This window comes from Spermophilus citellus (assembly GCF_964194105.1).
Source record: "Spermophilus citellus genome assembly, chromosome: 14".
NCBI lineage: Eukaryota > Metazoa > Chordata > Mammalia > Rodentia > Sciuridae > Spermophilus > Spermophilus citellus.
In genome coordinates this window covers 2,859,053-2,931,141 of record NC_138194.1, presented here as the reverse complement: position 1 = coordinate 2,931,141, position 72,089 = coordinate 2,859,053, and the positions used below count along the sequence as shown (strand labels likewise).

Below are 72,089 nucleotides of genomic sequence, written 5' to 3'. Positions count from 1 at the left end.
AGAGCAAAAACAAACATTTTCAAAAACAATAGCATGGGTTATATTTACCCTATAGATCAGGTGCTCACATATGATTCAATTTGAAGAAAAAGGCACAATGAGGGGGAGGGCATGCATTTGAATGATTAAATTAGATGATCTCTAAGATTCCTCATTTTACCCTAGAGTACTAAAACCCCTGCTAACAATAAACAAAACACATTTTTCATACCTTTCTGCAAAGGTGATTTTTTTTGTTTTTCAGTTGAAATCTGTACCTCCTTGACAACACTCACATTTTGACTATCTGATGGAATAATGGTTGTCAGGTAGTTAATAGAAGAGAGAAGTGCTTGTGTTTGCAAGAAGAGATTTAAAGATGAAAAGGCCACCAAAAAGATGTTTTAGGAAGAAAATTAGTTTTATTTGACCATTTATAACTTGTACTCCACACAGTGACCCACCCCCCACCCCGCCCAGAGGCTCCCAGTAGACTTTCTACCACCTGGAAAGAAAAGAGGAAAGGAAGGTTCAGGACTCTATAAAGTAGGGAGTACATGGAAAGCAAGTTACACCCACACAGTTGAGGGGTACATTAGAATACCACAACAACTTAATTACTCCATCCTCCAAGCATAATGACAACGGAGTTTATAATCTGCCTCTCATGACCATCCTGATATTCAACATAAGCCATCCATAATGCCTTACTGGATTTTTAAATATATTTATCTTTTGGATGTAGATGGACACAACACAATGCATTTTATTTTTATGTGGTGCTAAGGATCGAACCCATGTCCCGCCCATGTCCCGCCTGTGCTAGGCGAGCGCTCTACTGCTGAGCCACAATCCCAGCCCCCTTACTGGATCTTAATGGCACATTTATTATGATTATTTAAAAGATATAAATCAGAAAATAAAACTCCAGAACTACTACAAAACTCCAGGACCACTGTGGGCTACTAATATGTTTAGAAATGATTCCAAAAGTAGCACCAATAAAATTTAAATACATAAGATACAATTGTAAGTTCCCAGTTACTAAGTGATCTCCAAAAACCACAATAATGGTTCCATTATTTAGAAACAAACACAGAATATATGACTTGTAAGAAACAAGTACTATATGTTTTAAAAACAAAGACTCTTTAAAGCGAAGGTAGGAACACATATTAATTCCAAGAATGTGTGGCTTTCTAACAGCACATTTAAATAAAATCAAAATCTGTTCACAGAAAACAATTTTTCATTTCCTCAAAACACTAAATTGATACAAAAACCACAAAAAGGAAGGTTTTGAAGATTATGGCAGATTTTCCCCTCTCTCAAAAGCATTCACTTAAAGTCATATCTCTCATTTTCGTTTTAGTGTAACACACAAGTACTTTTCTTCTTCTTTCCTCTACAGTACTGCCTAAGAAGTAATAGCTTCAAAATTACTTACCACCTTTCTTTATACCTTATGCACTTCTTCACTCCTATATTACAAGATGTTATTTAGTTTGGTTTGTTTAGAATCCTGTTAGTTTTTTTTATTAATTTTTTATTTATATATGACAGTGGAATGCATTACAATTCTTAATATACATATAAAGCACAATTTTTCATATCTCTGGTTGTATACAAAGTATATTCACACCAATTCGTGTCTTTATATATGTACTTTTAATAAAATGTCCATCACATTCCACCATCATTTTGAATCCTGTTAGTTCTCTACATATCAAAGTTACCTTTTCTATAGTACTCCCTTCCCTAGAAATAATACTGAAATCTTAGAAAAGATTATAGTAGGATATGATACAGTAAGTCAAAACAACTGCTTTAATAAACTGAATCACAGACACAGAGCAAGCTAAGTATCTACAAAGTTAATTTATAACTTTCAATGGTCTCATCAAATAACCCATCAATATTCCTTAGAGGACAGTGAACACTTCCAGAATAGGTTATTTTCAAAAGGAATATATTTGTTTAATAAAATCCTTTACCTTAAGTGTTTGTTCCATTTTTTCAAAAGCAGTTTGAAAGCTTGGTCCATTCCTATCAGCCTGAAAAAAGAAAGAAAATTTCTAAGGAACGAACTAAGACCAAAGCAAATAAATCCTTTATTTATAATCTCTGATTAATTTATTTAAATTTACCTATAAATATATTTGTATCTATTTTATATATTTAATTTTACTGTCATTATTTTAATGTTATATCCAAAAAACTTATTGTAATAATGTAAATGTTTTCTCTTCAAGCCTGGGATGATATTCATTGAATTCTGGGAAGAATTCTGAAGGCTGGAGAATATAAATTCCATAGAGTCCATCCATTACTTAATGCTTAAATCCCTCTATAAAGTCTTTGGCAGAGGTGGGTGTGATGGCACATACCTACAGTCCCAGCTACTTTGGAGGCGAAGGCAGATGATTGTTAAGTTCAAGCCCAGCCTAGGAAACTTAGTGAGACACTCTCTCAAAATAAAATAAAAAGGGAAAGGGATGTAATTCAGTGGAAGAACAAGCACTTGCCTAGTATACAAAATCCTAGGCTCAACTCCAATTACTTAAAAAAAAAGTCTTTGGCAAATATAAATATATCTCTCCAGTGAAAGAAATCTTGTCTCCCTACAAGGAATTGTAATCTTTGAAGAATGTTTTGTTTCAATGAGTTCTTCATACTGAGTAAAAAGCAAACAAACAATAAACAAAACATTCATCTCCCATCCTAACCCACATAACCCACCCCTGGTTCTAGTTCTATCTACTGGGAATAAACATAGTAAATTTAAACTCAAAAAATTTACCACCTGTGAGAAACTTTTTGGCCAGACTAGTTTCCCTAACTTTCTGCTCCTACACTACTTTGTGCTATTCTTTCTTAGAGAATCAGTTATGTTGTCCACCAATCAATGTTATATTTGGTTGTTTCCTTGCCGATCATGCCATTCTAGTATATAATTTCCTTGAGAACAAAGAGTATTTCTCATATCTGTATTCAAGTGCCTAACAGTAAAGGCATTTGATAACAGACATTCAATAAATAGCTGGTGAATACTAATTAAACAAATCAACTAATCCTAAATGCAACCAAATACCATCAGTTTCTTCTTCAGCATTTTTCATGTGATCTATTCTTCTAGTTTTGTTGCTTTACTTTTTCATGTGATATATTTGAGTCTCTTGTCAATCCTAGCAGTTTCCTCTAACCCAATCTAAGTTGACTTTTCCTTTTGATGAAGAATACTAGGCCAAATGTCACCTTTGGATACAGTGAGTGGAGACACATGAATATGCCCCAGAAGACAGAAACAGCACCAACTTCATCCCAGGCTTCCACCTTTGGGGATTAGTAGCTTAATGATTTCATAAAGCCCTGTACTGAAGGGCTATTACAGTGAAAGAGAAAGAAGGTACACAAATGGAAGAGGAAATAGTAGTTATCCGTATAATTAAAAATGAAAACACATCCAGAACCATTAGTAATACACTGTCATCTTTTTTTCTCAGAGTATAGTTTTTGAGTATACAACAAATACACAATCATTCTATGGTCCTTACCTTAATATATTCCACTTTTAAAAGATCTAATCCAGGTTTGTCAGAAGAACTAATCAAGTGAAGGTGTTTCTTTCTAGATCCTAAATTGAAGAAAAAGGAAAAAGGGCTTTCAAATAAACAGCTCTTCTAAAGTTTTGAAACTTTCTAGGTATCTTTTTATTTTCTAAAAATACTAGTTAAGCTTTAAAAAAATATCTGTTCACATTTTCATGGTTACTGAAAATTACAAATCTTTATATAAGAAATACAACTTACTTTAAAAACATTCATATTTACTTTTGCTTGATTTTTTATTTGTTTTCAAAATAATAAAAACATCTCCTACATATTTTTAAGGCTGTCTTGTGCATGTCTAGGGCAGCAGAATAGACTATAGGTTTAAGAATCAGGAAATATGACTTCTAGTTCATCTCTATCCTTACCAAAGGCTACTAATTTTTTCTCAATCATATAACAAAAAGGCTGGACTAAAACAATCTAATATCCTATTGCACTATAAAATTTTACAAAAAGTAATTTATTCGAGAAAATTAAATAATTTTCCTTCATTTAGGCTGAGAGTCAATTTACATAGAAAAGGTTTTTTTAAGGAAGGAGAATTATTAAAACTTTCTTTTTATCTTAAGAATAAGAAGTTCTATTAAATGTCCTCTAATCCTTATGTAGAAGTGCCAACGTACTGCCGCCAAAAGCTGTGCAGAGAGGACTGATAGAGCCACCATTTCATCCACATTTTACTATTCACAATCTATAACTCCTGCTTCTAAGACATCTAATTTTCCCTTGTCCACTGAGGTCTCAACCTTCCCTTAAAAAAAGGCTTAGAAATACATTAATTATATATTTTCCCTTAAGGCAGTAATGTAAACTCTGTATTAAGACAATACCTACAGAATATTAATAACATAAAACAATTTTCTTCCAAACGAAGGCTTAAAATTATAAAACATAGGTCTTTATATTTGACAAAAGCACTAGGCAAATATTAGGTCATTTTAATTATGTGGATTTATCCCTTCTTTCATGCTTCAAAAATATGAGCACACAACGTAAATGGTTAACAAACTACAAAAACTTCTAAGAGTTGACTTTGCATTCTACCATTTTAATTTGGGTAACTGGTGCTTCCTGTTGATACATGAACACAATTAAATAAAACAAGACATTCAATATCATAATACCAGAGACAAATTCTATGCTTTTGCCATTCATGAGTTATATGATATTGAACTTGGCAATCAGCCTAAAGCCTACTTATCAGTTCATTCATGGATAAATTATATGACCAATCTGACCAATCTATGACTTTGCTAGATATCAACTGGAGATAATAATGCTACCTATTTCACAGCATTGTTATAAAAATTGAAAGTTATTATTTGTAGTGAATACTGTAGAACAGTATTTGCTATTATTTATTATGTAAATAAAAGTGCTTCAGACACACAAAAGTGCTATTTTATTACTGGCCATTATTTCTATTTTTTTAAACTATTACCTTGAATTTCATGGTAATCCAAGCTGATTTTCTTTAAATAAGACACTGCAGTTAAGTCAAATGTTCTTACTGTCGTCTCTGTTCCTAACTGTGTAACCTTAAATACTAGAATTGAGTCTTCTTCTTTCTGTTGTTTAGTGAATTCCAAAATCACCTAAAAGAATTATCACATCCAATAAGAAAAGTGTATGTCATACTTAAAATAAGAAAACCAAAATCTTTCTCCATACATATCACCATGACAATAGTGGAAACACTACTCATATTCCTGATTGAAAATTATTATCTTAAATTTTATTATCAAGAATATAGGTAACTTATAAAATATTCTTGTAAAATTTAACATTATTGATTTTTAAATTTAGAAAAATAGAAAAACTATGGATTCTTAATATGATTTTCTTAAAATAAGTCATGTTTGGTGATGACAGAAGCATCAACAAAAGCAATTTATTAAAGTGAAAAGTAAGACAAGAATGTTCATTAGCATACTACTACTTAATTCTAGAAATTACAGGCAATATATTCAGCCAATAAAAAAAAGAACATGTGTGGCAATTTGGGGGGGGGGGTTACTGGGGATTGAATTCAGGGACACTAGAACACTGAGCCACATCCCCAGCCCTATTTTGTATTTTATTTAGAGACAGGGTCTCACTGAGTTGCTTAATGCCTCGCTGTTGCTGAGGCTGGCTCCCTCCAATGTCAATTAAATGCATATCCTTAATGTATCATGAAATTACCACTCTTTTGTCCTTATTATTCCAACCTAATGAAAGCATATATGCTTCACCCTCCTGAGTACTAAATGCCCAAGAACTCAAGTCCTAACAGACAATCTTTTCCCAAACACTTTTAAATGAACTCAAATAATAGTCTTAGTTTTTTCTATCAAGTTTTACAATTAATAATGGTTTGCCCAAAGACAAACCTAGGAAAGAAAACCTCAGGCCAATACCCCTAAAGATAATGTACTGGAGAGAAAAAATACATAGGAAAGGGGTAACACATTCTTATTTCATATGATTTCAAGGACATAAAATATTGATAAATCACATTCAAAAACACATTAAGAAAGCAATGTACCATGGGGCTGGGATTGTGGCTCAGAGGTAGAGCGCTCCCCTGCCATGCGTGAGGCACTGAGTTTGATCCTCAGCACCACATAAAAATAAAATAATAAAGATATTATGTCCACTTATAACTAAAAAGTAAAGATTTTTTAAAAAAGTAATGTATCATGAATCAACAAATGCAATTTACCACATAAAACATAGTTAACAACAAGACTCAAATGATTATCTGAAAATAATGCGGAAAACTATTTGAAAAACTTCACTATCCACTCATGTTTACAACACTAGAGAAACAAGGGATAGAAGGAAGTTACCTCAACATTGTAAAGTTATATTAAACAAACCCAATACCAACATCATTCTGAATTTGGGGGAAAATCATTTTCTCTAAAAACAGGAAACAAAAGAGATGCTTATTTTCACTATTCCTATTCCGTATAGTCCTTGAAACTCTAGCCAGAGCAATAAGGCAAGAGGAGAAAAAGGAATACAAAATGGGAAAGTAGAGCTCATATTATCTTTGCTTGCTAACAACCTGATCCTATATTTAGAAGAACAAAAAACTCCACAAAAGGTTTCTAGAGCTCATAGATTAATTCAGTAAAATACAGGATACAGGTCAATAATAATAAATCAATTGCATTCTTATACTCCAAGGATGAATCTGCTGAAAAATAAATTAGGAAAACTAACCCATTTACAATAACCTCAAAAGACACTTGGAAATAAATCTAACAAAGGAGGTAAAAGATGTATACAAAACCAAATAAACAACAACAACAAAAACAAACTATGAAACGCTGAAGAAAGAAATTGTGAACCCCTTAGAAGAACTACCTGCCATGTACTTGGATAGGTACAATGAATATTTCAAAATGACCATACTACCAAAGCATTAGAAAGCATTAGAAAGGTTTAATGCAGTCTTCATCTAAATACCAATGACATTCCTCAGAGAACTGGAAAAAAAACTGTCCTACAATTAATTTGGAAAAATAAGCCAAAGAACACTGAGCAAGAAGTACAATGTTGTAGGCAAAACAATACTGGATTTGAAATTATACTACAGAGCTATAGTAACAAAGCAAAAAACAAGCAAACAAACAAAGCATGGTATTGGCACCAAAACCAACATGAAGACCAATGGAATAGAATAGAAAAAATCCACCTAGATACAGTCATCTGATAGTTAACAAAGAGGCCACAAATATACATTGGAGTGAAGACAGCCTTAAACAAATAATGTTGGTCAAACTAGATATTCACATGTAGAAGAATTAAACTTGATCCCTTTCTCTCACTCTGCACAAAAGGTGATTTAAAGTAGACAAATGATTTAGGTATTAGACTAGAAAATCTGCAACAAATAGAAGAAAATGTAGGCCCAACACCTTAGCATGTTTGTACAGGCACCTATTTCCTTAACAAGATTTCCAAAACACAAGAAATAAAATCAAGAATCAAAATGTGGACAGCATCAAATTAAAAAGCTTCTGCACAGCAAAAGAAACAAGAGCATGAAGAGAGAGCCTACAGAATGAAAGATTTTTGTCACCTGCTTCTCAGAGAGGGGATCAATATCCAGAATATATAAAGAACTCAATAAACTTAACAATAAATAAATAAATAAATAAATAAATAACCAACCTACTTAATAAATGGGCAAAAGCCACTAAATGGGCATTTCTAAAAAAAAAAAAGAAATACAAGTGTCCAAAAAATAAATGAAAAAAATATTAAATCTCTCCAGCAATCAGCAAAATGCATATTATAACTACATTGAGATTTAATTTCACCCCATTCAGAATAACAATTATCAAGAATAGAAATAATAATAAATGCTGGTGAGGATGTGAGGAAATGTTATATATTGTTGGTTGGACTGCAAATTAGTGTAACCATTCTAGAAAGTAGTACGGATATGTCTCAAAAAGCCAGGAATGGAACCAACATATGATCCAGCTATCTCACTCTTCTGTATATATCCATAAGATCTAATATCAGCGTACTATAGTGACATAGCTACATCGATGTTTATAAGAGATCAATTCATAAGAGAGATGTTGTGGAATCATCCCAGATGCCCGTCAACATTTGAATGAATGAAGAAAAAAGTGATATATACACAATGAAGTTTTACTAAGTCATGAAGAATATTGAAATTATGGCATTTGCTGGTACGCAGATGGAACTGGAGAACATCATACTGAATGAAAAAAAGCTTGACACAGAAAGTAAAAAGTCAAATGTTTTCTCTCAGATGTGGAAACTATACAAAAATAAGAAAAAATGGGGATGAGGTGGATCTCATGAAAAGAGATGAGAGATCATTGGAGTAGAATTTGATTGAGGGGAAGGAAGAAGGGACAGGAAAAGGCAAGAATGGTGAAATGAAACTGACCAAACTGTTCTGTGTATCTATATAAATAACATATAGTAATCTCACTTTTATACATGTCTATAACACATTAATTTTAAAAGATATAAATAAAGAGAAGAAAGCCCAGGATAGTGGAGGAAAGGTAACAGGGAAGAGAGCAGGGAAGTGAAAGAGGAAACAATAAGGACTGAATTGGAGCAAATTATATTCCATATATGTATGATTATGTCAAAATGAATCCCAATATTATGTTTATAATGCACTAATAAAAATATTTCAAAAAATATCTGATTATTCATCAAAAATAAGGATTATGTTTTATAGAATATATCAAATTCCTTATGTGATAGGACTATATTTTATTCAACCCATGTATTTTTCAGAACACTTAGTTTAGTACAAATTACATTAAAATCCATTTACATTAAATTATAATTTGGCTGAAAATTCATCCATAATATCTCTTGGTAATATGCATTTATATTTGAACATGGTGGTAGTTTTTTTTTCCTTTGTGAAACTGAATGAGCAAGTATATTTTGCATCTAAAATTGCCCACTGCTTTATTGGAATGCTACCGTTTTTTTTTTTCTCTAAAATCCTCTCTATTTGAAATATATCCATATCCAACTACTTTTCTTTTGCACAAGTGACTGTAATTTGACATTGGAGCAGAAATTACTACAAAAGGAAATAAAAGAAAAGATAGCTTCTTTCTTATTTTTTAAATAACAGCCAAAAAATGATAAGTTTGGTGAGATGTTTTATTTTTGTTATTATAGGATGTAAAGGAAAAAAGTCAACATAGTGTTTTTTTTTAATTTCTTCTAGAATAGTACCAAATTTCAATTCAATTATCTAGTAAAGCAATAATATCTAGAACTGTAATAATGAGAATACTGTTGAAATTTAAAAATGTCCAAGTTAATATGATTGAAAAAAATGTGTACAAACAAACAAAAACTTCATGAAAATTCAAGCAATTAGGCATTAATGTTTGAAATTTGGCCATGGAAAACTACTATGAAAACCTAAAAGTATGCTAGATGATATAAAGGTAGATATTTTTAATTGCATTTATAAATACATTTTCTTTGAAAATAGGTATTTCTAAATATATCATATAAGGGGGATGATATATGAAAATAATATAAAAGACAAATAGTCTCTTTTCCCTCTCTTTCAGTAGTATAGATTCATAATGCAGGTGTTTGTAATCACTATATTGATCTCATAAATATTTTCACCAATTTTAACAAATGGGAAAGTTCAGTCTGTTAAGGTCTTAGGAGATCCATAGATTTTAAATATTTTATGTTATGAGTAATATTTATTATTTATGGAAAAACTAAAATATTATATATTATATATCTTATTATTATTATTGCTTTTATCATCATGTTACCTTTCTTTGCTAATACTCTGGACCTAATACTGTAGAACAGAAATTAAATTTTAGTAGTTTCCTTACGCTCTATGATTTGACACAGCTCCCATTATATTAGATCCCACATACAATAAAGTACTGTAGAATAAACATGTTAATTATTAAACTTTACCTCTATAAAAGCATAGCTGATTGACTTCTCATGAAATGTTGTCACATTGTTTAGTTTCTAAAGTTTCCAAATGGGAAAGGTCTACTGGATAATCAATTTAGGAAGTACAATGTTCTAGAGATCTATATAACGGAAGTTTGATTAAGTCTTAAAATGCATTAATCTGAAATGTATGCAATTTCCCATTACTCAAATAGAAATCCCAAACTGGAGAACATCCCTAACTGGAGAAAATTTATTTTACCTATATCCTTGAATTCCTTTATCCTTTGGTTCATTGAAAGGATATTTATTAAAAACATCTTTGTTCCCAGCATTGTGCAAGATGTTGTGTGTACAATAGTGATGAAAAAAGACAGAAAATAAAGAAAGAAATTGACCTAGTGTTTACTTCAACAGAGCTTATAATTTGATGGAGTAAGGATTTTAAAAGTATAATTTAAAAGTTTATAATATGCTATGAAGGAAAAATAGGAATATTCTGAGATGATAAGAGGGTATAAGTTAGAAAGAGCAGTTATGGAAGACTTCCTTGAGGAAGTGACATTTAAATTGAAGCTACAGAGGAAAAGCAGATCAATAGTCATAGTGGGAGCATGAGAATGAGCAAGAAGAAACAAATGATAGAATTTAAATGTGGATACTATCCAGAGAACTGGCCATTCAGGACACAGACAACAGGCTTAATTCCAATAGCAGTCACAGGAGAGTGCATGAGAATTATTTTATGTAATCTTAAATTTAAAATAGCCTTCTTAGTACTAAATGAAGAAGGGAGACAAAAATAAGATGTAAAGAAAGGTATTGCAGAGGTATATGTAAAAGTTGGTGGTAACAATAGGAACAGAAAACAGGTAAAAGAGGAAAAATTGGGAGGATTCCATAATAGATTGGGAGACAGGAATAAATGGGAATGTGTCAAGAATAACAGTTTCACAGTTTGAGTGACTAAATGGAAGATGTTCCTTTTAGTAGAGGGGGAACACCATTCATTTGAACAAAATATGGATGTAAAAATATTTCAAATACAATTGAAGTCTGTAGCATGAATGAATAACCTGTAGAAGTAAAAATTATGCTTTTGTTTATTTTTTATTTTAGTGCAAAATGCCAAGATATGAAATTATATGTATATTAGTAAAATCAAATGGTTTAACCTATCAAAAATAAAGTTATGTACAATATATAAAGTTATGTAAAAATATATCTACATTTTTGTTGATAAAAATACCAAATTTGCTCTTTTAGTCCACCTAGTGTTTGCTAAAATAATAAACTCTACTAAGATATCAAATAAATATTTCTATCAAATTTTAAATATAACACACACACACACACACACACACACACACACCAGAGGGGGAAAAAATCATTTTCTTAAATAAACTGACAAAGTTTATGAAATGATTATATAGGCTTGTCTAATCTTCTTTAGAATTATGGAAATCAAAAAAAAATAACCTTAATATATGCTTTAAAATGCTATGATCATGTCTTCTCCACAAAGAACTAAATAAAATATGTGACACAAGGAGATTTCACAGATATGGTAGCAAGGAATATTGACAATCATGAATATTTCACATAGTTAATGAGAATGGTATAATAATAATGAGGTGACATATAAAAGATGTCATATGAATGTGAACATGTATAGTAGTTTTTATAACATAGTAATTTAATATTTACAACACTCTTGTGAGATTCAGAAAAGACATGGTAACCCATAAATATATACAATTTTGGGTTTTATGCCTAAGGTAAATAATACATTTAAATTTTAAATGAAGAGAAGATTAAACTGTCCAAAGTCATGTTAACAGAGAACAGACAGGCATGAGTGGTGAGAAAATGAACTGAAGGGACTAATTCTATGAAATGGGCCCACTGTGATGATTCCAACATGCTTTCTTTTTAAAAAACAGTAATTTATCTGTGGCCTGGCTTCAGTTGACATGATTTTTTATATTCCTTAGTAAATCACCTGTTATCTGCAGGAGAAATGCAGGCCTGAAATAATTCCAATAAGAATACAAGTTCTCATGAAATGAGAATTTTGAGACCCTTTCACAGACCACTTACCAGCTCAGGGAAATAAGGATAATTCCCTCTTGAATACAAAGTTTGTACAGATTCCAATTAGAATTGGTTACCATGGGCCAGAGTCACCTAAAGTGATCATGGCAATAGGAACTTGAAAGTCTAATATCATCCTGCTTGCTCTCTCTTTCTGCAGACCCTGAAGGTCAGAAGAGCCATCACAGGACCCCCCAAAGAAAAAGGTATCTTTGTCTCTTATGTGGTTATTTTGCTCAGCCCAGTTCCCCTGAAGTGACCCTGAGTGTTTTTGTCACAGGGAATGGGACACCATCACTTCTAATAAATTCAGGTCTGTTACTCTGAGTGACATGTCTGATATCTTTCTAAAATGATCATAAGAAGTAGGATTGAAAGGGAAGCCCCTCCCTTGCCTCAGTTTTCTAGAAGGCCCCAGCCCTATAACAATGTAAGTGTGCAAAGGACAGGGGGGGACACAATGAGCAAGTCTAGTTCCTAAATCTATTTTCTTAGATTAAATTCAACATAAGTTTCAACATTTATAAACTCTGGAAATCTGAATCAATTATCATCATATACATTCAAGTTTTTCTAAAAAACTAGATTGTGAAAAAAATATTTTCAAAGTATTTCTAGCTCTAATAATCCATGATCCATGATAAATCATAATTAAGGACATATATCAAATATCTATAATTTAAAATATCTATCCATAACAAAAGCAGGAAGATGTACCTTGCCTGAAGATGTGAAATTAGAGATCATTGTAATAAAGAGCCATGTGAGACAATACTTTATGACAGAGCAAATTCTGTCTGAAATAAAAGAGAACACATTTCTAGAATGAGGTTCTTTCTAAACTGAAGCTGCTTTGAGGGAATTAAATTAAATTGATATTAGGCAGATCCCTACTATATACAATTTTGCAATTTTATATACTATATACCGTTTTATATATTATATACTATTTTGCAAACTACTGGCAATTAGAAGCCTTTAAGAATTCCTGTCCTAAAGAATTTATAGGTCGGTAGAGAACATCATGGTAAATGATATAAGCCAAATTCAGAAAATCAAAGGTCAAATGTTTTCTTTTATTTACAGAAGCTAGATTAAAATGAGGAGGAAAGAGAAGAGGGTGGGGTGGAATCCCATGAAAATAGAAAAGAGATTATTGGAGTAGAAGAAAGGAATTGAGGAAGAGGGAGAAGAGACAAAAAATGGAAGAATTGCACAATGAAACTGATCAAATTACCCCATGTCCATATATGAATATACCACAACATGTATAAATTCTGGAAATCTGAATCAATTATCATCATATACATTCAAGTAGTTTGGCCATTTAATTTGGTAACAAGCTGCCAAACTATATTCAAAAGTATTTGTATCAGGGCTAGGGATTTAGCTCAGTTGGTAGAGTGCTTACCTCATATGCATAAGGCCCTGGGTTCAATCCCCAGCACCAGGAAAATAAGAAGCTTTTATGGATATCTATAGTAAACTAATTTTAAAAAAACTACATATAAAGAGAAGAAAAAACAGTAGAGAAAGGAGAAAGGAGGTAGGGAAGGGAGGACAGAAAAGGGAAGTAATGGGGACTGATTGGAACGAATTATATTCTGTGCCTGCAAAGTTATGTCAAAATGAATTTTCCAAAATTATGTAAAACTGTAATGCACAAATTAAAAAAAGGATTTATTGTACTATAAGGTAAATGGGTATGTGAAAGTTAATAATTTAATAAAACATATGAGAGATATAGTTGGAAGCTAGATATGTGGAAGCAAGATGGAAACAATGATTTCCATTTCCTAGAATATGAAAAAGGCTTATTACAGAATTAACAATTTAACTATGTCTTAAAGAACAAAAAAAAACAGTAAAACTTTAATAATACATTAAAACATGAGCAAGATGTCAATAGTTATATAAAATGAAAGATATTCCATTATAAAACAAAACAAAACTCTATATGCTCTTAAAGTCAATAACATGGAGAAGTACAGAAGGAGTTGGAAAAAAAATTGACTATCCTTGGCTGATGTTCTTGGCTGTTATGTGTGGAATTTGAACCATACATTTATCAGAGTTTCCAGAAGGATGGGGATCTGCTCTGACTTAGTTTCAGAATAATCATTTGGAGTAATGCAATGGAGAATACTGTGAAATAAACTTACTGCCTATCAGAGTACCATTAAAATTTATGACAGTCATGGGCTTAGAAAAAAAATTATGATATATATGCAAAATGGCACAAATACTTTTATTTTCCTGGTGCTGGGGATTGAACCCAGGGCCTTATGCATATGAGGTAAGCACTCTACCAACTGAGCTAAATCCGTAGCCCTGATACAAACACTTTTGAATATAGTTTGGCAGCTTGTTACCAAATTAAATGGCCAAACTACCAAAAGTGCTATACTGTTCAATGAAAATTTCTATTAAATTTCCAATGACGTTTTTCACAGAAATAGAAAAATCAGTTATGAAATTCATTTGGAAAAGTAAGAGACCCAAAATAGTTAAAGCAATCTTTAATGAGAAAGCAAAGTAGAAAACATCACACTACTATACCTCAAATTATACTATAGGGCTGTGATAACAAAACAGAATGGTACTGGCATCAAAATAAGCATGAAGACCGTTAGAATAGAATAGAAGAAGCAGATACAAACCCACATAGATACAAGTTATCTGAAACTAGACAAAGTTGCCAAAAATGTTGGAGAAAAAATTGCCTTTTAACAAATGGTGCTGGGAAAACTCAAAATCCATATGTAATAGATTGAAATTTAACTCCATGACTCACCCTGCAGAAAACTCAACTCACAGTAGACCAAAGACCTAGGAATTAGATCAGAAACCCTACAACTCCTAGAAGAAATTGTAGGCCCAACACTCCAACATATTAGCTCAGGAACTGCCTTTATTACAAGACTCTAAAGTACAAGACATAAAATTAGAAATAAATAAATGAATGGCACCAAAATAAAAAACTTCTTCACAGCAAAGGAGAACAATTAGGAGCATGAAGAAGGAGCCTAAATAATGGAAGAAAAATCTTTGCACCTGTCTCTCAGATTGGATGTTAATATCTAGGATATATAAAGGACTCAAACAACTTAACATCAAAAAAAAAGATTCAACTAATAAATGAGCAAAGGAAATAAACAATTCTCAAAAGAAGAAATGCAAAGGATCAACAAATATATGAAAAGTGTTCAACATCACTAGCAATTAAAAAATGCAAATTATAACTACATTGAGATTTCATCTCACTCCAGTCAGAATGAAAATTATCAAGAATATCAGTAAAAATAGATATTGGTGAGAATGTAGGGGGAAGGGTACACTGATACATTGTTTGTGGGACTGCAAATTGGTGCAACTACTCTGGAAAACAGTATGAAGTGTCCTCAAAAAAACTAGGACTAAACCCACCATATGACCTGGTATATATCCAAAGAATTTGAAATCAGCATACTACAGTGATACATCAATGTTTATAATAGCTCAATTCACAATAGCTATTCTATGGAGTCAATTTAGGTGTCCTTCAACAGATGAATGGACAAAGAAATTGTGGTACATATACACAATGGGTTATTACTCAGCTATCAGGAAGAATGACTTTGAGACATTTGCCAGTAAATGGATGGATTGGAGACTATCATGCTAAATGAAATAAGCCAATTCCCCCCACCAAAACAATGGCCAAATGTTTTCTCTGATATGTGGAGGCTAACACACAATAAAGTAGGGGGAGATAAGAGAAGTTTTGTGGATAAGACAAAGGGGAATGAAGGGAAGGGAGAAGGAATGGGATAGGGAACAATAGTAGAATGAATTGGACCTAACATTCCTGTATATATGTATATGCATATAGCACAGTGAATCTCACCATTGTGTACAACCACAAGACATTAATTTTTTTAATATTTATTTTTTAATTTTAGGTGGACACAATATCTTTATTTTATTTTTATGTGGTGCTGAGAACCCAACCCAGTGCCTCAAGCATTATAGGCGAGCCTGCTACCACTTGAGCCACAACCCCAGCCTAACATTAATTTTTTAAAAAGTATAATTAAATAGAAAGATGAGTAGAGTAGATGGAAGGGAATAGAAAGTGAGAGGAAAGGAGGGAAAGAGAGACCCTGGAGACTGAATTAGAACAAATTATAATCCATGCTTTTATAATTATATCAAAATAAATTTTATTATCATGTAAAACCAAAAAGAATCAATAAAAAAATAGAAACAAACACTAAACATGGTCTTAGCATACGTTTCAGAAATCCTACTCCATGTTATTTACAGAAGGGAATTGATAATATTACTGCTTAAAAACTGCATAAGGCATTTATAGTAGGTTTATTGATAATTGATAAAAAAGTGAAAGTTACAAAGATATTTTTCAGTAAGAGAAGGAATAGACATTGTGTGATATATTGAGATAATGCATTTTATTCACCATTAAAAGAAATACGTTATCAAGCCATGAAGAGACATGAAGAAAGCTTTAATGCATATTATAAAGTGAAAGAAGTCAATCTGGAAAGGGTACCTGCTGTATCTTGTTCTGAAAAAGGCAAAACCATACAGACAGTAAAAAAATTCAGTTGTTGTCAAGAAGTGGTGGGGGAGGACTGAAAAGGGAAAGAACAGGATTTTTAGGGCAGTGCAACTACTTTGTATGATACTATAATGTTATATGCACATTAGGATGCATTAGTAAAAACATAGAAACTGCAAAATACCAAGAGTAAATACTAATCTAAACTGCAGAATTCGAAAGATTAAAAAATATCAGTGTAAGCTCATCAATTGTGTCAAATGAACCACTCTGGTAGAGGGTGTGGATAACAGGGGAGGCAGGGAATGTATCAGAAAACTCTGTACCTTCCATCACTTTTGTTGTGAACTCAAAGTTTCTCTAAAAATAAAGTCCTTTATAAATAAAATAAAAGAAAATGATGACAGATATATTTTGAAGTAGAATCGCAGGATGGATCAGGTGGTAAGAAAAGGTATTTCTCTCTATATATATAGTAGCAGACAGGTAGAATGGGAGTCTAAGATTTAATGCACAACATGAGTACTATAACTAGTGTAATATTGCCTTAGGGTTAAAAAAAGATAGAAATTTCATAATCTGAAAAATAATAAGAAGGTATGCAGTAGGTGAAGGATGCAAATACAACTACATCTCCTAAGGACTAGAGGGGTGCTTCATAATATAATCACCTCCAAAGAGGGCCAGAAAGATAATGGATTAGTTAACTTCTCTTGGGTATATACAGTGTGAAGTGCTTGTCAAAACTACGCATGGTCAAGTTCAACAGACTTCTGTGATGTCAGCTCAATGCTCAGGACAGGGTTACCAGAGGGAATTTCACTTTGAGTGACATGGGTATATATGGAGGTACTACATGAAAATTTTGGAGTAGAGGAAAGAGAGAGCTAGAAGCAGATTTTAAAGGAATATTAACATTCAAAGCATGAGAATTGAACAACAGCAATAACATGGCTCAGCCTGCAGAGATGTAGCTTGAGAACTAAGGGAGTTTTCGATAAATTTGAGAATCCACATAAGTTTCAAATAGATTAATGAATGAGAAATGCTTTTGAGTTTGATACATATAGAATAGACAAACATTATATATGATTTTATATGACGTTAGTGGTGTGATATGAGTGAAATCCAGATTGGATAGATAGACACAGACAGAAGAGACAGACAACAAAGAGACAACTACATATATGTTGGCACTGGGATTGATTGACAAATTTAGATAATTTTGTCATTGAGGTGAAGAATCAGTGATAGTTGCATTCCAGAGCTTCATCTGTGAGAAATGTTTATACAAAGGCTAATAATCCAGTTACAGTTTCAGATATGGGAGTAAAGGTACTGCTTTAAGATAATGTTTATCTTAGTTTCAATTCATCACATATAAAAATCAGAATCACTTTGGTCCTTTTCACAATAATCGAGCATAAGAGATATACAAAAACTCAGTGGTATAATTTATAGCTTATAGTTTTCAACATGGACCTGGTAACATGTTTGTGACAAATCTATCCACTTCCTATGAGCAATGACAGTTTTTTTGTAGTAAGAAAATAGTGGACTACAGGAATTTAGTGTGCACTCACATCAGGCCAAAATAATCTCATGCATATGTTGAGAATGACATTACAATAATTAAAACATGTTATCCAACCCTCTTTTTTTCTGTAGAGAGCTCATTATCACCCTCGTTTCTAATATTTTCACTCTTTTTTTATTTTAAGATTACTAACCAAAAAGAAAACTAATTGATCTTCTTTGGGGTCAGTGAGGTTAATGAGCAGAAGGAAGTGTAGCATAGCAACCTATGTCATGACCCTAAAAGGGCTTTTGCCAATCACAGTTCTAAACCATTGTACTTTGTTTTAATTTTTTCTCTCAATGGGAAATCCATTTCATTTTATTTCTGGGCTCCTGCAGGATGATTTATAGCCAAACATTCATTTACCTCATACCAGGAATAACATTAAAAATACTAATTATAAAGGTTAATTTCTTGACTTTTAAATATTTTTTAAATGCAGGCAGACAGACACAAACAACAAATTATATCTGCATAATTCAGGAAAATGTATAAAATGTAAATCTTTAAATGCAAAGCAAGATCTGTTTTATAAAGTGATCCATAAGGGAAATTAACTTTTGTAGCTTCAAATGTCAGAAAAAAGCTTTTGATCCCTTAAGGCAAACGTTTTTGAGATACAGTTCCACCACATAATTATGATCGTTTTCATAGTTACATTTTCTAGTTCCCTGCTGGCTGTTTTTCTATATAAACTTAGTTTTATTTCCAATTATATCATTATAGAGAAGACTATCAGGTTTAATTAAATAAGAACATGAAAATAATTGTCATTCCTTTATTTGTATAGACTATAATTTGGCTACCTAAGGTAGATTATCCCATAAAGAAAAATGTAATTCTCTTAGTCCATCAATTAACTACAAATAAAGCCCAGTGCATTTATAAATTCTCACTCATTCATATTTTCTTTCACTTATTTCTTGATTGTATGTTGGCCTTCCTTTCTTTCATTTTCAAATAAAGATTTATTAATCATTTATTATATAAATCATTGATATGTGAGAGGATGTATGGATATAGTTTCTATTGACATAAAAATGAATTAATTACAATCCTGCCCTTAAAATAAATGTGTAAAACAATTAAATTATTTCAAATCAAATACAAACAAGTCAAATAGCTGTTTATAATAGTGACTTCATTCTACTTTAGAGTCCATGTAGATTATATATATATATATAATAAATATATTATAAATATATATATATATATAAATATATATTTATATATTTTATACAATATATATGTATATTTACTTGAAAAGTGAGCATCAATTTAAAGTTATTTTAGCTAAATTAAGCCATATAAGTCTGAAATTCATTTTTCTTTCTAAAATTTTTTAATAGTTTTAGATGGACAGAATGCCCTTATTTTATTTTATTATTATTTTTTTTAATGTGGTGCTGAGGATCAAACCCAGCACCACAACGCATGCTAGCCAAGTGCTCTGCCACTGAGCTACAGCCCCAGCCCTCATTTTTATTTCTTAAGTGATTTCTTAATACATTGTGCAATGCCCATGGAAATAACTGCTTTGTGCATATCCTTACATCATATGGGTACTTACCTGTATGACACTGTCTCCTGCGCTCATGTCTGTGTATACATAGACATCATAGGATATTTCTGGGAAGGTTGGAGTATTGTCATTTGCATCCATCACTCGAATATTGACAATAACTGGCTCGCTTTCTTGTACTCCATCAAATGCTGTTATCTTTAGAGGAAGAAAAATACACTTAATGGAGAACTCATGCAAGTATAAATAGTACAGAATCCACTCTTACAACTTAATGAGTTTTTAATAAGTGATTTACAATTTTAAAAGGGTGCTAAGATGTTTTGTTGATGAAAGGAAGTAATAAAAATATATATGCATATATTCAAGTGTTTTAATGTACTAAAAAGAAATTATTAAGGATCCTGTTCTACTATTAACACATTCCACTGAAAGCACATTTTAAATAAGGGGATATGCATAATATCTTGGAGCCTTAAAGTGAACCAATAACATTACTGATTCCTTAGAGCTAAATAGAAAATAATCCTTAAAATATAATTGGAAATATTCTTCATGTTTAGATGTTTTAAATATAATATTATGTAATATTAAAATATAATACCTACTTTTTTACTGGAGCATTTTAATTATACAGAACAATGAGTTTCTCTGCAGCATATCTGTACATGAAAATAACATAGTTGGCTTATATCCCTGCCCCCATTCTTCCTCCTTGCCCTCCCTCTTACTCTTCCACCCCTCCCTCTTATCTAATAGTCTCTACTATTTTCATATTGTCTTTTTTTCCCCTTAGATACAATAGTTACTTTCTTAGTTAACATGTTTTTATCAGACAAGAAATTTGGTACATTAGATATGTTACATTATATTCTAGAAATTCACAAAATGATAATTTTAAAATGCTCATTAACATTTGTTACTAGTGATAATTACATTATTAAAAATTTGAAAACTCAATAATTGTTAATGTGTTATTGGATTAATTTAGTTTCTCTGATAGTGTCTTTTTCAAGGACCTATTGTATATTTATTTCTTTCATTTGTATTGTGGTGGGGTAGTGGTTGCAGAACATTTTGGTAACAGAAAACAAGTTTGGAAAGATTGTAAGCATGATGGAAAAAGGAATTCAAAATATAATATACCAAAAATTTTAAAAATTGATCCATTTTTAATAACTAGAGTATATATATTAGTGTTCTATAAATGTGTAATAAAGGGGTTCTCCTTGATTTTTCTCCACTTAAAAAAATAATTGAGAGTGTGTGACAATCAAAATCAATTCTACAAGTATCAGACATCCATTCTTGTGAGAATGGCTTCTGGAATCAACTATGTGTCTAATAAGGTTTAGACACATAACTAATTGTCAAATAAGATTTTCTAGAAGTTCCAGTCTTTTGATGTGTAGGCCTGTCCAGAAAGAAATCCCAAGTTCAATAACTTGCATTTGTTATCTGTTCATCTTTTCTTACACTTTTTTGAAGGATCTGACATAGGTTTTAGATCTGTATTTATGTCTTAACCTTATTATACTAGTCTGTGTGTGTGTGTGTTTGTGTGTGTGTGTTTCTACTTCATGATAAATATGTGCAATCACAACTTTAATAATATTCACTCCCAAACCTTGATTAATCTACCCCAACCCATGATTTCTCTATGCTATTGACATTTGGGCTGGATAGTTTTTGGTAAGGGGTGTTCGGTGTGTCATAAGATTTTCAGAACCATATTTTTTTATCTACCCATTAGAGGCCAGTAGCACTCCCTTCCGTTGTGACAACCAGAAATGCCTCCATATGTTACAAAACATTCTCTGAATTTAAAAAAAAAAATCCTCAGTTGAGAATTACTAGCCTAACCCTATGACAAAATTAAAAATACAACAAAAAGTTTAAGACAGGATTATTTGGTGAATTCTAGTTTATATTATTAATTTTTAGTGTATGGTGAAGACTGAAGAAGTGTTTTCCTTTTGTGGGGAAAATATTAATGTAGCTACACAAATTTACATACTGAAAAAGGTGAGATACATATGAAGAATTTTTTGCAATTGATATTTTCTTCAATGTTACCTGAAATATTGAGGTTTTCTCTTCAAATCATAGACCTTGTCAATTTTAACCAAACTTTTTCAATCTAGCAATATTTAGCATGGGGTAATATTCAGAAATTTTTTTCTGGGTCCACAGATTAACTTAAATGTATTTTTTCTGTGCTCTGTTATTTTTATTTATGTGACTTCTTATTAGCACTAGACATTTTATTTTTGATTTACCTGTGTCTGGAATGTAAGTTCTTCCAGGACAAGGAATTACTTAATAAACAGTTTCCAGCTCGTATACTAAAATGGGTGCAAAGGATATATCACCTAATTTGAATTAAAATTAAATGTCTGTATACAAAATATTTTGCAGTTAGATGTATGGATAGTTAAACCATATAGCCATTTCTAAGAAACAATAATTCTGTACTATGAAAAGAAAATTCTTGTAACTTAGGTAAAACTAAATTTGAATCTCATTTTTACCTGATCAGTCATGTAATCCTGAGCCAATTATTTTCCCTACCTGAGCTTCAGTTTCCACAGTTTGTATAAATGAACATACAATTAAAACTATGGCAACAATCCAATGAAAAGTGTACAGAGATAAGTATATATCACATGTATGCTCCATAAATTTCTATATTTTATTTCCTTTTTCTTTAATTATTTTAAATTTAAATAAAGAAGGAAAATATTTACTTTCTTAGGAGCAAAAAGTAAAGGGGAGCCTTTTGGTAGCTAATTATTTTGTATGCATAGATATACAAATTCACACGATATAAACTAGATTTACTCTGTGTCTTTGCTGCTAGCCATTCATTCACTACGGTTCCCTTCCCTCAGTCCCCATCTCTGTTTGGCAAATTCCTACTCTTCCTTCAATGCCCAATTTAAATCTCACCGTCTCAATGAAGTCCATGGAAATCAATTGGAAAATCATCCAGGTTTCTACAGTACCTCTTTTCTGATTTCATGTTACATATTATTAAATCAAAATTGTAGTGCAAATTACCCTAGCTTTCAAACATATTTCAATCTAGGATGAGCTTTCAACATAATATTATTAAAATTAAAATACAAATCAAGTACATTTTAGGTATACTCATTGATTATTCTTTTGTAGTCCAAAGTTAATTCCTTTTAGTAAAAAAAATGTTGCAAGACATAATAAATTATATTATGTAGAAATATGAAAAATTTTATTATATAGAATTATAAAGTTGCTTTAGAGAAAAACAGTATAGTATATTAAAAATGTACCTAACGTTCTTTTTTAATCAAAAAGTTGGTTAATTGCTATTCACATTCATTTTAATATTTAAAACATAAAAGTGCCTACATTAGCCTCTGCTTTTCTTTGATTAGCACTTCATAAGTACAAGGAAATTAGACATTAGTTTAATTTACCTTAATAACAAAATCAAATTTCTGACGAAAGTCTCTGTTTACAGGCTCCAGCAGACTAAGTTCTGCAGTCCTAGGATGCATATGGAAAAACCGTGGGTAATCCTCAGGAGTCCCTGGAAAACATTGACATTTCAGCACATAACTGAGAACAAAAAGTAATATGTGTATCTGCTTTGTCTATTTTCCTTCATTAACTGAGCAACAGAATTACAATTTCGTTAGTAAATTAAGTTTCAAAATTATGCAGTCTAGGGAAAGCAGACACAAATGTGGTATATAATTAATTAGTTTATGAGTAAGAGAATGGAAAATATTTGTTTGGATGATTTTCCAATTTTTTTTATTAAGAGAGCTCTTTAATTAATTTGGAACCTCATCACATGAAAAGAGATATTAAGTAGAAGAAAATAAAATTTTGGATTATAAGATTACATTTTAATGGTGCATAAATCTTAATTATAGCCTGCCTGGTCTCTCTACATATCTGGTAATAAATAATGACTAGTAATTTAAACCAAATATCATAATGCCTGGAAACTAATATGAACATGCTCTGTTTCATCTCAGTAATTTTTTTTACAAATAATTATTTAGTTTATTATGTGAACCACATAATTTAGAATGTAGGTTTTGATGATACTTTTAATGACTAGGGTGAATATTTCTTAAACATTGACATTTTAGTAGAGTTGAAATACCCGTCTTTCAGAAATTCCCTTCAACTGTATATCTTACACTGTGTAAATACAACATTTTTTGTTCTAAAGTAAAGAAAATGTTAAAGTCAAATCTTGGATGTCAAATGTAGAAGTCAAATCAAATTATACTGATGATTACTTAAACAGCCAATCATAATCACCCCATAAATCATTTCCATTTTACTGATAAGAATTTATGTAAGTAATCATCAATAACTCTGTAATTTCTATTTTATAGACAAGGATATGGGGAAATTGAGAGTATAATAAATTCTCCACATTAAAGAGTTACACTTATATCTCTGTATTCATATCCAAATGTATGAGTATTAACTACTCCTCGGTTTAGAAGAAAGAAAGAAAGAGAGAGAGAGAGAGAGAGAGAGAGAGAGAGAGAGAGAGAGAGAGAGAGAGAAAGAAAGAAAAGAAAAGAAAAGAAAAGAAAAGAAAAGAAAAGAAAGATTTTCCTGGACATTATATGAGAAAATAGAAAAAAATCACTAAAACTGACTTGAAAGTCCAGAAATAGTAAAACTATAGATGAAATTTACTGTATGATAAAGGATTACCTCTCCTAGTAGGAGAGTCATACAAAAAATGATAGGATGTACTCAATTCTTCATAGAATTTATTAGAATAAATCCAAAATGGAGAAAATATTCATGTATAATAAATAATAAAATAACATATAATATAAGCACTAACAACAGGTAAAAAATATGGATACATTTTACTCTAATTTAAGAGTAGGCAAATCTTTGCTACTATGGTTCAAAGTCAGGAAGCAATAAGAGAAAAGAGAAATTAAATTATACTACAAGATTTCATGGCAAGAAAAATAACCAATATAAAGTCATGTGACAAACTTGGAAAAAGATTCCAGTTTACATCAGAGACTAAAGTTTATATCCCTGATATATAAAAATTTATCACTTAGACAAGAACAGAAACTAACAATGCATTAAAGTAAATCTTAAGGGCTCCTGATAAGGCTGCGCGGCGCTCCCACAGCCCTGAGCGGCGCTCCCAGGGTCCTCCGCGGCTCACAGGAAAGGCTGCGCACGCAGGCGCCGGGGCGGAGCCTCTCGCAGCCAGATGGAGGGCCGTGTGCGGGGCTTCTTAGTAGCCTTCCAGGCGAAGGGCCGACCGGAGGCGGTGAGGACGCGGGTGCAGGAGCAGGACTTACGGCAGTGAGGCCTGACAGGTAAGTGGACTGCAGGAGAAGGGCCGCCCGGACGCGCCACCTGGTGCACACCAGCTTTTCGCCAGCCGGTCTCGAAGGAGGTTTCCCCGCGGGCGCCGGGGCTTCCCCTCCACCGGTAGTGGGTGGGCGCTCGCGTGGTGGGCGGAGCTCGGCGCGGGGCACTTCCAGGGAGCCGGGCGGTGGGCGAGGAAACGTGCCGGGTGGGGCGCGAAGCCCGGGTCCAGGGCTCCGGCTGTGCGGGTGGCGCTGCGGTGGGACTCGGAAGACGCACCTCCCCGACGACTCTCCTGAGGGAGCCTGTGCGGGCCGCAGGTGGCTGGCCGCTGAGTGGTTCTCCTCCTCCTGGCGTTCGGGCCACGCACGCTGGCGTCGTCCTGCGCGGTCAGTCGGGGTCCCGTCCTTCCCTCGGGGAGCCACTGCAGCGACCCTCGCCGGCCTCTCCGGCCCCGTTCCTCACGGGAGCCCGGGACCTTCGCGGCGCCCGTGGGAGGCAGAGTCGCCTTCAGTCGTCTCACGGAAGCGCTGGTGGAGCGCGGCGGGTGGGGGGTGGGGGGGGTGGGGGGGGTGGGGCGCTGGTGGAGCGCGGGCGGGGGGGGGCGCGGTGGAGCGCGGGCGGGGGGGGGGCGCGGTGGGGCGCGGTGGAGCGCGGGCGGGGGGGGCGCGGTGGAGCGCGGGCGGGGGGGGGGCGCGGTGGAGCGCGGGCGGGGGGGGGCGGGGTGTGGAGCGCGCGGGGAGGGGTGTGTGGAGCGCGCGGGGAGGGGTGTGTGGAGCGCGGGGGGAGGGGTGTGTGGAGCGCGGGGGGAGGGGGGTGTGGAGCGCGGGGGGAGGGGGGTGTGGAGCGCGGGGGGGGGGGTGGTGTGTGGAGCGGGGGTGTGTGGAGGGGGGGATGTGGAGCGGGGCGGGGGTGGAGCGGGGGGGGGGGTGGGCGCGGGCGAGGTTCCCTCCCGGAGAGCGGCGCTTCTCGGTGGAGAGTGCTCGGCCCGCCCCCGACTGTGGGGTCCGACCCGCGGTTCCGTGGCTCTCGGGAAAGGAGGCGCCGTGCTGCTTCCCTCAGAGGGTGGTGGGGGGGTGGAGAGGGGCCTGTGTGCGCGGCTGGTCCGCCGCAGGGACCCGGAGAGACTGCAGGGGACTGCGGAGGTGTCGGGTCGCCTGGGAAGCCTTGGGAAGAGCAGTCGGGGTGTGAACTACCAGGCCGTGCAGGGAAGAGGGGGACACCGGACCCAAGGGTAGCGACTGGCCATCCTGTTGGTTAAAGTAAATGGATATTTTGGGAAACTGTTTGTGAGCTAAGATTTTTCTTTTCCTGGTTCCAGCAGTGGTGTGTGTTCTTTGTAAAACGTTTGGGGAAATAGCGTATGCCTTTGGTGGGTTCCTGGAGTCCTGGTCCTGGAGGTAGATACCACCGTCATGAGCCAGTTCTGTGATCGTTATCCAGCACTTGTACAAGGAAGCTAAACCGGGGGCTGCTTTTCCAGCCCTTCCTACAAAATATTTTATGGTGACCTAATTCCCTATATTAAATCCTTTTCTAACTTCTTTTTGGATAATTTTTTTTTTTACTTTTGCAGTCATCTTCTAAGTATTAAATACTGTTGTCTTTGTATAGTTTCATATCATTTTAATTAAACATGTTATTATATACTAATTATAGATTCACATGCAGTTTAAAAAAAAGAGATCCCATGGAACCTTCCTCAGTTTCCCCAGTGATAATATCTTGCAAAACTTCTGTAGAATATCATAGCTCAGACATTGACTGGAGTTTTAGAACGGAGGCCTGACTCTGGAGAGCCAACAGATCATTTAGAACAAGAGGAAGCTTCAAACTGCCAGGCATCCTGATCTCACAAGAGGGGAAGGTTAATCATGGCAAGGTCTTTTGGGCGGGGGTACCTGTACTGCCTCATTATAGTCACCTCCTCCTAATCACATCTTGTAAAGGGTCCATTTTCTAAAGGTGTGAGTGATTAGATTGGGTAATCCAGGGTAACTCAGTATAGTCTCCCCACCTCCAGGCCCTCAACCTTAGTCAGGGCTGTGGAGTCCTTTTTGCCAAATAAGGTAACATTCACTGATTCTGAGGTCTGTGCATGAACTCTTTGAGGGTCACTCTATCCACCACTTCAACGTTTTACTTTTTTAAATATATATCTTTATTTTTACCTATTATTTTATGAGGATTGAATCCAGGACCTCATATGTGTGACGCAAGTGCTCTTCCACTGAGCTACATCCCCATCCCATCAACCTTTTACTTTTGACTATTTTATAGATATAATTATAAATATATATAACATAAATATTTATAGTGTCTTGCCATCCTTGTTCAGTTTTAAACACCCTTTATGTAGCAGCGTCTCCATTCTTAACCCTGCTTCTCTGTTGCCCCTTTAGCAGGGGCAGTCCACAGCCCAGTTGTACTAGGTTGTGGAGAGGCCAAAGAAGGTGCTGGAGACAGCATGGGAGACATGGTTTATCGGGGAAAGCTTCTAACAGATCAATGACGGCTCCAGGAAGAGTTCCGTGGCAACAGACTGAACAGATAGCATCTGGGTCCCTGAAGGTGCTTCTCCAAGCAGTACCTCTCTTGCTCCTGGTGTTTTGCCTGGTGGCTCTGGCCAAACAAGTGATATGTATCCTTTCCACAAAGCCCTCAGTTCTCTGCCCAGCCCCATTCAGGGAGGAGGCTTACATGTTAGACTGAGGAAGCAGTGACATCAGCATTAGTTTGTGTGTATGACCAGCATACATGCAAGAAAGTAGCTTTTTACAGATAACACTAACTTGCCCTAGTGCCCAGTGTGCATAGAGAAAGCCAGTGTCCTTCAAGATGATATGTATCTGCACTTTCCAGCCTAGCCTTGATCTCATTGGTCCCTTAATTTTGCTAGGTTTTTGTAAACAGAAAGGGAGCATTCAGGATCATGGTGTTTTACTGTCCCCCTTTTCTTTAAGGGACAATATAGCAGGAATGGCAGATTTAGATGAGTGCCATTAAGCAAGCATATGAACAGTCCATGTGTTGTTTGTCACATCACTTCCAGGAATACTTATTTCCAGGAAAGGACAGTGGCTTGAGACTGGGTATTATAGAACAAATCCCAGGCTGAGTTTCTCATCCATCAAGAAGATTATATAACAGTGACTGGCTATTTCAGGGCTTTGAATGGTAACCCAAGTCTACCCAAAAAGAAATTTGGAAATCAGCTAATGTTTGTATACATAGAAGGTCCCAATAAAAGATAGAGCCAATAAAGTTTGACATTAAGGGAATGTAAGCCATGTTCTTCATTCAAAGCCTTAGAGCTTAGCCCACATATGTGCTGAAATGTCTGCTCTCTGGTTTTGCTCTATTTTTTATTTCTAGGAATTCATTTACGCCCTTATCAACTGGAGGGAGTCAACTGGCTAGCCCAGCGATTCCACTGTCAAAATGGCTGCATCCTGGGAGATGAGATGGGCCTTGGTAAGACCTGCCAGGTATGTTACTGTGAAGAAGCACTGTTTACCTACACCGAAACACCTCCTCACAACTCATTACCATATATATATATATATATATAGTTTTTTTTTTTTTTTGGTACCCCAGATTGAACTCAGGTGCACTTAAACACTTAATCATACATCCAGCCCTTTTTGTATTTTATTTGAAGACAGTGTCTCACTTAGTTGCTTAGTGCCTCGCTAAATTGCTAAGATTGGCTTTGAACTCATGATCCTCCTGCCTTAGCCTCTGCGCTGGAGCAGCAGGACCTGGCTCCCGTCCCTGCGCAGCCCTGAGGCGGGCTGTGCAGTGCACCCTGGGGCTCTGCAGCCCCCACGGTCTCCCTTCTGCAGTTCCAGGTCTCCTCAGTCACACACAGTGCTAAAGTACTAAACAAACAACTTAGAAATGAGCCAGTCATATGTGTTACACGGCACGCTTCCGAGTAGCATGATTGAGGTCCCTTCCTTCAGCATGCTGGCCAGTCACGCAGGAGAAGCTGTGTGCAAAGATCCCAGGCCCCTGCAGCGTCAGGCGGCCACTGGGGCCCTGGAGATGTCCTGGGGCGTGTGGCTGACAGCTGTATGGTGTTGTGACGGAAGCCTTCAGTCTTGTCCTCAGAGTCTTGCAGCTATCGTTAGAGCTTTCAGTAAAACAGTGTCTGCTGTGGCCCCACCCGTGTCACTCTCTGGCAAGGCACCTTGCCTCTCCATGGCCTGGCTCCTGGCGCTCTGCTCCTCTGTGTGTGGATGCTGGCCCTGTCCCAGTCCCCTATTTCCTCTGGGCCTGTTAGGCTGCTGCAGTTTCCCCTTAGAAGTGCCAGCAGAATGCAAGTGTCCTGGGCCTGGCACCCTGGTGTTCCTTTTGTCAGCAGCGGTGCCTTGAAGCTGTCCCCTTAGGTTCTCCAGTGGGTCTGATCGGAGTGTTGCAGTGGCTTCCCGTGGCCCAGGACAGGATACAAGTGCCTGTCAGGCCCTGTGACTCACCCATGGGCTAGGGTGGCCTTGTGTCTCTCTGACCCTGACCGGTAGTGGGGGTGAAGGTTCAGGCCTTGTACACCCAGCGTCGTGTGCAGCATGGTGCAGACCTGGAGGCGAGTCGGGCCTTCTGGCAGGGACTGCATTTGTCTTGTGTCCTGTGGTGCTAGTCCTGTTGCTGCGTGCAGAGGTGGTCGAGAGCACTTGCTGACAAGTCGGGATGAATTTGGGCATGGGATTTTTGTAGAGTCATATCAGGGAAACCACAGTTAGTAGGCCCAGCTGTGCACACGCGGGCACAGGGCGGGTGCTCACTCCTCCGAGGTGGGGTGCTTCTGCAGGTTCTGATTTCATGGTGCTTTCTTTCAGTGGTAATCAAGACAGCCGAGGTGGCAGCGCCCTTGCCCAATGGGCAGCAGACCCTGCCAACACAGCATGGATGGAGAGTGAGTATCCTGAGCCCTCTCTTTGGTCAGATCAGAAGCTTTAACATTTCTCACTTATTTAAAGCTGGGAATGTCCCTAGGTTCCCTGACAGGCCGTCGTTTCTACAGGTGATCACATCTGGCACTTGCTACCTCTCCGTTGCACCTCTTGGTATGGTCTTTGGTTGGGAAACTAACGTGTTGACTTGCAGCCCTGTTGGTCACTCTGCTGGGATGGCAAGGCATTCCTGCTGGCAATTCCTAGGAGCCACTTTGTCCTGGACGGTTTTGACTAGAGGTGGCAGTGGTTCAGCCAGCCATGGACAGATTGCAATTCCACATGTGGTTTGATATCCCAGGATGAGGCCCTTCCCTTCGTTCAGCATGCCCGCCAGCATGCCACATCTAGCATACGTTTTAGATAGATTCATTTCTTTAATTTTTAACGAAAAGTAAAGATTGCTTTTTGATTGTGCCTTCTCTGACCCACTGGTCCTCTGACGCTTGCACATCGACTTGGGGGAAACCTCGGCACCTGCTGCTGAGCACTGGATTACCTCCTGCAAATCCTCACACTGCTCTGCTCATGACTTTGCAGAACACAGATCCTGGCTTAACTAGCTGGTTCTGCCAGGAGCTGCTGAATCACGATCATCGCAGAATTAAATCATCATCTGGCTCTTTGCTGGTGGTTTTATTTCCAATGCAAAATCTTCCCCAGTTCCTCCTGTTACTCACTTACACAGTCCAGTTAATTAGAAGAGCTATACTTGAAAGGTAGTGCTGTGAACAAGTGTCCTTCACCCCTGTCTCAGAAAGGGGCAGTGTTTGCTGGGGCTGCAGTTGTAGTGCCCTCGTGACCCTGAGCTCGCCAGTGACAGCAGCTGCAATGTTCCCAGCTCTGGGCAGCGATGGCAGGGTGCAGGGGGAGCTTCTGCTCGTGTCCTGTACAGGGAGCCCTCATCCTGGGTTTTCCTACGGGAAGACTTGGCAGTTGGAGTGGTCCTTTATAGAGAATGGAACACTGATAAGTGAGTGAGTGTTTTAGAAAAGTAACCCAGGCTGGGTGCATGGCCATGCCTGTAATCCCAGCAGCTCAGGAGGCTGAAATAGGAGATCACAGTTTAAAGCCAGCCTCAGCAAAAGCAAGGTACTAAGCACCTCAGTGAGACCCTGTCTCTAAAGAAAATACAAAATAGGGCTGGGGATGTGGCTCAGTAGTCGAGTGCCCCTGAGTTCAATCCCTGGTACCCACTCTGCAGCCCGCCATCCCCCGCTTCAAAAAAAAAAAGTAATAGCAAGGTCCTTCTGTGAAACAGACACTTTTCAGTCAATGCCAAGGTCACTGCTGCTCTGACGAGGCTGTCTTATACAGCATGTACCATGTGGCCTGTGCTGCCCGCTCCTGAGGAAACTCACCTTCACGGAGCAGGAGTGGTGCAGGAGGTGCCAGCTGAGACATTCGTCCCCCATGTGTACCTTGCAAGCACCGTGGGGCCGTCGGTCATGTCAATGCTTTCCTGTTTTACATGGCACAAGTGGTTCCCCCTTTATTTCCAAAACTCTGGACGTCACTTTTGTACTTGGTACATCAGAAGGCTTTACGGCCACAGTCTTGTGTAGGATAGCCATGCAGAGGTGAATAATTGAACACAGGTCATAGGACAGGTCACCTGTTGTGGCCTTCCACAGCTTGTCCACAGAGTGGCATCTCTCATTCCAAACAAAAGAGTCCTCCCCAACCGCAGTGCTTGTCCCGTGGTGGGCCAAAGAAGCCCACTAAAGTGGCTTTTCAAGCCAGTGTGGCTTCTCAGGGGACAGTGGGCCTGGGAGCTCTAGGTGCCTGTGGTTCCTTCAGGGTGGCCCTTACAGCTTCTACCCTTTTGTTGCAGATCCAGAGGAAGCCATTTACGATGACGTGCCCAGGGAGAATTCAGACTCGGAACCAGGTTTGCTCTTTCTGGACCTGAGCTTAGCAGTCTTTCCCTCTGGGTGCGGAGGGGCTCCTGAGCATGCACACAACCCCGGGGCCAGGTGCATGTGTGTTCTGTGTTCACATTCCACATATGGTCCGTGGCTCGCTGCTGTGGTGTGGTAGAACACTGGTGTGCATGCACATATGTGTGGACAGCATGTGAAGCAGGAGTGAAAGATGTGGACGGTAGGAACAAAGACATCAGACCCTTGGTGGCCAAGAAGCCCCAGCCTGTGTCTGAAGATGACATCAGTGGGAAAATGGGGAGAATCAGGACTGGGTGGCATCACTAAGAATTTTCTAGGGTTACAGGAAGACCTAAATTCTCAGAAATACCGACTCAACCCAGGATTAGTTAAACGCCAGTCCATACTAGGCTAATGCCGCAGAGCGGAGCCCCAGATCCAGTGGGAACATGCAGGGCGGCTGGGACCGCAGCCCACGGCGGATCTTCAGTTAGGACCTAGGGGGACAGCCCTCTCCATCTGGGAGACAGCACCAGGGAGTGAGGGAGTGGCTGCTCTCTGAACCTGGACTTGCAGGTTCCTTCAAGAAGGAAGATCTGCTGGCCACAGCCTGGGGAGCTTGCCCCCTTGTGGATGCTGAGGACATACTTAATGTCAGGCTTCTGAGGACGCAGTGCTGAGCCTAGAGGAAAGTGAGGGGAAGAAGAGGTCGAGGCGCATGTGTAGCCTTGCAAGCCCAGGGCCACCCATAACGGTGGCAGCTCCGCGGGGCTCAGCCCTGGGTGGCCCTGGGCTGGGAGGGCGCTGCTGCACCAAGCCCTGAGGCCACCTTTACAGCTGGCCGGGCTCCTTGGTTGCCTCCTTTCGCTTGGTGGCCTGTGAGGGTCCAGTGTGTTTCATGGGTGACTGCTAAGAGAGTGAAATGCAGTGTGCAATGACAAACCGTCGTTCTGGCTGAAGGTAGAAGTGTAAGTTAAGACAGAGTAGCAGTGGTCTGAGAAAGACTGCAGAAGTCCAGACACTGGTTCTCACGGAAAACGGGAGTCGGATCCAGTTGCCAGTGGGAGACGTCCTCAGAGGGATAAAATGGAGAGCTGTGTCTCTCGTGAGAGAGAGAGAGGGATGCAGAAGATCTGAAGTAACTGGTAGGAAAAGAAATGCCCGGGCTCTGTGAGGCGGCTACTGGGGCCGCTGTGGAGCACCGTCGTGGGTCTGCAGTGCTGAGCCCGGGTTTCCTGACAGCATAGCCCCAGGATACCTAGAGCCCACTCTGACCTGGTTCCATCACTGTAGGAGGGGCAGCCCTCCCCTGTGGAAGGATGCAGGGCCAGTGAGCGTAGAAGGTGAGTCTGAGGGACAGAAAGGATGCACGGAGCCCTGGAGCGAGTTCCCAGTGTGCCACAAAGAAGAACAGTGTCAGAGAATTGCTGTTTAGGTCTCCTCCCTGGGTACCAGTCCAATAAGATGGGTAAAAACCACAGACATTTGGGAATTATCAATCACTACTCTGCTACTTGTCAGTTTGAAAACAATGAAAATCAGAAGTAATTTGACTTGAATAATCTAGAAATGTGTAGGGTAGATTTAAGATAATAAAGCTCTCTACATAATAGCATATGTTAAAAATGGATTGCAAAGTCCTGAGTCTGGGTACAGTCCAGTCACGAGAACAGACAGCAGAGTACACTAAGGATGGTGGGAGGGAGGAAAGAAGATACCGGAAAGTGATAAAACAGAATGACACAGCAGCAGGGTTTCAGCAGAGCCCAGGCAGTCCTTGGAAAAGTAGAGACAGGCCCGCCCTGGTGGTGCCCTCAGGGGGAGAAGCGGAGAAGGGGAGCAGGGGGAAGACTGTAGAAGACCCAGAGTGTAGGTGCAGCATGTATTTGAAGAAGCCATAGCTTTTCCTCGATAAATTAAAACCCTTAAGTTACGTTTTTCTGTAAGAGTCAGCTGTATCTGAAATTGAAAGCATTAATCTGCAATAATCGAGGATGCTGAATCCATGGCTTGGCTCACATGCAGAACAGTCCCCAGACACAGAGCTGGCCCATGAGCTGCAGGAACGAGCGACCCTCCAGTGCACCCTGTTCCTGTGATGGCAGACGGGTGAGGCTCTAAACTCAAGATGTAGTGTAAACTTGCAAACCCCTCCCTCGAAATCTGGGTGTCCCAGATAAGACAGGAAATGAGTCCAGTGGTGTCCCAGAAATAAGCAGAATCCCACTTAGCCTGGTGGGTGTGTCCTGGGAGTCGGGTCCTTTCTACAGGGTGAGGGAAAACGCACTTCAGTGGCTGTGGGGAAGACTACAGGAGAAGGGGCCTTTCCCAGCCTGACCAGGAATGTGTTCCTGAAATCCGTCAGACTTCTCAGAGGTGGAGTGTCGGATACTCATTAGTTCATCCATTTCTGGAGTGCCTGGGGCCTGTCCACCCCAGGAGGAGCTGTGCCCCTCTCGGGATTCCCCTGCAGGCCAACAGTCCCACCTGGGCCTCTTGATAAGGGCAATTGCCTGGAGCAGGTGATTTATGTAAGTGCAAATAAGGGGGGGCCCCAGCTCACTGCCTACAGGCCAGCTCATCTACCTGGTAGGGTCACTGGCCCTGCCAGGTAGCCTGTGCCCTGGGTCTGCCAGGAGGTGGCTGCCAGGGATGGCTGTGGTCCTGGTTGCCCGTGCCCCCTTTGTGAGGATAGCACTGCAGAGAGTTGATGCTCAGGGACCAACTGCCCTGGTTCTCCTTTGCAAGGAAATTCTGCTCACAAACCTTCCCCAAACCTTGTGGCTGTGGGAGCCAAGTGTCTTCGTGTCTCTTTCAAGGTCTGGAAGTATCTTGTTCCTGATGGTCCTCTGAGGTCAGCATGACACTTCCCTGGCCAGGATCATGCTGCCCACTGGAGCTGATGCTCTTTGCCTCGAGTGTCCTGCGGGCCCTCGAGGTTTTGAAGAACACTTGGTATTTCCTGGGTAGTGGCTCACGTCTGTTTCAGCCCTTTGGGCCACTGTGACAGAGTGCAGTAGCCTAGGTGTCTTAGAGACCCGAGGCATCGCTTGTGTGCAGGTTGGTGTCAGGGCCCCCTCCCTGGTTGCACTCTGCCTTCTCCCTGCGTCCTCTGCGGAGGAGGCAGGCTGCCCCTGGGTCTCCCTACGAAGGGCCCTGATCGCATGCTGAGAACTCTGCCCTCAGGACCACCTGCTGACGCCATGGCAGTGGGGATGCGGTGCCCACACGTGAGGCTTGGCATGAACAGTCAGGCCATGCTTGAGAACCTGTGGCCCCCGCAGGTGGACCTCCAGAAACTCATGGCCCAGGGCCCAGCCCGACTGGTAAAGGGCAAGAGGTGGGGAGGCTCAGGAAGCACAGCGCAGATGAGCCCAGACAGGCTGAGTGTGGACTGGGCAGTGTCCAGCCACGGGCACGGGTCAGCGCTGGTGGTGCCCGTGTCCTTCGGGACAGCACCAGCAGGAGTGACCTGTGCTGACCTGGAGGACCGAGGCTGGTCAGCTAAATGGTCAGCAGTCACTTCTGCCTCTAGTGAGACCAGTGAGGCCTCCGGGCAGGTGTCTGGGTAGGCAGCAGGCGTGCCCGCCACCCTGTGCCTTTTCACCCGTTCAGAGTTCCACGCTCCCGTGTCTCTGAATGAAGCCGATGCAGTGAGCTCGGAGACTCCCTCCTTGGACTCCGAGTCCCAGGGGCCAGGCGCCTCATGCCTCTAGGACAGCTGCCCTTGCGCCCAGGTTCCTCCTAGAGTCTGCCTGGTGGCGTTGGCCTGGTCAGCATGTGGGAGGGCACTGAGGGGCTCAGCAGAATCTTGGAGCCACAGAGGCCACCCCCTGCCGGCTCCTCAAGCTGTGCAGCTGCTGTGTATACCTAGATCCCTCCTGGACTTGTGGCCCAGCAGGCCCTGGGCTGCGGCTGGAGGGACGGGCGAGCAGGCGCTATGGGGGCTGGGTTCAGTCCTCAGTTTTGGAAACCGTGAGTCGGAACCCAGGAATTGCAGAGGGTAGATGTTCACGTCGTCATCCACCCTCCAGCGGGGCAAGCCCTGACCTGTGGGAGGCGAAGGAGCCCTGGGGGAGGATCTGGAACTTCCAGGGATTTAAAGTGGCCATTTCCAGCAGAGGCAGACGCCGCCTTCCCCCTGAGGAGTGTGTTCCTCCTGTTCAGGGTTCTTACTCCAGGTTTTGCCACAGTGAAGGACTGAGGTTGCGTGGTAGAGGTCGTAGAGATGCAGATTTGTCTTGATGCAGGAAATGCCATCTTCCAGGTAGACTGCCCTTAGGTGACCATCTAAGCAGAAGGCTGCCTTCCGTCCTTTGTCCTTGGTAAACTTCAGCCTCATGCAGAGCCACGTGTGCCCCCGAGACGCACAGTTGGGATCAGGAAGGCATGTGTTTGGGGTCTGAGGACGTCCTGGAGCCAGCGGCCACCACTGCGGGGGAGCACCTGTGTCGGTGCTTCAGTATTTCATCTGCGTAGAGGAAATCAGCAGCTGTTTGTCACCCCTCCTCCTAGCCACCCAGCCAGCATCTGCCGTCTCTCTGCCCACCTGCCATCTGCCCATCATCGAGCTGTCTGTCATCTTTCTATGCTGTCTGTACTTCCCTGTGACTTTCCTTCACGGAAAGTTTGCTGTTGCTAACAAGTTACTTGGTGTCATTGTGGGGGCTCCCACAGAGCAACATCCCTGGGAAACGGATGGGGTTGGGGACCTATGAGAACCACCGAGGAGCTGCCCAGTGGAGGAGCCGCTAAGTGGCGCCTTTCCAAGAAGCGTGTCGGGCACTGGGATGTGTCCCGCCCCTGGGCTAGATGGCGAGGTAAAATCACGGCCAGGCTGGTGTGCTGCCTCTCCATTGTAATGTTGTCTTGGTGTTTGTGCACTCAGATGAAATGATTTATGACGACGTGGAGAACGGAGATGAAGGTGGAAACAGTTCTCTGGAGTATGGGTGGAGTTCGAGTGAATTTGAAAGCTACGAAGAGCAGAGTGACTCAGAATGCAGGAACGGAGTCCCCAGGCCCTTCCTGCGCAGCAGCCACAAGAAGCAGGTAGGTGTGGGTCTGGCTTGGGTGGCTGTCCCCCCATCAGCACATGCACGGGCTGTGAGATGTGGATTTTATTCACAGGGCACTTATGGGATTGTTTTTAAGACCTCGACATTCAGTTTGGGGAGAACATGAGGTATCTTTGCGTGGGGTGAATGATCATAGGTAATTGGGACATTACACCTTCTTAAGCTCCATCGCTGAAAGGACCCCAGGCAGGCTCCCTGTCCAGGCGTTGTGTGGGTCCTGGTGGTGCTCTGTGGCTCCTGCTTGCTGGGTGTGCCAGGCCCACGCAGCCGGTGGCCTGACGGGTGCCGCTCTGTGTCCTTCAGTGGAGTCCTGAGAGCCCGTGTCTCCCCACAGGCAGAAAGACTCTGGACGTGTGGAGGGATGAGTCCCGGCGCCCCAGGCGGCCTGAGACCACATTTTCCTAAGGAGAACTTTAAATGTTTTTGTGGAAATCCTACAGGTGGGGTCCAGGGAGGAACTTGGAACCCTCCAGGAGTGAACTCCAGAGATGGTGGGGCTGTGCGTGGCTGCAGCCTCCTCCCCGAGGCTCCTCTGCATTGAGGCCTTTACCATGGGTGGGGGCCCAGTTTTTGTTGGTGGCGGTCTTCTGGCCAGGTGTGGGAGGGTCTCTGGGTACCAGTGTGTCCAGTCCCACAGACCAGGGTGTGGTCACAGGCAGGCCACAGGCAGCCCTGCTCTGAGGCTGGACACCTTTGTCCTGTGACTAGTGGCCGTGGCCAGGTTTGTCCCGCTCCCCAGTGACCCCACAACCAGAGGCCACATTCCAGATGCGGTTCCCGTCTCTGTGGCTGGCAGGTTACAGGGCTGCTTGGAGCTGATGTGTTCTCTGAACTCGAGTTGTGAGCGTGGTCAGCTCAGCTGCTCAGGTTTGTTACCAGGCTCCTTCTAGACACCGGGGCAGCACGGGGCTGGGTCAGACCTTCCTGACGTCAGCTGAGGTTTCAAGAGCAGTTCTCGGGTGTAGCATTCAAGGTGGCCTGGAGCACACGAGGGAAACACTTGGTTCTGTCCTGTGGCTTATGTGGCAGCTGGGCCTGTTGGGCATCACGCGACCGCTCTGCCCTCCGAGGGGACTGTGTTCCCACTTGAGCCCCCAGCACACCAGCAAGGATGTCAGAGAGGGTGCAGTGACTGGGCAGCCCTTCCCTGCTTGGAGGAGCATGCAGGGCCGCACGGGCCTGGCCTGTGGACGTGGAGCCCTGCGAGGCAGCCAAACTGGGTTTCCTGCCAGGAGTACCAGGTGGGGTGTGCACAGGCAGATCAGGTCTCTAGCCTATGAGTTTATATTTTAAAACTGCCAGAGTAAAACGATGAGTGGTGGGAGTCAGGAGGCATCTCAGGCTTTTGTTAAACACGGTCACAGTTTCTCTGGTGGACATGAGAAACGCCCCCAGAGGAGCAGAGGGCTTGGGGGTGTGCATTTGAGATGCTGGTCAGTGCAAAAGAGCCCAGCCCAGCCGGTCAGTGAGAGCCCGGAGCGGCGTGGAGGCAGTCCTACAGGCAGCGTTCCCGTGTGGGGGCTGATGCAGAGGCCTGGTGCTGCCCAGGCCACGGCTGTCCTCCCAGGTGCTGCTGAGTGACGTCGGGTGCTGATGGGTGTGTGGTGCACTTGCCACCTTGGTGGCCAGGGCAGTGTCCTCTGGTGGAGTCTCCGGCACACAGACCTTCACCTCTCCATCAGCAGGGCTGGGCCCAGGAGAGGGGCCAGTGTCCTTCGCCCTGAGGTGCCCTGTGCAGGCAGGGCCTGTTTTGAAGCTGTGTCTCTTTATGCCACAGCTTTCCCATGACCTCACCCGTTTAAAGGCGCACTGTGAGGAGAAGGTGAGAGGCTTGGTGGCGAGCACGGTGGGCACCATGGAGGGGCGGCAGCTGCAGCGCAGGCGCCAGCGCAAGGTAGTGTGGCTCTTCCCAACCATGGCCAGAGATGCTGCCCGCAGACCACCGGGCACCCGGCCTCTGTACCACTGGGCTGGAGCAGTGTTCGGGTGCACATGGCACCTCTGGTTTCGATGCTGGCCTCTGTGTGCCTTCTACACTCCTTGCCTCGTGAGCAACGGGAGCCGCAGGAGGTCTGCAAGGGTGGTGTTGAGCCTGTGTGCCAGGCAGCGGGTCAGAGGCACAGATCTCCCCAAGGGCAAGACAGGCCCTTGCTGTGCGGTTTGGAAAATATAGGAGTTTCCCATAAATACGACATTGAAGATGATGTGTCGTGGGTTTATTTTTTAAAAATTAATAAAAGTAGTCGGAGATTCTCAGTTTTAATTTCTGCTGCAGTCACTTTCTGTTAATAAAACCCAGATAAACTCATGCTCCTAGGAGTCTCCTTTGGCTTGGAAGGGCTGGGGCGTAGCTCAGTGGTAGGGCACATGCTTAGCACCCACGAGGCCCCAGCACCACAAAGAATACTCATAACGACAGTTTTTAAGGGAGTAAAGAATAGCTCCCAGGCCAAGACGTTTCAGAACTGCTGGGTGTGGACACTGCAAAGGTCAGTTCTTTGGATGTGTTTTAAAAGAGCACTGTCAAGTAATTCCCCTCAACCGCATCTTGACCCTGCGCTGTGCGTGACGTGTCCTTCCCTGAATAGCCCTTAGCGGCAGGAGGCCCTTCTGGTTGACTCCACAGGACCGAGCAGAGCCAGGGTGGCAGGTCTGGGATGGTGGGTTGCCTCCAGGGCCTCCTAGGGGTCCCAGGCCCTGGGGAAGGGGTGCAGTGCAGAGTAGCCCACTTAGCCGAGCTTGGATCAGAAGACGTGAAACCAGACCCGGTGGACAACTTTCATTCAGGAAGAAGAAAATCCTGCAGAGCCAGGAGGCCTGGGCAGGGATATGGCCAGGGATGAGCCCCAGGCCACGCTGCTTTGCCACCCAGCATGGGGCTGTCCTGTCCAGCAGCCATCCTCAGCTTCACACATGGTCAGGCTGGGCACCAGGTGCAGGGAGCCGCCCAGCTCTGGGGTGAGGAAGGAGCAGGACCTAGAGGGACCTGCAGTGAGTGGATGTGAGGCCCCCCAGGGTGAGGGGCAGAGGCATGTGTGAGAAGCCACCCAGCCACGTAGGCTGGCCAGCCGTGGATGGTCCACTGTTGTGCAGGCGTGCAGCGGGCTAGAGTGGCTTCCGTGTTTTGGTAGTTGGAGAGAATGGCCCAGTTCAGGCTGGGAGCTGGAGTCTGGGTGCCTGTGGGGGTGTCTCACAGACTGGGGTGAGCATGTTGGATGGCAGCCAGAGGTGCCCATAGGAAGGAGCCCGGGGCCTTGGGGAGAACCCTTCAGGGCTGCCAGCTCACCGCAGTGCCCTGTCACATGAAGGGGGCAGAGGTGGGGCCGTGGGCTGCATGGGGCCGTCTGGTCCCCTGAAGGGCCACTTGGGTGTACTCGGAAAGAGGACGTTGAGCAGGCACTGGCCAGTCCCTCAAGCGTCAGGTCTTCAGGGTGGAAGTCAGTCCCAGCACGAGCCCAGGGCTCCTGAGTGCTGTTGGCAGTTGCCTTAGGGGATGTCGAGTGACTACTTGTCCCTCACTTCTTCCCCACGTGTCTACCACCGCCTGACCACCTTGCCTTTGGCTCCATGCTCTGGAGGGGTCTGGTGACCATTATAGAGGCACCGCTAAGAAGCTGACCATGCCTGCTCATGGGCATCTCAGGAAGGGCCCTGCGGAGAACGCAGGAGGTTGGAGCCGCGTGAGTGCAGTGGGCCGTCCCGCCGCATGGTGCCGGGCGTGCCTTGGCCAGCTTGGCCTCTGTGGCTTCAGTGCCAGGGGCTCTGCCGAGCTCTGTCTGAGTGAGAGGGGTAGAGTGAGGTCTGGCGTTCAGAGGCCGCAGCAGGGCGGGCGCTGTCCCAGGTCCCTGTTTACCTTTCATTTTTACAGATAAATGAGATAGAAAAAGCCACAGAGCCATACACACTCGGGCACCGCCTCAAGCCAGCCTACTTGACAGTACTCTTTTAAAACGCCCAGCCCAGCGGCCCAAGTCCTGGGTGCCTCCTCACCCACTCCCTCTCTCCCTGCAGATGCAGAAGCTCATGAAGGCGGCCAGGGAGGGCACCAAGGACGGGCTGGAGAAGACGAGAGCCGCGGTGAAGAGGGGCCGCTCCTTCATCAGGACCAAGTCCCTCCTATCTCAAGGTCAGGACCCCGAACTTGTGCCATGTGACCCAAGTTCCTTGGCCTCCGTGGTCCTGGAGCTGGCCCTTCTTGCTGGAGAGGTTTGGGTCAGCCCAGCTACCCCAACCTGCCCCCTCAAGTGGAGGGGTCCCTCACTGCTAGGCTGAGAGTCCCCAGGTCACCACAGGGGCACACACAGTAAGCAGAAGACAGTAAAGGAGGGCTCTGGGCAGCCGACTCCGTGCTCTCCCCCAGTGGGGCCGCCATTCCCCCCCCTCTGTGCTGTCCCCCCATCTCATGCCCTTTCCTACACAGGACAGTGGCCAGGGACCCCGGTGAGTTTCCTGAGCCTGCACAGTGGTTGTGTGGACAGGCTCCTGGTGGTTTTCCTGTGGGGACAGTCACAAGCCAAGCAGGCAGCTGTCTCGGCGGGATTCTGGTACCTCTTCACTGGGTCAGATTTTCGCGTTTTCCTAGGTCTTGCCTTGGGACCCTGGACACAGTATGGCGTGCTGGCAGTGAGCTGCAGGCCGGTCACTGACGTCCGAGGGAGTCCTCCCTGCACGGACACCAGGGTTGGGCTGTGGGAGGGCCGTGGAGCTCCGCGGCCCTGACGGGTCTGGAGCACCTGTTTCCTGGATGGCTGTATCCACACACGGGAAGACACTCGAGTGTTCACGCGCTGGTGGGTGGGTGCCTGCTGTCCTGGCACCCTGCCCTCTGTCCACTCAGTCGCCACTGCCTGCCTTTGGTCCCCAGCTGCACACACCAGGGCCCTCCCAGGGGGTCCCAGGTCTTACCGCAGTCTCCGTCAGGTTACTTTGTCCTGAAGTGTTCTGAATGCCATCTCTTGTGGAATTTTGAGGAATGTGTAGTAATTGCAGTCTTTGCAGCAACAACTCTTACAAGTTTGTGTTGTTGTGGTCCTTTTACAAAGAGCCAGTGTGTGATGTGGTAAAGTCAGTATATGTTCACAGGAGCCACAATTAAGATGAAAACAGTTTTCAGGAGCTACTGGAATAATCCTCATGTCTTAAAATTGATCATAGATGGCAAAGGGAGAAAAAAAAATTAGTGGTTTCTATCTGGTCATCTTTGGGTGAAGGGAAAAGAGAACTTAAAAAGCAAGAATAATGCCACAGAGTTTGAGGGGATTTACGGGCAGGGCATGAACTTTTGGACGGGGTTTGAGTTCTTTTCCAAGTTCTTTTGAGTTCTTTTCTGTTCCACGTTGTAGCATGGTGCAGACCATGGACAGATGGAGAGATGAGTGGACAGATAGATGGCTGATGGGTGGGTGATGGATACAAGAACCAGGGATGACGGCTGGATAGGTGAAGGGCAGATGGATGGATGACAGACGGACAGTTAGGGTCAGGGGTGAGTGAGAGATGGACCAGTGTATAGACGGAGAGAGTGACTAAACAACATCGACAGGTGATGTGTCGGTGACAGGCAAGGAAGGCAACATAAAGATGCTAAGCGGGATGGTCAAGAGTTTTTTAAAAGTTAAAAAGGATACCTAGGAGCTGTCAATTTTCTGCCCGAAAGGCAGGTTGACGTTTCCCTAGTACCGAGGGGGAGGCTGAGGGAGCGGAGAGGAAGGGTGAGGCCAGGGGAACAGAGAGGGTGGGGGAGGGTGGGGGAGGCCGGGGCAGCAGAGAGGGTTGGAGGAGACCCGGGAAGCCGAGAGGTACGGGGGAGGTTGGGGGAGTGGAGAGGAACGGGGTGGGGGGGGAGTGAGGGATGGGGGGGGTTGGGGGATCGGAGAGGAACAGGGCGGGGGGGGGGTTTGGGGGAGCGGAGAGGAACTGGGGAGGGAGAGAAGAGTGGCCAAGAGAAGAGCAGGCTATGAACGGACAGCAAGTGTGTGTGACTCCGGGTTTGCAGACTAGGTCTGCAGGGCTTGTGTGAGTGGAGGCTCCTACACCCCTGCCTGTCTACTTCCTGTACCATGCATGGGGTCCAGGATGATGTCCCACTCTAGGTGTGTGTAGGACTCAGCAGCGGAGGCCACCGCAGGCCGGAGGGCACTGGCCCAGCAACCCCAGCTCCTGGCCATTCAGCTGTCCTAGCTGAACAGCGATTCCCTGGAGCCCTCGGTTTTGAAAGGTTCAGAGCAAAGCTAGGTCCTTGGCCCCCATGCCAATCCTGTTCCAAAGGCTGTGATTCTGCCTATGTGCAGGAACAGGAGGCTTTATAGAGGAGATTCAGAGAAAATGACATTAGGAGGAGAGGATCAGGGAGAAGACCAGGGAAAAGAAGATCAGGGAGGAGAAATTTAGGGAAAAAGAAAAAAATACTTAAGTTTCAAAGCCCCAAGGGATATAGTCAAAGCATCAAGTGAACCCCTGTCACAGTAGTGTCCTGCCAAGGCTTGTCCAACCCCCAGGTCTGCCACTGGGATGGAGCTCCTCATTTGGTCCAGTGAGGCACTTACTGAAGGGAAAGGAGGAGCGAGACGGTAAATGAGAAATGAAAGATGGAGGCCAGGCAGACATACACTGGAGAGTTGATTTGTCACAGTTGACAATAAAGGCCATCTCTACAGGAGAGATGCAAAACAGGCTTGGGTTCTGGGACTTTCATGGGGGAGTGGAGAGGGATGGGGGAGAAGGTCAAGTATGGGGTTGGTATGAGGGAGTGGTGAGCCTTTCTCAGAAACGCCCTTGGGCAGGAAAGTGACACTTTTTCTTTAAGATGGCCATCCAGGGGCTGGGGTTGTGGCTCAGCAGTAGAGCACCCGCCTTGCACATGGGAGACCCTGGGTTCGATCCTCAGCACCACATAGAAATATATGAATGAAATAAAAATATTGTGTCCAACTACAACTAAAAAATAAATATTAAGAAAAAAGATGGCCATCCAGATGCTAAGCAAGGACCCCATGCTGCCTTGGAGCCCATTCTCTGCTCTTTGTGAAATGGCAGTGCTAGTAGCTAATGAGGTCTTCCTGGCCATGCAGGAAGAACTAGGGAGATTGGAAGGCGAGACGGAAATTCAACCCAAAGGGGAAGAAATGGAGAGGCAGAGAGAAAGAGAGCACAGGAAGAGAGAAAGAGAAAGGGTAGAGAGAGGAGAGAAAGAAGAGGAAGAGGACAGAGGAGAGAGCTTCTGCCTACACAAGCTTTGGCTTAAGAAGGGTGGCATAGGGGACGTGGCTGGTGCTGATTGGCAGGGTGACTCAGCGAGCAGACACTGGATCCTGTGGGGATTGGTCAAGGAGACCTGAATTTGGTGCTCTTGGCTTGGCGCCCTTTGGAGAGGAGGGGGAAGGGTAAAGGATTCCATGATGTCTCAGAAGGGGGGTCTCCCACACACCCAACAGAGATAATGCAGAGGAAGGGCTTTGGGCACTCCCTCACAGCACGGCAGCTCTAAAGGCCAGAGCTGGGTCTGGGCTGCTGCTGCCCTCCAGCACTAGGATGCGGTGTTTTCCATTCAGCTTGCTTCTTAGAGTCAGGTTCCCATGGTTCGATTTTGCTATTGTTAGCTGCATTCTTCGCGGGAGTTTTGTCTTTAAAGGTTAAACTGGAGGGGGTGCTTTTGAATTCCCTTTCTTTTCGCCTTTGAAAAATGGGAAAAAGGTAACATGACTAGCTGGGAAGGCTGTGTGCTGAGCATACTTTACGCCCCTGCTTCCGGGGATGGAGGAAGCCCTTGTTCATTTCCAGAAAAAGACCACTGGTTTCTGAGGACACTGCGTCCTGCCTGTCACCCTCCTTGTCCCATGCATGTTGTGCCTAGCAGAGTGGCTGTGGACTGGACCAGAACCTCCCTGGTCTGGCTCCTCCACCAGACCTGTGTCCTTCAAGTCAGTTGCCCTCCTTGGTGGTCCACTTCCCCTTGTTTATTCCTTCTGTTTTGCACATTCTCTTCCTCGACCTTGATTGCCGCAGTCCGGCTGCAGCAAAGTAACTGGGGGGGTGACGAACAACTTGTGTACATTGATACAGCAGGAGTGGGAGCCATTTGTTGTAGGACGGGAGGAGTATATATACATTCCACACAGCTTATCTAATTAACATAAACTAGATACAGCAGTCAACCAATAAGGAATCTCCACACTTAATGGCTCGATGGCGTTACTTCACAAACCACTCCCTCTGGCAAAATGCCAGGCGCCATCTTGACTTGTTTACACCCTAACACTTGGATTGGTCATTGTTGGGAAGACACTGGACCCTCTCTTGTCCCCCCACCCAATCTGGGCATGTTACTTGATATGTCAATTCTAGCTGCCCACGAAGGTGGACGTTACCTGCAGTGGCATGGAATCTGGGAGATTGCTTTGGGTCTTGCATTTTAATATCGCATACCAGTTCAGCACCTTGACCTCATGTGTTCCTAGCATCTCAGGACGCACATGCACACACACGCGGGGGGCCTGACCCTTGAGATGGTGTGTGGGGGCTGAGTTTTGGAAGGAAGAATGGGGGAGATTTGAAGATGTGAGGATCATTTTAGAATGAAAAGTCTGCTCAGCCCTTGCCTGTGAGCCAGCCAAGGTCAAGGTCAAGGTCATGCTGTGGCTACTGGGTTACTCAGTCCTGTTTGTCTCCAACCCCAGCCACACCTGTATTGTAAGAAACATATACTTTTCCGTAGGTGTTCTGGAAGGATTTGTTTTTCTTATTTTTATGAATTAAATGTGTAGTCTGTTTTGTAAAGAGAATGATGATTCCATGAATCTTGGTTATTCTGGAATCTTAACAGCAGGCGTTTCCTCTCTGGAAAATGCTCTTTGTCCACCAGGTGGCACTGCAGCACCCTCAGCCACTATCACTCAGTTGGACCTTGGCTAGTGTGTGAGGTGTAGCGTGTATCCACCTGTGGTGTGTATCTACATGTGTGGCGTGATATCTGCGTTTGTGTGCACATGTGAGGTGTGAGGTGTGTATACACGTTAGGTGTGGCTGTACATGTGTGGCATGTACGTGTGTGAGGTGTAGCATGTGCACATATGTGGGATGGCATGCGCACTGTGAAGTATGATGTGTGTATGCGTGTAGGGTGCAACATGTGCATTGTGTGAGGTGTGGCATGTGTGTACGTGGGCATGCACACGCAGGCCCTGGTGCAGCTCTGCTGTGACACCCTGCCTGGTTTTCCACACATGGGCCGACTCCTGCTGCAGTGCTCAGGTGACATGCCAGGTGTTGGTGTCAGCCTCTTGCAGGCACCTCAAGGCCCAGGTTTGCACTCCCGGGGCTTCAGTGCTGAGAGGCAGAGCAGGGAGATGTGTGAGCTTTGGGAAGGCAAGCACCCTCTGTGACCGGAGTGACTCTTCCCCTGCACACCTGGCGTCACAGGGGGACCTTTGCATGGTCACAGGGTCTTTGGGCAGAAAGGAAACCACAGAACCAGTTCCTCCACACTCAGCAAGCTCTCTGTGTTCCCATGACTTTGGAATAATGTTTGACCAAAACTGCAACTGGCTTTTTATAATTAATTATACACGAACTATCATCTAACGGCGTTGGGCACATGAAGTACAATTGTTAATTCAGCTTACTATTGTTACGTTAGTGACTTTATCTGTTTTTAGTACTACGGTTTTATTTTTCCTGCTGTAGTTATGGTTTATAATTTGAGACTTAAAAGATCATACAATTATATTAATAGAGGAATTTTATACCTGTAATGCTACTGAACAAAACATTTAAAATATTTAAGAGGATTTTGGAGGTTTTCTGTACCTACTATTTAAAAAACAAAACTTAGGAACCAGGCACGATAGCACACACCTATAATCCCAGTGGCTCAGGAGGCTGAGGCAGGAGGATCTCGAGTTCAAAGCCAGCCTCAGCAATAGTGAAGCCCCCAAGCAACTCAGTGAGACCCTGCCTCTAAATAAAATACAAAATAGGGCTGGGGATGTGGCTCAGTGGTCGAGTGCCCCTGAGTTCAGTCCCTGGTACCAAAAAAAAAAAAACAAAACTTACTTTCAGCAACAAATCTCAACTTAGTATTAAAGTTTATTTGTATGTATCTGAAGCAATTTTCTCCCATTCTGTTTCCAAATTTCTAATAGGTTGTGAGAAGATATATTCTGGGTTCCATTGTTGAAAGTGAAAAGAACTATGTTGATGCTCTTAAGAGGATTCTGGAGGTACCACTTGTTTTTATCACCCTTGTTTACTTAGGTACTTTTGATCACACATGTTTTACATGCACCTGTAAGTTTTATATATTTATGAACACATAGTATTCAAGTTTGAAAACTCTGGAAGTGTTGTCTGTGTTCTGGCGTCGGGTGTCCTGCTGTCTGTCTTGAAGTCAGGGTCACTGGCTGAGCTATTCTCAGGTGTTCTTTCCCTCCCTCGACCCGTCTGTGCTGCACTGGCTGTGGCTTCAGCAATATGAGAAGCTGCTGTCGGAGACGGAACCGCGGCTCCTGAGTGACAGGAAGCGGAAGGTGGTGTTCTACCGGGTCAGGGAGATCCTGCAGTGCCACTCCATGTTCCAGATCGCGCTGGCCAGCTGCGTGTCCGAGTGGGATGCCGTGGAGACCATTGGCGACGTCTTTGTGGCTTCGGTAATCCAGCCGCTACCCAAAGCCCCGGGGCTTGTGCGAGTCCCCTTCCCCTTGTGTGCTGTTTGGCCACGGATGCATGGCATCGTCATGTAGGATCAGGGCTGCGCCCCCAGAGCACTGGAGAGCCACAGGACCCGGTTCGGAGGTGGCAGTGCCCTGACCCAGTGCATTCAAGGGAACAACCAGGGGCCTTCCAGGGAGGCCGGGGGAGCCAGAGAGGGTCAGGCAAAGGGTGTGCCTGGATCTGCTTGAGGTCGTGCCATGTTGGTCTTGGACGCACCAGCGTCGCTGGCTCTGCTGGTGAGTTGCGGAAGGAGGACCCACTTGTTGGTGGCATTGCAGAGGGTCAGGAAGCGCCCTCTCGCTGGGCCCTCCTGCCTCCGTCTTACTTTCTGGGCTCAGAGTCGCCCAGGCCTGGGAAGGTAGAACACATGTGGTAGGAAGACACGTGATGTTGTCCTCAATGTGTGTAGGTCCAGGTCTGGGCCCCACAGCACAGCAAGGAAAGTCATGTTGCAACAGCTTCATTGACGTTTCCTGGCAGGAGAAGCAGCTGCCAGAAACCCCTGCGCTGAGTTCCTGCCTGGGCAGCTTTGGGCCATTTTATCCCGGCCCTAGTGGGGTCTTCCCTGTCATGTGCTGGCTGGATTTCTGCCTCCACCTAGAAGCTGTGGAGAGAACAAAGGGGTTTCTGTAATCGTTTAAGAAAGTGATGCTACCAGTGGGTGTAAGCTTGGAGTTTTCAAGTGCTTATTTAACGAATGCTATTCTCATGGCGAAAGGCAGATTTTCTTTGTAGGATGTTTTGAAGATAATGTGGAAACCAAGTTCTTACCAAAAGATCCGCACGATACCCTTCACAGAACCTTATGGCAGACAGAAGAATACTGGATACTTACTTTACGTTTTCTGCCTGGGCTCTGTATTTATTTCAGATTTACCCTGGAAACCTGTTTTAAGGTGGGGGCCTTTTGTAAGCTGCCATTGAGGTGGCAGCCTGCCTCTCTCAGTAGCAGTCACCCTGGTCCCTACTGGGGTTGTGGTGCTGACTTTCTGAGGACACACAGATCCTCAGGGAAGAACATGGAACGATTTTCAAGTCTCTGGAATTGATGCCAGGGGCAACTGTACCTGCTTCTTGAAACGTGTGTGTCTTTAGGAAAATGAACGCACAGGGTAGGGGACCCGAGCCTGAGAAGCATTGTTGTCCTGCCCTGTGTTCCTGGGGAAGGTGGACGCCCGTGTCTCAGAGAGCTGGACCACCACCTAGTGATCCTTGCTCTCTAGTGCAGGTTGAGTCCAGCAAGGGCAGCTAGGCAGGAAGCAGAGAGGGCCGTCTGTGGGGCGGGAGGTCATCACAGTGGAAACCCAGATCAGCACAGTTTAGAATAAGGACTGAGAGGGGGAGGTGGGGGAGGTGAGGCCAGCCAGCCACAGGGAGCTCCACAGTGGGCAGAGGGAAGGCCGCAGGACCCTGGCAGGCCTGGAGGGCCACCCTGGGCTGGGGGGCAGTGCTTGGACGCCACGTGTCGCCCTCCCCCTTGCCACAGTTCTCCAAGTCCATGGTGCTGGACGCCTACAGCGAGTACGTGAACAACTTCAGCACAGCCGTGGCCTTGCTCAAGAAGACCTGTGCCGCGAAGCCTGCTTTCCTGGAATTCCTGAAGGTGAGCACGTGGCCCCGGGGTTGGGTGCCCGTGGAAGGCGAGTTCAGGGGAAGCACTCAGGGTGCCCTTTGCAGACCCCACCCTGCAGGCATGGAGTTGTAACAGAGGTGGCTGTACCCACAGAGCCTTAGCTATGGTTTTGGGCCTCAAAGGTAGCTTTTGAAAGTAACTCTTGTCCATCCTTGAAAGCATACAGTGGACAGACAATGAAGGTCAGCTCCCACAGCTGCCTTGGCCACCTTCCTGGGGTGAAGGAAGCCTAGGCAAGATTTTGGGTTGGAGATGCCCCTCTGAGTCAGGGTGGCAAGCAGAGCCCTGGGAAGGCAGACCCCGAGGAGAGTCCCCATGTGGCCGGGTGGGGGTCCTGTGCCTCCTGGCGCCTGCTGGAGCAAGCGCCGGGCCCTGCTGACTCTGGATTTGCATGGTGGACAGTGGTTCCCCAGCAGGCACTGGAGTGAGGTCAGGTAGCCACGCAGGAGGCTGCGGCCAGGGCGCGTGCACAGCACTGTCCTCTAAGCCGAGTGTCCCCGCCTCCCTTATCGCCAGAGTGGCCCTTCGCAGTTGCCCAGGCGGGGGGCTGCAGTGCCGAGTCCCGAGGCTGTCTGTGTCTGTCTCTTGGGGGAAGAAGCGTGACGAGTAGCCATCTCACTTCCTCTGAGGACGTGGCTGCAGCCTCTGAGGTGTCGGCCGTGGTGTGGAGGCCACGCAGCACCACGGATGGGTGTGCTGGCTGTCCTGCATCTTGGGGTGGCACAGCTAGCCATGCTCTAGGGCACTGTGTGGCTGCCCATGCTGGGAGAGCTGACGACACCAGGTGCAGCCCCAAGTCGGGACTGCCCACAGCCTCAGCTGGTCAGTGGTCCAACCCAGTTGATATCTCCTGCGAGGCACAGAGAGGTGGGCCCAGGTGACCCTTGGGCACCAGGACCTTCTTCTGCTCCAAGCGGCAGAGAGGCGGGCGTCCTCTCCTGGGGCCAGACTGGCCAGGACTGAGCCAGGCACCTAAGTGGAAAACATGGCCCTTCTGGGAAAGCAGTGGCCCCAGGCTCTCCCCAGAAGAGGGCACGGAGTGTTTCTCACAGGTGGATGGACGTCTTTCCTCCTGGAGTAAGGGCCGCCTGCAGGTCTGGATACCTGTCGGGGCACCCCATCTGTGTGATGGGAATGCAGCCCAGCAGGTGGCTGGCCTCTGGAGTGAGCCGTGCTCTCCCCACAGCAGAGCCAGGAGAGCAGTCCCGACAGGGTCACACTCCACAGCCTGATGATGAAGCCCATCCAGAGGTTCCCGCAGTTCATCCTCCTGCTCCAGGTAAGGCTAGCCCACTCTCACATTGTGCACCGAAGCACCCTCTGTGCCATTTGGTGGCAGGATGGGCAGGGCACATGGGATCCCTGCAAGAGACTTGCAGTCTGCAGGCAGTCGCAGGGCCCTGGCACCTGCCAGCGGATGGGCCTCACCTGGAGGGTGGCTGAGTGTCTCCTGATGGTGCTCTCAGGCACTTTTCATGGGGAATGGCAGGACACAGTCACCTGTAGCCCCCAGGTGACAGCCCCCTCACCGCCCTGTGTTCACGGGAGCTGCGCCTCTGTGTCCTCAGTCTGGCTGTGGTGCAGGAGGGTTAGACCCAGCCGTCTGCTCCGACTGCCTTCCTCTCCAGGCTCAGTCGCGACTTTGGTCACAGGGGAGTTGCGGGTGCTTCCTTTCCCTCGAGCACTTGGCCCCCGCAGGGTCATTGTGGGTCTCATTGAGTGTGTGCCAGGAGGTGGGGAGGCCACAGAGCGGGGAGAGCTGGGGAGCCCTCAGAATGGATGCTGTTAGATCACTGTTCTCTGTGGACACAGTACGCGGCGCCCCAGAACAATGACAATAGTGACATTGAAATCACTGACCACAGACAGATGTGACTGCAGTGCGAACTTGAGATATCGTGGGAGTGACCAGGGTGGGGCATGGGTGAGAGCCGGCGGTGCTGTTGGGGGAGAGGCTCAGCAGGCCTGCCAGGTCTGCCTGTGCGCGCCCCGAGAGCTCTGCTGTCCGGAGCAGGTTTGGGAGGCGCTGGGCACTTGGCCCTGCTGGGCACCGCATGGCACTGCTGCACACTCACCACTGCTGGGAAACCCAGGGGAAAGGGTTATTGAGGACGCATCTGTGCATGGGTAGGTGTGCCAGGCTCTAGATGAGAAAGGCACCAACCACTTGGTCACATTCGTAGAGACCGTTTCTAAGACAACCTTTTTATATTTTACTTAGAGACAGGGCCTTGCTGGGTTGCTTAGGTTCTTGCTAAGTTGCTGATGCTGGCCTCAAACTTGCGTTCCTCCTGCCTCAGTCTCCCATGCCCCTGGGATGACAGCAGAGCGCTGTGTTTTGCACTAGTCACTCCATTTGCTGTTGTGAAAGGAGCTGCCCAAGGCTCACTCTGCTTGCAGCCCTCTCCCAGCCGAGGCCACACTGTCGTCCCCCATCCTGCTGAGTGGTGCCGTTGAGCACAGCAGCTGGAAGCATGTGTGTGCTGACCGCCTGCCTTTTACCTCTTGTTCCCAGGACATGCTGAAGAACACATCCAAAGGACACCCCGACAGGCTGCCCCTGCAGATGGCGCTGACAGAGCTCGAAACCTTAGCGGAGAAGTTGAACGAAAGGAAGAGGGACGCGGACCAGCACTGTGAGATCAGACAGATCGCCAAAGCAGTGAACGAAAGGTACCTGGACAAGGTAGAGACGTTCGCTCCTCCTGCGCTGCACCTGCTCCTGCTCCACACTGACGGGCCCTCACCTCAGCCCTCCCCCCACGGGGCGGGGGTCCTTCCCTGGGCTCAGGTCTCCGGGTGGGATGGCGGTGAGGCCTCACGCAGACCTTGGTGGTCTGTCCGTCTCCAAGTCTTCTTGGGAAAGGGTTCCTAGATTTGGGAGCTCCTCAGCTGGGCCAGCGCCCGGGAAGGCCTGAGCAGCTCTCTGGCTTCACGGAGTTCTGTTCTGGACAGCAGTGCCTTCGTCCCCCCGCAGGTCCGAGCTGGCTGTGGTGAGGACTGGTGCAGATGCAGGTTCATGTCTGCCGAGCAGGTTTCCTGCAGCAGTGTGCCTCTCCCTGTGTTGTTAGCCGCCCCGGCCCCCGGCCCCCGGCCCCGGGAGGTGTGTGGTGGGATCTGTGTCAGCACACGTCATAGTCAGGGTGGCTAGGATGCCCACTTTTCCTCAGTGGGAGTGGTTTCCTGCGTGGTGAGGACCGTCAGTGGTCTGACCCTGAGAACTTCGCAGGATGCAGTCTGAGTGGCCATTTCCTCAGTTCCTCAAGCGCCTCACGTTGGGATATTCATAAGGAAGGAGAGAAGGCACCAGCCGTGTTCTTGACGTGGTCAGCTGACGTCACACTGGCCTGCAGCTCTCGCACATGTGAATCCATGTGGGCAGAGTGAGCCAGGCCAGGCACAGGCACCGTGGAGTGGCCGTCAGTGAGACCTGCCTGGCTCTTCCTGGGCTCTCGGGAGAGGCCAGCTGGGAGGCGGGCATCTGCACCACCTGTGCACAGCCAGGCAGTGGCCTCGGTTCAGGCTCGAGAGGGCGGCAGATCCCCTGGTCCCAGGACCCTGGGCCCCTGTGGACTAACTATGGGAAGTGGACGTCTCTGGGGCCTGTCACTCGTCGGCTGGCACAAGCTGGCAGAGGCCTGACTCCTGTCTGGCCCAGGGACTAGAACATGGCATCCTGTGAGAGCTCAGAGGCTCACCAGCGTGCTCCCTGGCACTCACTGGGGAGTAGTCGGCCGAAGAGCCGCCTGCGGGTTGTTGGTGCTGCAAGACAAGGGGTGTCGGCTCCGGAGTGGAGGGTGAGGGGCGCAGCAGGTTCAGGGGGGTCGTGTCAGGTGACAGGTAACGGGAGGCTGCGTCCTTGGCCCGTCAGCGCCTCTAGGGAGGCGGGCTCCTTTCACCATAGAGGGCAGCTGCGAAGCTGATGTCTGTGAGAGGCGCACCTCGAGCCCCGCACCCCACACCTGGGTGGACCTGATGCTGCAGCCTCCTGTTTGGAAGACCTTTCCTCGTCCTCTTTCATTTTCTGGGTGGACTCAGTGGTAACTGGTGTCATTTCTACATACAGCTCCTCGGCAGTGGAAGTCGGTACCTCATCCGGTCTGATGACGTGATCGAGACGGTTTACAACGACAGGGGTGAAGTCATCAAGACCAAGGAGCGCCGGCTGTTCATGCTCAACGACGTGCTGATGTGTGCCACGGCCAGCCCCCGGTAAGAGCAGGCCTGCTGCTGGCCACCGCGCTGGGCCGCGCCTGCCTGACACCAGGTGCCCCGCTCTGCCCCCCTGGGGTCACTGCCCACCCAGGCTGAGCTGTGAGGGAGGGGGCCAGGAGCGAATCCGGGAGCCCTGCTGGCTGAGGGTGACACCCTGGGAACCGCTCCTCAGACGGTGCTGGGGAGCAGGCCCTGGACCCAGGCCCTCGGAGCCGCCACTGTACTTGGAGTTCTCTGTTGTTGCTCAGATGCTTCTTTTCTCTGCTGCTTCTCTGTGAATGCATTTTGGCCTTCAATTTGGGCACATCAGGCTTAGTGTAAGAAATGGAGGGGTGCTTTGGTAGTTCTCTGCTTTATTTGTATTTATTTCTTTATTTTGGACCAGGGATTGAACCAGGGCGCTTAACTACGGTGCCACATCCTCAGCCCTTTTTATATTTCACTAAATTGCTTAAGGCCTCACTAAATTGCTGAGGCTCACTTTGACCTCGCCATCCTCCTGCCTCAGCCTCCTGGGTCGCTGGGGTTACAGGTGTGCATCACTGTGCCTGGCAGGCTCTTCCACGTTAAGCAGTGTGGCCTGTGTAGAAGTTGAGGAAATCCAAGAAGCTGCACACAGGCAGAGCAGGCGGCCCTGGTTTGAGAGTAACTAGACCTCCCTGGGGCTTTCCAGAACAAGACCTGGCAGAGTGGAGCCAGCTCCTTCGGCTTGCCAGAGCTGGTCGTGAGACTTGCAGGATATGGGAGGCCAGTGCTGTACCTCTAGCACGACAGGGCCCACTGGGGCACTGGCACCATGGACGTCGGGTAGCACAACGTGCAGGCCCCCTCCTCCCAGAGCCTCGTGAGACACTCCCCAGCACTCCCACAGATGCCCCTCTCTGCTGCATTACCAGAAGAGCAGGGACTCCTGCTGGATACGAGGACCTCCAGGTCGGGGAGGCCTCAGTGCACCAACCCAGTGCACCTTCTAAGGACTTTGAAAAGCACCCTCTCTAAGAAGCCGCAGACTGCTTGTCAGCATAGGGGGATGAGGGCAGGCACGGACGCCTGGCAGGGTCTGTGTGACAAAGGCCAGGAGGCCCAAGAGCTGGCTGCAAGAGTGGCTGGTGCCTATGTGTCCAGGAACTGCCGTCCTTGATGCTACTCCCCGGGGTCGTCACCGTCACCCTTACTCCCGCTCCCCGGGTCCTCACCGTCACCCTTACTCCCGCCCCCGGGGTCCTCACCGTCACCCTTACTCCCGCCCCCCGGGTCCTCACCGTCACCCTTACTCCCGCCCCCCGGGTCCTCACCGTCACCCTTACTCCCGCTCCCCGGGTCCTCACCGTCACCCTTACTCCCGCTCCCCGGGTCCTCACCGTCACCCTTACTCCCGCTCCCGGGGTCCTCACCGTCACCCTTACTCCCGCTCCCCGGGGTCCTCACCGTCACCCTTACTCCCGCTCCCTGGGTCCTCACCGTCACGCTTACTCCCGCTCCCCGGGGTCCTCACCGTCACCCTTACTCCCGCTCCCCGGGGTCGTCACCGTCACCCTTACTCCCGTTCCCCGGGTCCTCACCGTCACCCTTACTCCCGCTCCCGGGGTCCTCACCGTCACCCTTACTCCCGCTCCCCGGGGTCCTCACCGTCACCCTTACTCCCGCTCCCCGGGGTCCTCACCGTCACCCCTACTCCCGCTCCCCGGGTCCTCACCGTCACCCTTACTCCCGCTCCCCGGGTCCTCACCGTCACCCTTACTCCCGCTCCCCGGGGTCCTCACCGTCACCCTTACTCCCGCTCCCGGGGTCCTCACCATCACCCTTACTCCCGCTCCCGGGGTCGTCACCGTCACCCTTACTCCCGCTCCCCGGGGTCGTCACCGTCACCCTTACTCCCGTTCCCCGGGGTCCTCACCGTCACCCTTACTCCTCCCCGGGGTCCTCACCGTCACCCTTACTCCTGCTCCCCGGGGTCCTCACCGTCACCCTTACTCCTGCTCCCCGGGGTCCTCACCGTCACCCTTACTCCTGCTCCCCGGGGTCCCCACCGTCACCCTTACTCCTGCTCCCGGGGTCCTCACCGTCACCCTTACTCCTGCTCCCGGGTCCTCACCGTCATCCTTACTCCTGCACCCCGGGTCCTCACCGTCACCCTTACTCCCGCTCCCCGGGTCCTCACCGTCACCCTTACTCCTGCTCCCCGGGGTCCTCACCGTCATCCTTTCCCTCTTCCCCAGGTCCTCCCTGTCCTTGCCCCTGTTCCAGGCAGTCCTCGCCATCTTGCTGTTGCTCCTCAGGGTCCTCTCCTAATTCTGAGTCTGGTGATCTCTCTGCTGCAGTGAAGATCCTTTCGTTTGGTTTATGCCAGTGGCATCCCTTGCTGTTTGGCTGCTCCTGCTGCCCACATGTGGGTCTTGCCTGGCCCCCTACCTTACATGCTTCTCTGCCTCTGTCCCGTGCTGTGATAGGAGTTGGATTGTGGGGTCACACCTTTTCCTGAGTTTCCCTGTGCACCTCACAGCTGGCGTCGGGGAGTGCAGGGACGTGGTTACTGTGAACCTGTAGGAGCAGGGTCTGGTGGATTGTTCTCCCAGGGATCTCTCTCGAGTTCTTGAGCGCCTCATCTCCAGGTCTCCTGCTCTGCCCCTGAGGCTTCCTGGGAAGCGGGTGCTGGGATTTCTGCTTCTCTGAGCCGGGGTGTGAAAGGTCTGAGGATAACCCCAGGCACAGCACTCCTGAGACCAGCCTTCTTGTCTTCCAGCACCTCCCACGAGAGCCACCCCCCAGCCAGCCAGAGGTACCTGCTGAAGTGGAGTGTGCCTCTAGGGTACACGGACGTGATCCAGTATGGCCCCGGCACAGGGCACCAAGGCAGGTGCCCCACCACACACGCGCCCGAGAGCCTGGCCGTGGTCCCTCATGCAAAGCCACGTGAGTGACCCCATTGCTGTTCTTGCAGGTTGGGGTCCGCCCGTGCCTCACCCGAGGGTTCAGTGGTGGGTCTGGTAGGACAGCTGTCCAGAACGCTTCTGCCGTGCCCCTGAACTTGTCGCACCTGTAGTCCAGCCTCCTGCAGTGTGAGCCCTGGCCACCTGGAGGTGCACTTGGCCACCCCAGCTAGGTCGCCCTTCCATGAAGCACGTGAGCAGGGGGCTTCCTCTCCAGATGGGCACAAATTGCAGGCAGCAGGAAGTCTCAGGTCAGACCTGCTCCTGTGGCCACTGTGCACACTCCAGCTGTGGCCAGCATCTCAATGCTTCTGCCTGGGTTTCCCTGTGACGTTAGTGCTGGTCTGTGAACTTGTCCAGGTGAACTATGGCGCGATGACTAGAGGCTGTGGAAACGTCCAGCATCATGCCTAGTCGGATTGTTCTTACTAAATGTCGTTCATGCTGTGGATTTTGACCCAAGTTCCAAAGTCATTCTTTCCTCCTCCTCCTTTTAAAAATTAAAGCAAGGCTAGGTTTATTCACTTGTTGGCCTCTGCCCCTGGACTGAGGAACCAGGAGAACACAGAGCAGGAGAACTTGGAGAAGACCCCTTACCTGTCAGCTGAGCCATAACCTCTCAGGGTCAGTCCCTGTGCACAGGTTCCACAGCCTGAGAGCCACTGAGAGGCCGCACATGGATGGGAGTGGGAGTGATGAGCTCCAGGTCTGGTTGGCTGTCCCCTCATGTTGTTTGTTGGTCATCTGCCTAGCAGGCTGCTCTGGGAGTGTTACTAGAGTTGCAGGTCCCCTGAGGTGCTGGCTCTCAGGTGACATGCACACAGAGGGGTGGTGAGCAGAGGAAGGAGGACCAGGGAGGAAGAGAGTGGGGGAGAGATCCTTTTTCAGATTGGCATGACTCCTTAACATTTATTCAAGGGCAAATTGAGTATCGTAAAACAGTCTTTAAAATCATTTAAAATTATTTAGAAATATCGAAGTTATCCATGTCTGTTTTGTCAACATTTTAGAATGCGTTTGTGCCTGGCACAGTGGCACATGCCTGTTATCCCAGTGACTTGGGAGGCTGAGGCAGGAGGATCACAGGTTCAAGGCCAGCTTCAGCAACTAAGTGAGGCCCTAAGCAACTTTGTGAGACCCTGTCTCAAAATAAAAATGAAAAGGGCTGGGGTTATGGCTTGGTGGTTAAGTGCCCTTGGGTTTAGTCCTGGTTACCAAAAAATAAAAAACAAAAACCTGTGTTTGTACCTGAGCTTGCCTTATTGTGTTTGAATAGCCCACGCTGACTGTGATTCGAGACAGCGTCCGGCCCCACCTTCCGTTTCCTTCCTCACCTTTGTGTTATGACTTGTGCTGACCTTGGAACAGGGGAGGGTCACCAGGGTTAAGGGCACAGAGCAGCTTATTGAGTCTGTCTTCCTAAACCTTGGGAGGAAGGGCCTGGGAAGTGTCCGTCTTGCATTTGATTCCCGGAGTCGCTGTGAGTCTTCCTTCCTTCCGCCACGCACAGTGTGAGTAGAGGCACTGAGTGTAGGGTAGCCCTCGCTGTCCCCCCAGGATGTGGTGGAGCCCTCCTGTCCCCCAGGACATGGTGGAGCCCTCCTGTCCCCCTGGGATGCGGCGGAGCCCTCGGTGTCCCCCCAGGATGTGGTAGAGCCCTCAATGTGCCCCCAGGACATGGTGGAGCCCTCCTGTCCCCCTGGACGCGGTGGAGCCCTCCTGTCCCCCTGGGACGCGGTGGAGCCCTCCTGTCCCCCTGGGACGCGGTGGAGCCCTCCTGTCCCCCTGGGACGCGGTGGAGCCCTCCTGTCCCCCTGGGACGCGGTGGAGCCCTCCTGTCCCCCTGGGACGCGGTGGAGCCCTCCTGTCCCTCCGGGATGTGGTGGAGCCCTCCTGTCCCCCCGGGATGCGGCGGAGCCCTCGCTGTCCCCCCAGGATGTGGTGGAGCCCTCCTGTCCCCCAGGACGTGGTGGAGCCCTCCTGTCCCCCTGGGATGCGGCAGAGCCCTCGCTGTCCCCCCGGGATGTGGTAGAGCCCTCAATGTGCCCCCAGGACGTGGTGGAGCCCTCCTGTCCCCCTGGGACGCGGTGGAGCCCTCCTGTCCCCCTGGGACGCGGTGGAGCCCTCCTGTCCCCCTGGGACGTGGTGGAACCCTCCTGTCCCTCCGGGACGTGGTGGAGCCCTCCTGTCCCTCCAGGACGTGGTGGAGCCCTCCTGTCCCTCCAGGACGTGGTGGAGCCCTCGCTGTCCCCCTGGGATGCGGCGGAGCCCTCGCTGTCCCCCCGGGACGTGGTAGAGCCCTCGCTGTTCCCCCGGGACGTGGTAGAGCCCTCATTGTGCCCCCGGGATGTGGCATGAGCCATCAGGAGCCCTCGATGTCGTCGTGAAGAAGTCCCTCCTGGGTCCCTCAGCCCTGGAAGCCCTCCTGGTGAGACTGACGTTCACATGGGAGAGGGCCGGGTTCCTCTTGCTGCGTGTGGTGCTTCACTGACTCGGGTCCCTTCACGTCCTCATGGGCAGCATGTCCCTTCTTCTTTGGGACTTGGCAGCATGCCGCGTAAATGGCACTTTTCCTCTGCCCGTTATCCTGTCAGTGGACTCCTGGGTCGTCTACGTCCTGGCTGTCGTGATGCTGTGCCGTGGACACGGGAGTTGGGCGTCTCCTCAAGATGCCGTTCCTTCTCCTCAGGTGCGTGGCTGGCGGGGGACCCTGGCTCCGGTGAGGACCCTCCATGCTGGGTTCCACCTTCCCTCCTGCGGGGCGCAGGCCCCCCTTTTCTGCCACACCTGCTGGCAGCACCCTGATGGTGCGTGCGTATTCTGACCAATCCTGTGGCTGGCGGGACCGCAGTTCCCGCCTCTGGGTGGCGTGCGCGTGCATCAAGCACGCACGCTCAGCACGCACGCTGCGGAAGCGCGCACGCAGGCCCAGCCCTCGTCGCCGCCGCCATTTTAGCTCCTGGTTCCGGCCACGCGGTGTGGACCGCTCGGCTTGAAGAGTGCGAAGATGTCCACGCGGCACCGGTTGGACCTGGGGGAGGATTACCCCTCCGGCAAGAAGCGTGCGGGACCGATGGGTAAGCCAGGCCTGGGGCGCGAGGCAGCGGTTCGGGCTTTGTTGGGGTCCGGGCGGGGAGCGGGCCACGACCGGCGTGGACGAGCAGGTCGCGGAGCCCGAGCCTTTGTTTTCTTTGGGGCTCCGTTCAGCGGCGGTCCGGGCGGAGCGGCGCCGGTTCGGCCCGGCAAGGGCGCCGCGGATGTTGGCGGGGCCGGGTCGGGAGGTGGAGAGGCCTGTGGCGGCCACCAGGGCGCCGCCTCCGCCAGGCCCAGCCTGCCAGAGCCACTTTGGACGGAGCGGAGCGGAGCGCGGCCCTCGTGGCTTCGGTTCCCGACTGAGGCCTGGCGAGGGTGGGGGAGAGCGCGGCGAGCCCAAGGGCACCGGGTTCCGGGACGAGGGCCGGGAGAGGGCCTGGGAAGGGGACGGCGCCGGGCCGCGAGGGCGGGGAGCGCGTGGGTTCTCGTGTGGGCTGCGGCGGGGGTGGCGGGAGTTGAGCGCGGAGTCCGGGGCCAGGGGGAGCGGAGGCCTGCGGGAGGAAGGCACCGGAAGGCTGCCTGGTGGGCCGGGGGCCGCGTCCCGGAGCCTAGGGGCGCAGCGTGGCGGGAGAGCGCTTCCTCCGTCCATTCAAACACTTGCGTCTGCCGCCCACTCTCCCGCCATCTCCTTTATTTCCTGCTTTGGTGAGGACGGTGCTAGGGCTAGGAGTTGGCAGGCATACTTTCCCCCCCTAAGTTTTTATTTGAAGGAGCTTTTGAAATACGGAGACTTATTCAAGAAGTGGTTTTCATGCTCATGGCAAAATATCGCCATGTGGAGGTTGAGAAATACAAGATTCATAGGGTTCCGGATTCCTTTTCCTTAGCCATTCTCTAAAGGTACCGAGGAATTTAGCAATTAACTTGAGGAATTGTATCACAGTCATTTTCTGGTCCAGTCAGTGTGTGTTTTCACTCTTGAAGAGCAGAATTCTCTGGGTAATAGGCAAAAAGAAAAACCTCAAACAAAAGTTCGAATGTCCAAATACCTGTCTAGCTTACAAACTGAACTAGGAAAATTTTAAGTTGTGTTTTGGGTGACAATCTTGAGGAATTTAACCTTTATAAGAAAAAAAATTGAAATATTAGTTTGTTTTAAAAATTATTTAGTCATATATACTCACTATAGACAATTTGGAAAAATAGAAAAGCATAAAAGTGTATAAGAAAAACAACTCTCCAAAATTGTAACCCTAGAGATAAAGACTGTTAGTATAATACTGATTACACTTGCTTGCTCTGAATGTACTTTTAAAGACTGAGGTCTGCAGACTTTAATTCCACATGGTGGAATTGTGTTATGAACATTTCTTATAGTTTAAGACATAGCTTCTTACTCTGCAGAAGTGTCATAATTCATTCAGTCTTTTATAGTTGGATGTGTAGGTATATATGCTTATCTTTAATATCTGAAAAAATTGTTTATGAAACTTTTCATACTATTTTTGGAATAAAATTAGCATGGAAATTCTGTTATTTGGAAGTTTCAAATATACTCATCTGTAAAACAATCATGCTAACAGCTTTTCCAAAAAAAAGTTCTTTGCCAATATTTTTAGTTTCTTCAAAGGATAATGTTCTTTTGTTTTTTTCTCTCTCTTCTGCTTGAGTCAGTTTTAATAACATATATTTTCTAGAATTAGACCCTACCCATCTCATCCTATTTCTCAATTCATTGACAAGAGAATTGTATTTGGTATTCTTTTGAAAATGTATTCTGTATCTTGTTTGTATTTTTTCTCATTCCTACTGTTTTGTTCTTTTATTTTCTTAATTGTTCTAGCCAGATAGTTATCTAAATCCTTTTTAAAGAGCCATCTTTTAATTTTCTTACTGTTTTGCTTTTTTTCCCCTGTTAATTGCTACATTTAATTTCTTCCTTTATCGTGTCTTATTTATTTTTTTTTTTTGCAAATTTTCTTTCTTAATATTTATTTTTTAGTTTACCTAAAAACTAAAAAATAAATATTAAATAAAAAGTTTTAGGTGGACACAATGTCTTTATTTTTCATTTTTATGTGGTGCTGAGGAACAAACCCAGGGCCTTGCTAGGCAAGCGCTCTACCACTGAGCCACAACTCCAGTCCAGGTTTTGTAAATTTTGAGCACTTTATTTCCTTAGTAATAAAACTTATTTGAATGTCTGAATACAAATTTTCTTTGCCCTATGAGTTTTTTCTTTTCTTTTTTTTTCTTTTTTTTTTTGTATTGGGGATTGAACTCTGGGGCATTTGGCCCCTGAGCCACATCCCCAACCCTATTTCGTATTTTATTTAGAGGCAGAGTCTCACTGTGTTACTTAGAACTTTGCTTTTGCAGAGGCTGCTTTGGACTTGCTATCTGCCTGCCTCAGCCTCCTTAGCCACTGGGATTACAGGCATGTGCCACCATGCATGGCTTTCACTGATTTTTTTTTAGTATGGTTTTATTATAGATATGGCTTATACAGCTGATTTTTTTTTTTACCTAATCTGCCTATATAGTTATAGTGGGTATATTTGGTTTTTATGTTTTCTGTGTCAGTATTTTTTAATATATTTTGTTGTTAATATTTTGCTAAACTTGTTTTCTGCTTTTTATTATGTTGATTGTTCTTTTCTATAAAATCTTAGTAATATTGCTTTTGATACCAGGTCCTAGTACTGTAACTTTTTTAAAAAATATTATTTTTTAGAAGTAGTTGAACACAATACCTTTATTTTATTTATTTATGTTTTATATGTGGTGCTGAGGATTGAACCCAGGGCCTTGCATGTGCTAGAGTAGCATTCTCCGCTGAGCCACAACCCCAGCCCAGTACTGTGACTTTGATATTAGTAAGATTAGTGTTAATCTTGAATGTTTAATAGCATTATTTCAATTTCTCTATTACCAGAATAAAGAGGGACATAATTTAAATGACTTTTATTTAAAATGGAGGTTTTCTTGAATTCTTTTTCTCCTTCTATCTAAACATCAAGTTGTTGGTAAGATGACTAGAATTATCATCATTAAATCACTTCTTTCAAAATTTTTTTTTGTCATTGCATTTTAGTGTGTAACCAAACAGGTAATTATTTATATTTGTCTCTATTTAAATTTTTTTTTTCATCATTTACCAGCAGTTCTGTGTAGCCATTTCCCAGGCCCAGTTAGAAGGGTGCCCTGGGCCACTATAGTCAGCAGAGCCATAGAAGTTTGAGGCCCTCCTGCCTGCAGTCCCTTTCATACTCCCGTGGGTATGTGTGATTTCCCTTCCCCTCAGGACGGAGAGACTGCCACTTTAGCCCACATGTCCTTTTTTGTGTGGCATTTGAGTTGGTGTAGGGTGTGAGGGACAATGGAGCTTGGAGAAGGCCATGGCCTGCCCCGTTAAGCAAGGAACCTTTATCCCTAGTGACCTTATGACTGCTTGTGGCCAAACCAAATTCCTAATGTCTTCAGGTGACACAAAGCTCTGTGGCCTCATTCTTGGCACCATTTACTGAGCGTAGGACTTCTTCATTCAGCATCATGCCTGTGAGATCTCTAAGCTGGTATTGCTGGCCTTACTGTTCCAGTCAGGGTGACGTCCATCCTGCTAGTCATGGCACTCATGGGTTTGTCCACATCCTTTCTATGGCACAGCCTTCTGATGTGCACCAGCAGTAGGTGCATGGACATCTTTGTCATCTTGCCCACTGTTTGGGATCATTGCTAGATCTGGATAGTCTTTTCATATTCCTTAACCCAACTTGGATGTGTGCTTGTTCTTTTTTTTCGATAATGCCAAAACTGACAAGTCCTGTGAAGGCTCTGAGACTTTATCCTGCTTGGGAGCTGACAGCCTGCCAGGTTTGTGGATGTTGGCTGGAGATTTGAGATTTCTGGGTCAGAGACAGAGGGCTTTGTCATGCACAGCACAGTAAGGGCAAAAATTTCCTGAGGAGGTTCCTCTTACCCTGAGCCCCACAGCTAGGTAGAGGCTGCCTGCCCCACTGTGGGCATGGGTCACAGCTGAGGAGACCCAGGCTTGGGGAGCCCACAGCATTCATTATGGGCTGCAAGCAAGCCTGTCTGACCTGTGATTGGAGGTCACGTCTCTATTGTCCTGGACAGTAAACAGGTCTGTCCTCTGCTTCAGAGGGCACAGTCCAGATGGAAGGCTGAGTGCTATTATACTCATCCTAAGAAGGCAGTCCAGAATAAGACTGTCTCTGCCTCTGTCAGGTGTCGAGACTGAGGAGAGGTGCCTCCGGACTGAGGGGTGTGTTTGAAGAAAATAAGTGGAATTGCTAACAAATATTTCTTACCTGACAGCCAGAGAAGTTTGTAAGTCTTATTGTGATTGGCTTCCCAAAATTTATTATCATGATGCTTATACTTATGTTATTATAATTATTTAACATAATTGTAATTTTTAAAACTTTTTTATTTGTTTTATTAGTTATACATGACAGTACAATGACTTTGATATATCATACATTTGAATCAGATGGGATATAATTTCTCATTTTTCTGAGTGTACAGGTTGCAGAATCATATTGGTCATGCAGTCATCTATATACACACAGTAATAATAATGTCTATTTCATTCTACTATCTTTCCTATCCCCCCTCCCCTCCCCTCCCCTCCCATCACTTCTCTCTACCTAATTTTATAATTTTTTTGAATATTAAGTTTCAGACAGGTCCTAGGAGCCCTACTGTATTATAATCCAACAATATTAAACTGTTTAGCTCAGATATCCTGATTCTTAAAACCCACGAGTTACATGTTTTGGGAACCCTGCTGGTTATCTCACATATTTCTGGGGACAGGCTGGAGGCAGAAAAGGTAGCTGGGAGGGCATGACACACACTGCCAAAGTCCTCCTCTCTCCTTACCTGTTTTGTGTATAGGCACCAGAATGTTTAATGTGTATCCACTGTTGATTAGAAGAGAGGGTGGGAGGAAAAGAGGGTGAAAGGTGATGGTGTGTTTTGGTGTATGAAGTTGTGAAGTGGAGATTTAAAAGCTTCTCCAGTAAAGAAATACTGTGGCTGGCCGTTATGTTTGGCTGTAGCAGTTTATGACTTTTTCAGTTTCTTCTCAGGTGAACAATAGCTGCTTGGTGTTAGAGTTCATGTATTAAAATGCAGACCTGGTTGGTCCTGGCTCTCCAGCCTTCCTTAATGTGTGCGCTTCAGGTGAGCTGGCGTTCACATCCCATGTAGTGTTTCAAGTCTGCCAAGGGCAACCCTGTGGCAAGGCTATGACACTGTTGAGGGTTTGGCAAGAGAAAGCCACTCGTCTCAGGTTCTCACGCAGGCCTTGGACTAAGTCTCCATGGCTTTAAGACATTTCCTCTCTATATTGAATTTGTGTAACTAGGGTTACTGTGATTTAAGTGCATCCTATTTCTGCGATTGAGATAATAGAAAAGAATATTTAGGACAAAATTGAAATGAATGTATGTTTTAGGTCTTTATTTAACTTATAATATGGAGTGAAGGATAACATGATTTATTGAGAAACACATATATACTTATAATTTTGTTGTGTTAGATGTTATAGGTATAAAACAATAATATACATCTTTAAGTTTAGGTACAGAAACAATTATTTGGTGACTTTGCAGGAGTATAAAGAAGTTTCTGTGTTTGTCTTGTTTTCAAGTTTAAAAGTCTGGCCTCTGGTTTGGTCCCTAGGTCAGAATTTATTTTACATTTGAAAATGTACGTAATGATTATTATATTCCAGCCTTGTGAATTAACACAAATTCTATCAAATATGAGAAGGGAAGTATGTGCAGTTGCCATAGTACCCTTGGAGTTTGTGGTGTTGGATTGCAGCAAGTAGTTCTGCAGCTGCACGCTAGAGGGCTCCGGAGGTCACCAGCTGCTGTGTGGGTTCTTGCCTTGGGAGTTGGTGCACCATGCTCCCACCAAGCTGTGTTCCCCAGACTGGCCCTCTGCTGCAACAACTGCCTTGGAGCCCCTTGACTAGAATCATAGGCAGAAATTCATAAATTATTTTCTTTGTGAAAAGTGTTAGGAAAGTAATTATTCAAAATGGTTCCATAAAGTGTTTTCATAATTTTTTTTGTAGTTTACTCCAAGCTTGATAGTATTTACTATAATTTTGAAAACTCAGTCTATTCATTATAAACTAAGCATTTTATATTAAATTTTTGATAAATAAAAATTTAAATAAATTTAGATGTAATAAACATTATGTAAATTAACAAGGTAAATTTCATAAATATATAAATAAATCTAATAAAGTATTTCCTTTCCTCCCAAAGGATTATATAGGCTTTTATATGGACTGAAGCCTAATTGTTCATGAAATGAAATGAAATATTAAAATCATCTCTCTTACACATTTTCAGGGAATACGAGCCCGCATCTTGGAAACTCTGGTCATGCTGCTGCTGCTGGCATTACTGATTCTTGGGATAGTGTGGGTGGCTTCAGCACTGATTGACAACGATGCTGCAAGCATGGAATCTTTATATGGTGCGGATTTACTTGTATTAATCAGTTTCTATAATGGAGACCATAGTTTGGGATATAATTACATATGACTTTAATAACATTTTAAATAATTCTTTATATAGTTCACCCTTGATGTTGATTTACAGAATTAAGAAGACTTTATATGTATTTAAGAAATGAATGTACATTTGTTTTATGAGTAAGAAGCCTTTTATTTTTAATTAATTGGTTTCTGTTCTTAAAATTTTAGAGAGGCTCTTTTTTTTTCCTTCCTCCAAACAGGTTTTGCAAAAGGGTTATTTTCTATCCTTCTATTTTATATTTTTTTATTCATACAATTTAGAAATTATATGGTTTAGTACACTCAAATAAGCAATTACAGTGTTTATTATACTTTAAATATAGTCAGCCTATATTAAGATAAAACATCTTAATGTGCAGTATTTTGAACTTATTAAAGTTATTTACATTTTTTATAGACCTCTGGGAGTTCTACCTACCCTATTTATATTCCTGTATATCATTGATGGGATGTTTGTTACTTCTCTGTAAGTATTTTTCTGACCTGATATTGATAGGAGAGTAGTTGTTTTGTATTCTGGGAAATTATGAGAAAGCTTCCTGATGAGATTCCTTAACAACTTGGAGAATTTTTAATTATTCAAGATAAATTCGATAAACTGAAATCTTGAAATAATAATATGCTTTTTTTATTCTCTGAGGAAAGCCTTTCTGCTAGGTTGGAAAAAGAAAGAGAGAGGGACACCCCCCGACATACATTCTTATACTCTGTCTTGCTCGCTTCCTGTTCACATGTTCAGTACCCCACCCCAACCCATTCAGAGCACCAGAGTCTATTTTTAAATGGAAATGGTAGGTTAATATGTGATGAATTTGTGATTTTTTATTTCAAAACTTGTTTTGTTTTACTTGAGGCATCACATCCTATCTTAGGGATTAGTTGTTAAATGTATTTCAAAGGACTTAAGACTATAGTTGTCACTATTAAATATTCTTTTCAGGTTCTCACTTCCACCAGTACATGAAATTTAATCTGTTCTTTGCTTGGTTTTATACAATTTATTTTAAACAAAAGTACTTATTGTCATCCCACTGTTAGAATCTTAAGTGTCCTGAACCTTCTCTCGCCTTAACTACCTTTCATCAGATGTCATGCTGCCCTCCCCTCACACTGCTCCTCTAGCCTCTTCATGGATGAAATGCAAGAACCTTCTGACAGAGAACTGGGAGAATCTGTTGGAGTCAAGAATTTACTTAAAACAATGCTGTTTGAGTTGTTTTAGTTTTCTGTGCTTTATCTTTCTGAGCTCTAAAGTATATATCTCTCTGTTGGTGGTCTTCCCATTTCTGCAGTGTGTACACCAGTTGGCCTTTCCCACATGTTCACAGTAATGGGCCAGTTGCTAGTGAAGCCAGCAGTAAGTATTCTATTATAAATTATTTGACTTATTAATTAAATATATTTACATTTGAACTTCTTTTAGATTGTGAATTAGCCTTTAGAAATAGAGTATTTTTGTAGGTTTATTACTTAAATTTTACATTTTTTAAAATCTTTTTTTATGTTTAGAAACCATATTTGTTTTTGCTTTAAAAGTACTAATTATAGGCACTTTGGTAAAAATTTGGCTAGGCAATTTTAAGAGAAAATTTTGCAGATATTTACAGATATTCATTGCTTTATATCAAACAATTCTATTGTTTGAAAATTAACTGCATGTTTTGATTTACAAAGCAGAATGCTTTTGAAAATTTGCACATTATATATTATAATTGAATTATACTTTGCTTATTCTTTTATTTATTTCTTTTTGGTGGTACTGGGGATTCAGTCCAGAGGCACTCTACCACTGAACTACATTCCCCAGAGATTTTTATTTTGAGAGAGCGTATCTCCAAGTTGCTGAGGCTGGCATCTAACCTGTGTTCCTCCTGCCTCAACCTCCCATGTTGCAGGGATTGCCCAGCTCTCTATATTCATTGAAAAATGATTTTCAATAGCAGAAAGATCAGTAGAGTACAGAGGAGGGAGCAGGAGGAGGGAGGAGGGGAGGGAAAGGAGAAGTACTGGAGATTGAATTAGAACAAATTATATTTCATGCTTTTATAATTATATCAAAATGAACCCTAATGCTATTTATAATTAAAAAGAACCAATACAAAATTGGAAAAAAATAAAATATGTGACTCAAAAGACAATAAATAAATGTCTTAAGGCCCTTAAAAATGATTTTGAATTGATAGTAATTCTGATGACCTGTTCTTAAGTTTCTTCTATCTTTAACTATTTTGTCAGATATTTAATAATGAGAAAATAGTTTCTTGGTTGTAATTAGGAATTTGCCACTTAAGTTATTTTCACTGGATCGTCATTGCTGACAGATTCAACTCTAACCCCTTCATGCTCTTGGGTTTTCCTAGCCCATTCTGATTGACCTCTCCTACCCCTCTGCAGTCTTTCTCTAGCTCCCGCAGGGCTCTGTGCAGCTCCCCTCCAGTCATGCCTTTGTCCCTCTTACCTACTCCAGCATCAGCCGCAGGCTCTGCACCTCGTGTTTCTGCTCTAGGCCGAGAATCAAACTCCTTCCTCTGCACTTCTCACATTCACCTTTTTAACTGACTAATACTACATTATTTTATTTATGGGTTTATCACCCCTATCACGGTGATTCATTAAAGGAAAACCCTGAGAAAATGTTGTAGTAGATAATCATTTAGTAAATGCTTATTTAATTTTGAAAATTATAATCTCATCATATCTTCTTTAAAAAATAAAGTCTAACTTTATATTTGCTCCATAAATGTATGCACACCCACAGCACACATGCTGTCAAATCTTAGAGAGGCTTTGTGACATTCTATTCCTATAGTTTCTCCCTGCTTCCTATAGAAATAGGCCGAAGGTCCTCTGGTGTTCTGAAGTTCTGCTAATGCTCTTCTGGGTGCTCTGGACCACCCCTGCCACTCTGACCTCACCTCTAAATGTCTGATTCTAATGAGAAGACATTGGAAATAGCCTTTAGCACCTCAAATGCTATCCAGTACCTCATGGAGCTGCAAGCTCAGCATGTAGAACCAAACTCCTTATTTGTCTCCCCTCCTCAGGCTAATTTGTCTCCCAAACCCGTCTCTTATTAATGACCTCCTCAAAGCCATATTTATATTTGCCTCTTTCTTACTCCTAGCACATAATAACAGTGGTTGGTTATACAACCTGTAGTGATAAGCACTGTATCGGACACAAAATTTCAGTGTCTCCTGATGATTAAACCATGAGTTAGGTGGTATTATAAATGAGAAACCCATGAGTTAGGTGGTGGTATTTTATGGCTGAACAAACTTCAGTTCAGGGAGATGGCATGTCCTAGGTCACAGAACTGTGATGGAGTAGGTTTGAACCCAGAGGCTGGCTTCAGAGTCCATTTTGGAGCACTGTTCCTCCTTGAGCTCCAGAGTCACATTGCTGCTTTCCTGCAGAGTGGACCTCTCCTCCTCTGTGTTTCTTGTGTGGTTTTCTTTGTTGAAAGGCCTATCTTCCTCTTGTCAGTTCAGGTCACTGGGTGATGTGCTCCAGCCATCAGCCACACTGGCCAAGACTTTCTTCTCCCTAACTGGCAGTAATCTTTCTTTCTCCAACCTTTCAGAACATTTTATTTAAGCCTCGCTTTTGACATTGATTTTAATCCTATAATTACTTTTTTAATTCATTTGACCTCTTCTACCATTTGAGGTCAAAGACTATGTCTAACCCATATTTTTAAGCCCTCATTAGTACATAGTAGAGCAAAGGCTTTGAAGGCAGAGAGCATTTCTTGGGAAGCCATTGTTTTTTTGGAGTATAAAATGGTGATGGTGGGAGTGTTTTTATGGTTTTGTAGAAATCAAGGGTATGATGCTCATGGGCACTTGACATATGAACCTCTGTCCTGCTAATGCTGTCACTCATTCAGCACCTGTGATGGTACGTAACATTCAGTAATTTGCAAGTAAAACAAGCAGAAGTGGTCAGTTCTAATCGAAACAGTAGAAACTGATGAAACGCTTTGATAGGAGAGAGCCTTCCTGTCATGATCCATACAGGTATACCCCTGTCCACTTGTGTAGGCACCTCTGATTTGTTATCCAACTGGTTCTGTCAGAGGGCCACTCTGTTGCTCCCTTAGGACCATCACACTTTCTGGCATGTGCCACTTGTCTCAGGTTAAGTATTGTCTCCCTGGATAGGCCTCACTGTTGGTTATCTGGAGAAGACTTCCTCCCCTTCTTCCCATTCCTTATCCCTCATAGGACAGTCATTCATTGTCATTATTTATTTATTCATCATTAATTGATCCTAATTATTTATTTGTTGCCCCCTTCAGGTTTAGGCTTCCTGGGGGAAGAAATGGTATGTCCACCCACTGATTAGCTTAGTTCTAGGACCATAAGTACTTATTGAAAGACTGGGGATTTTTGGATTGCTTTACATAAATATAACATAAACTATTAAAATTCCAGGTGTGATAGGGATTGAGTGATTTAGGAATATCATATTAGGCAGCTGAAAGGGCACACAGTTTCCACTATTGCACTTTGTTCACCAACCCCTCATGATTGAGTAAGTAGTTTTGAGTTTGAATGATAGAGAACATTGATACCAGCTCTGGGTTTCTTTCATGTTTTCCCCTTTCATAGAAGGATGGTTATGTTAGCAAAGGCAGAACTGGAAGCATTAGGTTTTATCAGTTTTTAAGACAGTGCAGGTAATATGCCATACAATCAGTAATTGATGAGTGAGGTTCTTTTCTTACTATTGTATGGCTTCATAGTGAGTAAAAACACCCATTTCTCTAGGGTTCTGTCTGTTGGATGATTTGTTTTGGTCTCAAAATTTTTAAAAGATTATAATTATTAACATTGTATAGATTAACAGGATCAGTATATTTCTATATATGCACATATTGGCAATGGTCATGTCCAAATGAGATGATAAAAAATATTGACTTTATTTTCATATTTTTTCTACATTTTTTTGGTATATTATAGTTGTACATAATGGTGGAATTTGTTACATATTCATACTTGCGATGTACACAATATAAAAACATAATTTGCTAATATTATTCCCCATACTAAGTCAGATGATTTTGATATCATCAGTGTTCAATATTCATGGAGTGTTTTTAATGTATAGACATGACATAAATGGAAGGTTCTGCATGTTACTGATGTAGTTTATACACTCCTTGAACTAGAAATTCTGTCAGTAAATATAAATGGGAGGACAAGTGTTGGACTAGATGATCATTCCTTCCGGCTTTAAAATAACAGCTTTGGCATGAAGACATATTTGCTATATTTAGCTTTTTGACTTTAAAATTCATACATTTGTTTGCCATCGAGAAAACTGCAGATGTTTTTAGTTTAACAATATCCAATTTATATGAATGTAGATTTTGTGAGAATAAAGTTTTGATGTGTTTATTTATACACTAAATTGTAGAAAATAAATACAACGTCTATAAAACATGCTTAATTTATAAATAAAATAGTTTGGACATTTTATTTTGGGTTCTTAGTTATTTGAGTGAATATATTATCTGAAATAATAGACCAAGTAGCTTAAATAGTCAATAAACAAGAACTTTGTAATGTTATATAATTGAATAATTTTGTCTTTAAATTTAGATTCTTGAAGACCTGGATGAGCAAATTTGTATTATTACCCTAGAAGAAGAAGCACTCCAGAGATGGCTAAATGGTACATGTATATTACATATTTAGACCAGTGTAACAACTGTTTAATTAAAAAATAACAGATAATTAAAGGAAAGAAATGCAAACCTCTTATAGGCTTCAGAGTAACAAAGGGACTTCCAGGTGAAGGGGATCTGCCAAGAGTTGGATGTAGATACATTGTGATGAGCACAGCTGGCCTCTAGAGAAAGTGGCCACTGGGGGGCCAGCAGCCTTCTACCACCAGCTCTTCAGGTGATTTGCAAGTGCAGAGGTGGTTTGGTCTGTATG

The 72,089-nt window shown here is 44.6% G+C and overlaps 1 protein-coding gene and 2 long non-coding RNA genes across 3 annotated transcripts; 2 read left to right on the top strand and 1 right to left on the bottom strand.

Moving 5' to 3' along the window:
* Window positions 1–19,837: 19,837 nt before the first annotated feature.
* On the bottom strand, window positions 19,838–25,135 carry LOC308633697. The gene is made up of 3 exons (XR_014018847.1): window positions 24,893–25,135; window positions 23,240–23,352; window positions 19,838–19,982 (listed from the first exon to the last, which is right to left on the bottom strand). It is a non-coding gene; the product is annotated as an uncharacterized lncRNA (long non-coding RNA).
* A 3,940-nt stretch (window positions 25,136–29,075) lies between these two features.
* LOC308633199 (rho guanine nucleotide exchange factor 10-like) lies at window positions 29,076–57,523 on the top strand (the record flags this gene model as incomplete). The annotated part of the gene is made up of 14 exons (XM_081265738.1): window positions 29,076–29,212; window positions 29,972–30,048; window positions 31,920–31,976; window positions 36,857–37,020; window positions 38,824–39,005; window positions 39,806–40,004; window positions 41,058–41,252; window positions 47,186–47,263; window positions 47,510–47,689; window positions 49,240–49,356; window positions 50,573–50,665; window positions 51,902–52,072; window positions 53,453–53,598; window positions 56,345–57,523. 14 exons carry the CDS (start codon window positions 29,076–29,078, stop codon window positions 56,520–56,522), a joined length of 1,974 nt encoding a protein of 657 aa, XP_081121864.1. The 3' UTR covers window positions 56,523–57,523.
* Window positions 57,524–59,431: 1,908 nt separating this feature from the next.
* LOC308633335 lies at window positions 59,432–71,825 on the top strand. The gene is made up of 5 exons (XR_014018759.1): window positions 59,432–59,608; window positions 65,957–66,083; window positions 66,542–66,610; window positions 67,437–67,501; window positions 71,751–71,825. It is a non-coding gene; the product is annotated as an uncharacterized lncRNA (long non-coding RNA).
* Window positions 71,826–72,089: the final 264 nt, after the last annotated feature.